Source organism: Mirounga leonina, unplaced genomic scaffold (assembly GCF_011800145.1).
Source record: "Mirounga leonina isolate KUSES-001 unplaced genomic scaffold, KU_Mleo_1.0 Mir_200, whole genome shotgun sequence".
In the NCBI taxonomy this organism is placed as follows: domain Eukaryota; kingdom Metazoa; phylum Chordata; class Mammalia; order Carnivora; family Phocidae; genus Mirounga; species Mirounga leonina.
The window spans coordinates 23,127,635-23,181,703 of NW_023270503.1; the positions used below are offsets into that span (position 1 = coordinate 23,127,635).

Genomic DNA, 54,069 nt, shown 5'->3' on the forward strand with positions numbered 1-54,069 from the left:
AAACGAATTTTCCATATAAATTAACGGTAACTGCTTCTTCACTTGGTGCCGTTTTGGCTTACAAAAGGTTTCACGGGATCGCTCCACTTTGGGATACTGGGGAGAAATCTGTAGGTAGATAGATGGGTGGGTGAGTGGGTGGGTGGAAAGACAGGTAGGGTGCGTATGGTCCAGATGGGCTCTGGGGTTGACAAGCTCTGGGACCCAGGATCTAAGCAAGCCGGTTTAGGCGCTGGAGGCGCTGCGGCCCATCCCTTAGACACACGGGCTTAGGCCTGGGGACTATGGTTGAAATATGGAAAAATGTTACTGGTTTCAAAATAAAAAAAGATTGCAAAATGGAAAGTCATAAATATTTAAGTAAATGGCTACAAAACAAAACATCAGCCAATCAAGTGCAACTCCATTTGTGCATAGTTTGTCTATAAATCACATTGCATGGGGGAGGGGAGTGCATCCTAATATATGTAACATGATCTGGGCACAAGTATCAAGGGCCCTGGATGCCCTTGACAAGGCCCTGGGAGGGAGTGAACCCAACGGAGTGATCTGCGGAAGCCGCAGTCCCGGCCAGAGGGCTCTGGGTGCTGCTTCGGAGCTCAGCCGCCCCGTGGCTGGGTCAGAGGCTGCAGGTCCAGGGCCCCCTCTTCCTGCTGAGGGCTCTGGAGCCAAGCCCAGCAAGAGAAGGCTCAGTAACAAAGGCTGCCCTCAACCACCCTTTCCTGATCTTGAGATGAGATGAAGGAGGGGTGGTGTTTCATTTACTTAAGTTCCCACACTGGGGAGATGCCGGATAGGAAAAGATGTCCCCTGGGACTTCCTGGGGGGTTGGGGGGGTGGCGGGCATGAACAGGAGGCAAGAATGGAACTGAGTGACTCTGAATTTAAGTCTGAACCAGTCGGCATCAGGTGGGGACCCAGGCAGGCTTCTGGGAAGAGGAAGCATTTTTTTTAAAAAAGATTTTATAGGGCGCCTGGGTGGCTCAGTTGGTTAAGCGACTGCCTTCGGCTCAGGTCATGATCCTGGAGTCCCGGGATCGAGTCCCGCATCGGGCTCCCTGCTTGGTGGGGAGCCTGCTTCTCCCTCCGACCCTCCCCCCTTTCATGCTCTCTCTCTCTCAGTCTCTCTCTGTGAAATAAATAAATAAAATCTTTAAAAAAAAAGATTTTATATATTTATTTGACAGAGAGAGACAGTGAGAGAGGGAATACAAGCGGGGGGGGGTGAGGGGGGAGAGGGAGAAGCAGGCTTCCCGCTGAGCAGGGAGCCCCACGTGGGACTCAATCTCAGGACCCTGGGATCATGAGCCGAAGTCAGACCCTGAACGACTGAGCCACCCAGGCACCCGAAGAGGCAGCATTTTGAGTGGGCCTTGACCGGTGAGTCAGCATCCCTCGGGCAGTAGGTGGAGTGTCCTAAAAGAGCAGGAGAGAGGGAAAGGGAGATTCCAGGGCCTGTCCTCCAGGCCTCCCTGAATGCCTGTGGTATTATTGTTTCCAATTGACAATGAAGGGACTGAAGATTGGGGAGTTAATTATAGTCACAAAGGCCACTTGCTGAGTGCTCCCTTCCAACCAGACCCTGTGCTAAGCCCCTGACATATATTGGCTCATTTAATCCTCTCAATAACACTAATGTGAGGTAGATGTTATTAGGTTCATTTGACAGACCGGGAAACTGAAGTTTACGGAACTTAAGGAAAGTCAGGATTCAAGGACAAGGCTGTCTGACTTCAAACCCAGTGTTCCTTTTTTTATTTTTAAGTTTTTTTTTCTTTTTTTTAATTCATTTGAGAGAGAGAGAGAGAGAGAAACAGAGAGAGCACAAGCAGGGGGAGAGGGAGAGGGAGAAGCAGACTCCCCGCTGAGCAGGGAGCCCGATGTGAGGCTCAATTCCCAGGACCTGGAGACCACAACCTGAGCTGAAGGCAGACACTCAACCATCTGAGCCACCCAGGTGCCCCGAAACCAGTGTTCTTGATCCTGACCTTGCACCCTCTTTCAAGGAGGCCTGCCCAGTTTCACGGGGCTATTAATTAAGTGGCGGAGTGGAACATTTATCGAGGGCTTGTAATCAATGTGGCAGATGCTGTTCTAAATGCTTTCTGCATTTTAACTCATCGAACTGAAGTAGAGACTATAATTGTCATTGCCAAATGGGGAAACTGAGGCCAAGAGACGCTAAGTAATTTGCCTGAAGTTGTTGCCAGGTGGTCTGGTTCCAGGGTCTGGGCTCTTGACCGTGATGCTCTCTCTCTACTAGCCTGCCTCCTCGATGGCGACAGGAGGTGTGGGGTGGTCAAAACTTGGAGCCAATGGCAGACCCAGGGGGCTAGAGATGTGCTGGTTTGTGAAGTGTGAGGGAGCTGGGATAAGGAAGGACACCCCAACCAAAGGAGATACGGGCTGTTTTCCTCTGCTGTTTCCTCAGAAGGAATTCAATGCTGACTTCCCAACAAGACTACTGAGGGCATACCGCCTCCCCAAATATCTTCCTTACAAGGTGTTTTATTGAAGTGTTGGTTTTTTTTAAAGATTTTATTTATTTATTTGAGAGAGAGAATGAGATAGAGAGAGCATGAGAGTGGGGAGGGTCAGAGGGAGAAGCAGACTCCCTGCTGAGCAGGGAGCCCGATGTGGGACTTGATCCCAGGACTCCAGGATCATGACCTGAACCAAAGGCAGTCGCTTAACCAACTGAGCCACCCAGGCGCCCTGAAGTGGTTTTTAATTAGCAAATACAGCCGTTTTGAAATAGGGGCTCCTTTGTCTCCTATGGCCATACCACCCTGAACGCAAGACCTCATCTGAAATAGGGGTTCCTTTTTCCCTTGTGACCAGGGCTGCCTGTCTGCTGGAGCTTTCCTGAATGGCTAGCACAGTCCCCCAGTTAGGGTTAGGAAACCTCTTTGTCAAGAGGGATGGGAGCAAGACAGGGCTGTACAGGGAACGGCTGGTGTGGACGTGGTCAGAGATGGACTTAAGTGATGGGAAGGAAACCAGCCTTGGCTCTGGCCCCTAATAAATCTATTCAGCTTCTTTGGAACCAGTTGTAGGTCTCCCGGCTCAAAGGAGAATAATGGCAGGTTGATGGGGGTGAAAACTGTAGGGAGAGACAGAGCATATTAATAATGAAGCACATGGGCTCTGAAGTTGGACTGTCTGAACTCAAATCCCAACTCTGTTACTGTATGACCTGGGGCAGTTTATGCAACGTCTGTCTTGATGTCCCATCTGTAAAATAGGTATATTAATGATATCTTTAATCACGAATTCTTCATTCATTAAGATTAGATCAATGGCTTGTTGTGGGGATTAAAATCACCAAATACAAAGTGCTTCACACCGCGCACGCTTACGTGGAAGCATTCAATGCCAACTAGTTTACTCAAGTCAAAAGGAGATACTGCGGTAGTTGATGAGGAACAACAACAGAAACAATCCTATTGTTCGGGCTATATGCACAGAGACTGAAGTTGGCTACAGGAAGAATTTCCCCACAACAAAGGGTGTGGAGCCCTGAGCAGATTGGAAAAGCTCCTCGGTTTCTTCCTGAGGGCCATGTTCGGCGGGGGGGTGGCATGGGGGGGGTCATTTCTGGGGGCTGGGAGCTGGAGGACTTGCCCTGGTGATGGGCGCGGCTGTTTGGCTTCCTGAACCCACGGCAGTGGATAAACAGATGTTCTGTTTGGCTCTGCCCCGGGTTTACAGGCAGGAGACAGAGAGCCTGCATTGTCAAGATGCCCATTTATAGCAGTTTCCTGGACCCGGGTACATTCCTGTTTTACAAGTACTCCTGCCATCCTGCCTAAATCTCCCTCCTGCTGAACCGTGACAGTGACTTCTCCTGGGCTGAGTGGGGGCTGAGCTGCGGGAGAGGTGGGGTTGTGGGGAGGGGGTTGGTGGGGATGGGTCCCCGTGATGGGGATGATGGGGATGGACCTGGATCTGGGCGGCTTTAGAAGGATTTGTCCGGACTTGAAGGTAGGCTGGAAAGCCTGGCAAGGAAAGGGTTACCGAAGGGGTGGCAAATGGTGAGGGCGGCTCTGGCCAAGCAGTTCTTATCTTGGGGGGGAAAAGTTTCAGGGTCATTGTCACTTGCTGGGACTTTCCTGGACTATGAACTTAATTGAGGAGGATAGAATGGCTGGATGAGAGGAAGTCAGGCTCCAAGCCACACCCACCCCTCCCATCCCCCGCAGTGGGGTTTGCTCTTTCCCCAAACGGGGGTGTTACACACCTAAACCCCTGTTCCAGCCCCGCCTGCCCGGCTCTGCCACCTTCCTCATCCTCGATAAGCCTTGGCTCCCTCCTCTATAAAAAGGGATAATGGGGCGCCTGGGTGGCTCAGTCGTTGAGCGTCTGCCTTCGGCTCAGGTCATGATCTCAGGGTCCTGGGATCGAGTTCCGCGTCGGGCTCCCTGCTCCTCTCTCCCTCTGCCCCTCCCCTTGCTTATGCTCTCTCTGTTGCCCTAATAAATAAATAAAATCTTAAAAAAAAAAAAGGGATAACAACAGCACTGACTTACAGTAAACACTCAATATGTATTGGATTTAAATAATATGATAATGAAGAGTCCTGGGGTCAGCGGGGGGTGGGCTTAAAGAGAACCTCTTTTGGGGGCACAGACCAGGAGGCAGTCAGAAGTGGTAGGGCAGAGAACGACCTCTCAGGGAGCAGATGCTGAAGATGAACGACAACGGATGTGAAATATTGACCTAGGGAAAAGCGCCTGGTGTTTGTCCAGACCAAACCAGTGCGGCAGCTTCCGTGGGAGGCGGTGCAGGAAAGGGCCCCAGGTCGGGAGGGCCACGCTCCCACAGGCTTGCCCAGGGGAGCCTCTCTGAGGTCCCAAGGAGCTCAGTTACCCCTGCTGGGCACAGAACCTCAGGGAGGATTTAGGGAGGGATGCTTAGGTTGGGAATCTAGGCAGGGACCTTACCTGTGCACACGCATCTAAAAAATTGGTCTTTTTCGGGGCGCCTGGGTGGCTCAGTCGTTGGGCGTCTGCCTTCGGCTCGGGTCATGGTCCCGGGATCCTGGGATCGAGCCCCGCATCGGGCTCTCTGCTCAGCGGGGGGCCTGCTTCTCCCTCTCCCACTCCCCCTGCTTGTGTTCCTTCTCTCGCTGTGTCTCTCTCTGTCAAATAAATAAAATCTTAAAAAAAAAAAAAATTGGTCTTTTTTTTTTTTTTAAGCTCATAGAAAAAACCAGATGGGGGCGCCTGGGTGGCTCAGTCATTAGGCATCTGCCTTCGGCTCAGGTCATAGTCCCAAGGTCCTCGGATCGAGCCCCGCATCGGGCTCCCTGCTCAGCGGGAAGCCTGCTTCTCCCTCTCCCACTCCCCCTGCTTGTGTTCCCTCTCTCGCTGTGTCTCTCTCTGTCAAATAAATAAATAAAATCTTTGGAAAAAAAAAAAAAAAGAAACGATTCGAATGTTAGTAGTGATTGTGTTTGCTTGCTAGAACTATACTTGACTTTTTCTTTCCACTTCATGCATTTCAAATGTTCTTTAAAAAAAATTTTTTTTGTTGAGGCGCCTGGGTGGCTCGGTTGGTTAAGCGACTGCCTTCGGCTCAGGTCGTGATCCTGGAGTCCCGGGATCGAGTCCCGCATCGGGATCCCTGCTCGGCGGGGAGTCTGCTTCTCCCTCTGACCCTCCTCCCTCTCATGCTGTCTCTCATTCTCTCTCACACAAATAAATAAAATCTTTAAAAAAAATTTTTTTGTTGTTGTTATTTATTTGGGAAAGAGAGCATGAGTTGGGGGGTGGCAGAGGGAGAAGCAGACTCCCCGCTGAGCAGGGAGCCTGATGCGGGGCTGATCCCAGGACCCTGAGATCATGAACTGAGCCTAAGGCAGACGCTTAACGACTGAGCCACCCAGGCGCCCTTTTTTTTTTTTTAAAGATTTTATTTATTTGAGAGAGAGAGAATGAGGGAGAGAGAGAGCACATGAGAGGGGGGAGGGTCAGAGGGAGAAGCAGACTCCCCGCTGAGCAGGGAGCCGGATGTGGGACTCGATCCCGGGACTCCAGGATCATGACCTGAGCCGAAGGCAGTCGCTCAACCGACCGAGCCACCCAGGCGCCCCTGTTTTATTTTATTTTTTTTTAAATAACATCTTTTATTTTGAGGTAATTGTAGATTCGCAGGCCAGTTGCCGAAAAGAGTACAGAGAGACCCTATGTACCCTTTATGCAGTTTCCCCCAACATTTTGCAAAACTTTGGTCTAATCTCACAACCGGGATATTGACACTGACCCATCCGATGGTTGTACTGAGATGTCCCAGTTTACTGGCTCTCATTCACGTGTAGTTTCATGCAGTTGTATTGTGTGAACGTTTCTTGTCCACCAGCAGAGTCAGGGTGCAGCTCTGTCACCACATGGACCCTGGCATAGGCCTTCAGACCACACCCCCCTTCCCTTTCCTTCCGAGCCTAGCTGCAACCTAAGCTCTGGCAATCACAGGTTTAGTCTCCATTTCTGTAATGTTGAAGTTTCAAGAGTGTTTTTTTTTTTAAAGTTTTTTTTTTTTTTTTTTAATTTGAGACAGAGAGAACGAAAGAGAGAGAGCACATGAGAGGGGGAGGGTCAGAGGGAGAAGCAGGTTCCTTGCTGAGCAGGGAGCCCGATGTGGGACTTGATCCAGGGACTCCAGGATCATGACCTGAGCCGAAGGCAGTCGCCCAACCAACTGAGCCACCCAGGCGCCCCGTAGTTTCAAGAGTGTTAAGTAAATGGAATATATAGTATGTAACTTAAAACACTTTGCAAATTTAGCATAATTCCCTGGAGACTTCAGTCAAGTTCTTGCATGGATCAGGTTTGTTCCTTTTTATTGTTGAGTAATATTCCATCCTGTGTCTTTTTCTTTTTAGAAGATTTTACTTAGGGCGCCTGGGTGGCTCAGTCGGTTAAGCATCTGCTCTCGGCTCAGGTCATGATCCCAGGGTCCTGGGATTGAGCCCCGCTTCGGGCTCCCTGCTCAGTGGGGAGCCTGCTTCTCCCTCTCCCTCGGCCTGCCGCTCCCCCTGCTTGTGCTCTCTCTCTGTCAAATAAATAAATAAAACCTTTTTTTTTTATTTGCCAGAGAGAGAGAGCCAGAGTGAGAACGAGAGAGAGAGAGAGCTCAAGGAAGAGGTTTCTTTGTCACCTAGAGCTCCAGCCCGGAATGCTGAGAATCCTGAAGCCTGGGATTCTGAGACACTCCTATATCCTGACAACCACCATGCTTCCCCACCCTCAATCCTGTCCCTTGAGCTCAAATGAGCTTGTTAGATGTGATTGACCTAGATTATAGTCTTTTGGGACAGAAACTGGTTTCTTTCCTTTTCTTTTTGATTTTTAAAAACTTTTTATTTTGAAATAATGATAGATTCACAGAAAGTTGCAAAGATAGTACAAAGATGTTTCTTGTCTGCTTCACTCAGTTTCCCCCAATGGTTATGTTTTTTTATGTCACTGTAGTACAATACAGAAACCAAGCAAATTACCTTGGTACAATGTGTGTGTCGTTCTTCTTCTGAACTGTGACTTTGTTTTCACCAAGAAAGCAGGGGGGGAAGCTTCAGTGGACACAGCCTAAAGGCCCCTGAGTAGGCACTGGCCTAAGAGCCCCCAGAGTGGGGGTGTCTCGGCCCTCTCTTTTTATATTCTAGTACTTCTGCTTAAAAGTCCTTTGCATTCTGGGCCCCTTCTCTGACTTCACTGCTCCCTTCCCCTTTGTAGAGACCCTCAGAATACAATCCCATTTTTGCCTGCCATTTCTGTTCCTCAACCGCTTCAAAAGCACTTTTTAAAAAAAAGATTTTATTTATTTATTTGAGAGAGAGAGAGATCACAGAGGGAGAGGGAGAAGCAGACTCCCCACTGAGCAGGGAGCCCGAAGTAGGGCTCGATCCTAGGACCCTGAGATCACGACCTGAGCTGAAGGCAGACGCTTCACCGACTGAGCCACCCAGGTGCCCCCAAAAGCACTCTTATAAGACATCATTGACTTGGTCACACCTTTGTTGTTTTTTTTTTAAAGATTTTATTTATTTATTTGAGAGAGAGAGAGAGAGAGCACATGAGACGGGGGGAGGGTCAGAGGGAGAAGCAGACTCCCTGCTGAGCAGGGAGCCCGATGCGGGACTCGATCCCGGGACTCCAGGATCATGACCTGAGCTGAAGGCAGTCGCTTAACCAACTGAGCCACCCAGGCGCCCGAACTTTTCTATTTTTTAAAATCCTGGCCCTGGGCACCTGAGTGGCTCAGTTGGTTGAGCGACTGCCTTCGGCTCAGGTCATGATCCTGGAGTCCCGGGATCAGGTCCCACATTGGGCTCCTTGCTCGGCAGGGAGTCTGCTTCTCCCTCTGCCCTTCCCCCCTCTCATGCTCTCTCTCTCTAATAAATAAATAAATAAATCTTTAAAATAAAATAAAATAAAATAAAATAAAATCCTGGCCCTGTGCTAGTTCTGCACACTGTGGGTGCTCAGTAAATGTTGATTGACTGAGTAAACAATAGACTTAGTCACCGGAGTGTCATACTCCTTCTTTCCACAGGGAGAAAGGAACAACATTAGGCAGAGCAGGCTGGATCCCTTAACATGATTATCTGAAATTTGTGGCTGGTGACTCTCTCCCCCAACTTTATTGGGTACATTCATCTCCACAGAATAGATATTCCCAGAGACCACTAATGCCGCCAGCCCAAATGGTGGACTACTAATGATTGCCCTGACCCTGTTCATCTTGAGTCCCTCACAACTGAAGCTGCTGCCTGCTTCCAGCCCAAGACAGGAGGAGGACCCCACGCTGTTTTGGCACGAGCTCTACTGAAATAAGTACGCTCTAACCAAGTTCAATACTGTGGGCCCAGCTCCGCGTCTGTATGAAGGACATTCTACCGTGAGTCAATGGATGACCTTAGCAAGTAATTTTTTTAACCTTTTAAAAAATACAACTTGAGATAGAATTCACACAGCGTACAGTTCACCCATTTAAAGTGTATAATTCAGGGCCCCTGGGTGGCTCAGTTGGTTGAGCGACTGACTGCCTTTGGCTCAGGTCATGATCCTGGAGTTCCGGGATCGAGTCCCACATCAAGTCCTGCATCAGGCTCCCTGCTCAGCTGGGAGTCTGCTTCTCCCTCTGACCCTCGGCCCTCCCCCCTCTTGTGTTCTCTCTCTCAAATAAAATATTAAAAAAATAAAGTGTAGCCCCGAAGCCTGCTTCTCCCTCTCCCACTCCCCCAGCTTGTGTTCCCTCTCTTGCTGTGTCTCTCTCTGTCAAATAAATATAATCTTTAAAAAAAATAAAGTGTATAATTCGAGTTTGTAGCATATTGAGTTGTGCAACCATCTCCACAATAAACTGTAGAACATTTTCTTTACCCCCCCCGAAAGAAACTCTTTACCCATGAGCAGTGACTCTCCAATTTCCCCCCAACCCTCAGCCCTAGGAAAACATGTATTTTGTTTCTACGGATTTGCCTATATTGGGTGTTTCATATAAATGGAATCATATACTACATGGTCTTTTGTGATGGGCTTCTTCCACTTAGCATGTTAGCATGTTTTCAGGGTCCTTCCATGTTGTGACATAGCAGTACTCAGTTCCCTTTTTTTTTTTTTTTTTTTTTTTTTAGTGGGCTCCACGTCGGAGCACAATACGGGGCTTGAACTCACAACACTGAGATCAGAGTTGAATGCTTAACCAATTGAGCCACCCAAGGGCCTCTCCTTTTTTTTTTTTTTTTTTAATTTTATTTTTAAGTAATCTCTACATTCAATGTGGGGCTCAAAGTCACAACCCCCCAGATCACGAATCACATGCTCCATCAACTGAGTCAGCCAGGTACCCCTCAATCCCTTTTTTTGGCCAAATAATACCTCATCCTCTAGATATACTGTATTTTATTTACCCATTCATCAGCTGATGGGCATTGGGGTTGTTTCCACTTTAAGCAAGTTATTTCTCCAGGTTTCAACTTATTCATCTATAAAAATGGGAGTTGATAGCTGTCTGCTTCAGAGATTACTGAAAGTAGACATGGAATATATGAATATATGCTTCCTAGTCTGAACTAGGAAGCACACATGCAGAGACATTATATTAATATTTACATGAGAGCAACGGAGAGTGCCGGGGCTAGTGGCCCAAAGTCTGGCCCATTGTTGGTTCCCTCAGGGCAGTTAGGTGTCTCTGGGTCCCCATGTCGAGGCCTGTTTGCTTTTTTTCTAGGTGGCAGTCTGCATCTCTCAGCCCGGGCCTGTCATCTCATTACCATTTGTTGCTAGGAGACCAGGTTAGAGCTGAGCTCGCCACTGCCACCGAATCACAGGGGAAAGATACTGAAACATCAAGGCCGTTTCATGTCATCCCGATTTTTAGCAAGACCAAGAAAAAGGGCTGAAGCCACAGGTGTTCTGGGGGGCCCAGGTTTATGGAATATCTTGCCAACTCTCACTTTCCTGATTTTAATTCGCTTCCTCTCGCCTCTCTCTCTCTCTCTCTCTCTCACACACACACACACACACACACACACAGAGTGCCCGAGTGACTTCCCCTCCCCCCGCCCATCATTAAGTGTGTTAAGTAATGCAAAAACATTTTAATATTAGACCAAGAAGAAGTGAATTAGGAAGGAAAGCTTGTTGCATAAGCACAAAGATAATAAAATCCAATTTAGGCATACGTACTGTTTGCTCCCAGAACTTCCTGCTCCTTCCTGCAGGTATTTTATAGCCGTAACATGTGTGGGTGCAAGGAGGTTAGAGGGGAAAGGCTGGGGTGAGGAGTGGATTATAGAAGAATGATTGTTTCCTTTCGCTAGGAGCTGCCTGGAGCAGAATTTCCCCTTCAAAGCCTTGGTAAGAGCAGCTGGGGATAATGAACAGTGGTTAAAGATGCTTTGTTTTACATCCAGCAAAAAGGATCATTAACACTTGGGTTTTTTAACCAAGCCTGTGGAAGGGCCCCTGCTGCTGTTGATAATCACGGTAACCCTCAGGGTAGTGGGGGCAAAGGGGTGGGTAATTCACCAGAAAATGGTATTCACTGATTTGGATTATGTGCACCACTGTGCCTCTCCATTCACGTGCTTAATTAAGGGCTGACGAGTACAAAATAAATGAAACTGCACTTCTTCACTGGAACAATCTGGGGAGCCGCAGAAATTCTGCAGAGAGGGAGGGGATCTGCCAGGAAAACAGTGGTACCATCTCCTCGTTACATTTCTGTACTGGAGTTAGTCTTAATGTCACATGATTCTTAAGGGGCAAAAGGCTTGAGTCCAAGGGACCTCTCCTTAAAATCGTGGTATGGGAGGAGGAGGAGTATAGTTTCTTTCTTTTTTTTTTTTTTTAAAGATTTTATTTCTTTGAGAGACAAAGAGCACAGGGGAAGGGGCAGAGGGAGAAAATCTCCAAGCAGACGGCCCACTGAGTGCGGAGCCCAATGTGGGGCTTGATCTCAGGACCCTGAGATCATGACCTGAACTGAAATCAGGAGTCAAACATTTAACCGACTGAGCCACCCAGGCACCCCAGGAGGAGTGTAGTTTCATCTTCATTTTATCAAAGGAGAAATAAAGACAAGGGGCCATGACAAGGACAATACTAGATAGCTAGTCTAGGGCGTTAACTCACATCAGGGAAAACCCCAGAAGGAAGTTGACTCCACCTTATTTGTGACATCATGTTTTACATCATTCAGAAGTTTTCGTAGAAGTCTCTATAGTGACTCTCAGGTTGACTGCCTGAGAGTCATTTCCATTTGTTCAGTCCCGAGGCGGGGGCGGTGGGGTGGGGAAGAGTAGGGGGTGGTGGTGAGAAAATGGAATTGCTTTCTTATCGTTCAGTTAGGCAGATCTGGATGGAGGGAATTGAACCTAGTTCACAAAGGGTTCCCAAATGCACACTGGCCACTTTGACAAAGTGCATGGAAAGAGCAAGAAGCCAGGGCTCCAGATTACTTAAACTAATGCTCCACCCCCTTCCTCTCCATCTCCAGATCACTGCCAGGACACTCTTGTTGACTAGTTAAGACAAGTGAAATCGACTGGAGGGCTCTACAGTTCCCACAAGCCTGTTGGTTCCCCTTTTCTCAGAAGCTTAAAACAAAGGACCTGAAAGTCAAATGACCCAATTTAAATGACCAGTGTCCCCGAAATAGGACGCTTTATTTTCAGTATTAAAGAGATTAACAATAGTTCTCATTATTCTGACTTATCCATATTCAAACTCACCTGCTCAGAAAGTTGCAGGCAGTTTCTAACAAGTCCTACTATTCATTAAGAAAGGACTTCCAGTAAAGGTTATGTGCATAGGAAAGATCAAAGAGTAGAAAATGACAAATAGAGGTATCCAGAGAGAAAGAAGGCTTTCTGTGGCTGAAATATTTTGTGTCCATGGTTCAGGAATAAGATGCTTCTGCTGGGAGCTGAGAGATCAAGATGAGAAACCTTTGGCATCCCAACTGGATGTCGGCCTTCTCTGCGGTATCTGTGGCTAGTTTAATGCAAACAGTGGGAGAAAGAGACCGGAGGAGGAGGAGGGAGAAATTCTCAACCTCTACTCAATCACCAGCCGCAGCGTTAGGACTGAGAACCGACTGCGAATACACTCAAGGCCTTGAATGGCACTGAGACAACTCGGAAAGCGGATCACTTAGTACTCAAGTGAAGCCTGTTGTGAATGAAGGGCCAGCTCAGTTGCAGCCCAGGGCCCTTGGACTGGAGACCCTCAGAAGAATGGGCACCAGAGGTGAGGGTGATACAGCTAGTTATGTGATTTAAAAGGCAGTAACCCACAAGGATGGAAGTAGCAGCTCTCACCACCATTCTGCAGATAATCGACAGGACTCCATCCTTAGGGCAACAGGACTGACTAAACCCCTAGTAATTTCATGTTAGGCAGGATCGTGGGTCATAGCTCTGAGTAGAAGCTATAGGTTCTACTCTGTAAAAATCTATGTACAGTCGAGGTCCAGGAGGCTGGGACACTTAGAGAGTGTGGCAGAACACATGGTCTTCGAAGATCTGCTTCTCTTTTGCTGGGAAGCTCTTGTCACAAACTGGACAATGCAGACAAAGGGTCCGCAGGTGCTGCTGCTCCGAGGTGGGCTCGAAAGTGCCTTCAGCAAAGTCTGACTGGCAGGTGGGGCATCTCCTCATGGCGAGCTGGGAGGAAGAGCAGAGACGTCAGTACAGACGGAAGCTGTGTGTGGCAGAGGCCATGTGTCCTGTTCTCTTACACCCTCAGCACGGAGCATAATGCTTGGCACATGGGAGGTGCTCAAGAAGTAGAGGATGGGGGCGCCCGGGTGGCTCAGTCGGTTGGGCGACTGCCTTCGGCTCAGGTCATGATCCTGGAGTCCCGGGATCGAGTCCCACGTTGGGCTCCCTGCTCAGCAGGGAGTCTGCTTCTCCCTCTGACCCTCCCTGCTCTTGTGCTCTCTCTCTTTCATTCTCTCTCTCAAATAAATAAATAAAATCTTTAAAAAAAAAACCAAAAACAACAGGGGCGCCTGCGTGGCTCAGTTGGTTAAGCGACTGCCTTCGGCTCAGGTCATGATCCTGGAGTCCCTGGATCGAGTCCCGCATCGGGCTCCCTGCTCGGCGGGGAGCCTGCTTCTCCCTCTGACCCTCCCCCCTCTCATGTGCTCTCTCTCTCTCATTCTCTCTGTCTCAAATAAATAAATAAAATCTTAAAAAAAAAAAAAAAGAAAGAAAGAAAGAAGTAGAGGATGGATGAACAAAGTCACATCTGGAGACACTCACCGAGGCTCTCTCCACCCCGGGACTGAAAGGACCTACTAGTGTTCCAGTACTCAGAGAGCTTTCAGCAGAAGGGGCGCTGGACATACCTTGTGGAGCTGGCTGCCTAGTTCTGGTACCAAACTCAGCTCACAGGGGGGGAGGTCTACAGCAGAAAGCTGATGGGTGAACTGTGCTTTCTTCTCCGCACCTCAACGGGCTCCCTCGGCTTTGGGTTTGACCCCACTGATCCAGCTGACTTCTGGACTTATCAAAATGAACCAGTCTCCCTATGGTTCTCCCATAAACTGGAGCAGGAAGGGGCATTCCTCAAGGATTTTATACTTACCAGGCTCGGGGCCGAACTTTCCTGGATACCTGAGGATCATAAAAAAGATTTCATTCAATGAAAGAAATACCATCCGTGGATTCTCCAGCTGTGATCTAGCAGCTGGTTTCTGTAACTCCCTCCGTTCTTTCTCCCCACTGCCTTTGACTCTTTCGCTCTCCTGTGTACCATTAACTGCTGATAGAGGGGATCTAGGTCAATGATAAAGGGAAAAGAGGAAAAAATAATGAAGTGGCATTTTTGATAGTCATGTTTATGCTATAGAATCAGAAAAAAAACAAACCTCTTTTCAGTATGGGGAAAATGAGATTTTAATTAAAACAGTCACGATTTAATAAGAAAGCAATTTGAGAATAGATTTTAAGACTGAAGCCATGCAAACAGGTATTTTTAAATGAAATGCTTAAAAATATTTTTAAAGAGAAAATAAATGTGTACCCCTGACCGCTGTAAAGATTTGATTGTGACTCTTAAGAGAACACGACTGCTTTAAACTGTCCAAGAAAAGGAAACGAGGTCTTCTATCACTTTTGGAGACCAAAGAGGAAAAGTTCTCTGTTCCTTTGTCCCTGGCAAGAACAATCTGACCCTCTGTCTTTGAGTAACAAGACTGGTTTTCATTCCCATTTCCTGTCCTCCAAACCACCCTGGGGTCTCTGTGGGGCCCGTTCCTGCTACCCTTGGTCAGGCCATCAGGGTGGCTGCCATAACTGCCCATTCCTGGGCGGCATACCCCACCTCTTATGCTTCCATTTCCAAACCTTAATTAGCTTCCTCAGCTTTGTATGTGTATATCTTCTACATAGACACATTTCTCTGATTTATATATTTGGAATAGAGCCACGGGACTCAATTTGTGTCTGCTGCCTCTAGGCGAATGATCTGATTTGCGTCTTCTAGATTCAGATTTATTTCTCAATTAACACTTCTCGCCTGGCAATCTTTCTATTGGGTCCTCGGCTTCTGCCCAGCAAGGCTTAACAATGAGACTGGGCTTAATTAGCATCTCAGGCCAAAAAAAAAAAAAATTTAGTGGGAGAAAGGGATGCAGGCAAGGGCCTTCTAGCTCAAATGGCAGTTGTCTTACCAGAATATGGGTTTCCATAGACAAGTCCTGGGTTTTGTCCGGCACCTCCTTGATCTGAAGTAGGCACTTGATAGGGCAAAGAGTCAAAATCCAGACCCATGTAACTCAGCAATCTGCTGTTCTCCCTCTTCAAAAGCTAGGGAGAGAACGTTTAGAGAGACATGTTGGAAGACGACAACAAAGAATTGACCACAAGCAACTGGCTAGGGGATGCCCATTACAGGTAGTTCTCAACGAACAATGTGGGGGTGGAGAACCCCAGGAACCAACAAATCGTAATTCTTCTAGGGGAAGCACAGCCTCCACACTCGGAAGATCTGAGTTCTTTATGCCTGAATTTAAATGTATACTGAATTTTGTTTAGATTAATACAAAAAAGAATTTTAAGTCTCTACATACATACCAACCGAGGTGGGGTACAAACGTTGTATGCATATATGAGGGGGGCGGGAGCTATATTAAGGTTGAAGCTGTTGCAAATTATTGAGAGCAAAATGCTTCTTTTAGTCTTTCCTTTCTAGAACAATTTTCTTACACAATGTGAATATTCATCTGATACAATTTTCCCTTCTTCACGTTTTATCCTTTCAAATGGATATACCAACAGAGAGAGTGACAGGAGGAAGGAAGAGAGGGAGAGAATGAGGGACAGAATGAGAGAGAATAAGTTACAAGGAGGACAGATAGCATTTAAAAAGTCCTTAGAAAAAAAAGTTAGTAAACTGCCCCTTCACATCTTTTTTTTTTAAAAGATTTTATTTTTTTTAAATTTATTTATTTATTTATTTATTTTTTAAAGATTTATTTATTTATTTGAGAGAGCGAGAATGAGAGAGAGTACATGAGAGGGGGGAGGGTCAGAGGGAGAAGCAGGCTTCTCGCTGAGCAGGGAGCCCGATGCGGGACTTGATCCAGGGACTCCAGGATCATGACCTGAGCCGAAGGCAGTTGTTTAACCAACTGAGCCACCCAGGCGCCCCTGAAAGATTTTATTTATTTGACAGAGAGAGACGCAGCGAGAGAGGGAACACAAGCAGGGGGAGTGGGACAGGGAGTAGCAGGCTTCCCGCTGAGCAGGGAGCCCGATGCGGGGCTCGATCCCAGGACCTTGGGATCATGACCTGAGCCGAAGGCAGACGCTCAACGACTGAGCCACCCAGGCGCCCCGTGCCCCTTCACATCTTAAGAGGGCTTTACTATAGCTCTTAACAAAGCTTTCAAATATCAGATCTTTTCCTCCCTGTTGCAAATTGTGTATATCTTTCCTCCCTCCCACCGCCCCAACAGACTATACCAGAAAATAGAGATTTCAAACTCAAGCTCTGTTTATCTAAATCCAGAGGGTGAGGATGACAGGACCGGAAAGAGACTCCTAAGGCCCCTACAATACTGAAAGGCATTGGCATAAATGACAAAATCAAAGCTAGAGATGATCACTTGGAGGCACAGCGTGGAAGGGTTACAGAGAGGGGAGAGATGGAGAACCAGGGCAGGTGTAGATCTAGGAGCACAAGCCAGAGTGCATGGACACCTAACTTTGATGCAAGAGCAGGAAAGTGCCTTTAAGTACAGCTTTTTTTTTTTACGTTTTTATTTATTGTTTTTAATAATCTCTACACCCAATATGGGGCTCGAACTCACAACCCCCGAGATCGAGTCACATGCTCCTCCAACTGAGCCAACCAGGTGCCCCCAAGTGCAGCTTCTTTATTTGCTGCCATCATCCTCAATCAACCAAGAATAGCTTGTGTCTAACCCACAGCAGAAAACAAATACTGATTGGATGAATGAATGAGTGAATGAATGAATGCAGAGCATTTTATTAGGAGCCTACCGTGGGTCCAGCCCTGGCACAGACTGTCACTACTGCCCCGGTTTGGTAGCAGAAGAAAAGGAAAAAGGTGTGCTGAAGGAAATGGGTCCCTTAGCTAGCCTAAAAATGACGTAGGATATTACTCCCCAAAGACAATACAAGAGGTGTGAAGTTAAAAGCAAAATGAATTAAGTTAGATCTTCATCAAGGCTCTTCCTTTCAAGTTGACTACTGCCATGGCAAACAAGTTTCATTTATAGAAGCAAGAGCGGGTTCGTGGTAGATGAAGAAACCAGATTAAATGTACTCGTAGGGGGCGCCTGGGTGGCTCAGTTGGTTAAGCGACTGCCTTCGGCTCAGGTCATGATCCTGGAGTCCCGGGATCGAGTCCCGCATCGGGCTCCCTGCTCAGCAGGGAGTCAGCTTCTCCCTCTGACCCTCTTCCCTCTCGTGCTATCTCTCATTCTCTCTCTCTCTCAAATAAATAAATAGAATCTTAAATAAATAAATAAATAAATAAATAAAATAAAAAAAATGTACTCGTAGGAGCAATGGTCTCACCCATTGTCCCAGAAAGGGCTCTTTTATTTAACTTGTTAATCACCACATCTCTGGGTCACCCTGCTCCTTCTCCTTAAAACCTTGGGGTTTCCAGGGGTGCCTGGGTGGCTCAGTCAGTTAAGTGGCTGACTTGATTTCAGCTCAGGTCATGATCTCAGGGTAGTAGGACTGAGCCCTGCATTTGGTTCCGCGCTCAGCATGGAGTCCCCTTGAGATTCTCTCTCTCCCTCTCCCTCTGCTCCTCCCTACCACGAGCTCGCTCTCTCTCAAATAAACAAACAAATAAATAAATCTTTAAACAAAACACCTTGGAGTTTCTAGCCTGTTGTATACACTTACATCATTTTCTCTTTCCAATCTCTCTTTCTCTCTCTGCAGAACATTACATATAATCTTGTTCTCATTCAGCGTTTTTGACAGGCCAGAGTTCTCGTCCTGTCAATAACAAAAAACAATTAGGATTAGGATCACATATTGTCATCTGGATCCAAGGTGGGGTACCACAAGGGGCCTGTAGAGGATCTGGTTTCCCAAAGCGGTGGGACTGAGGTGGGGGAGAAGGCAGCTGGGGTGCGGAGGACGTATGGTGGAGGCGATGCTGACTTACAGAGAAATGATTTAATAAAATGCCTGAAGGCCTGCCCTGGCATCATGATGCCGGTTTCTTTTGGGTTAGCTGGTAGTATAAGTGACCAAAGAGAGGAAAAGTCATAAGCTTGGGAAAAGCCCCAAGACTGACTTATCAGAATTAGGGATAAATGGAGCCCTGTTTTAACTGCACCCAACCATGGAAACAAGCATCTTTGTCTTGAAAAAACATCTCACTCGATGTAGTGTGAGGCACTTAGGTCGATGTGACGCCCTCCCAGTGAGGACAGGCATCTGCACTCAAGGAACACTGAGGAAGAAGGAACCCTGGAAGGCATTTATCCAAGGCTACAAGGAACCCGGGCTGAGGTCTTGGGCGTCCCGGTGTGACAGGCTGACCTAATTTCATAAACCCCACGCTGGTAGGCATGCTTCCGTGCTTCCGTGCTTCCCATCTCCTACCTACAGACAGACATGTACACATACCTCACAGAAACACTTAAGCTAATCCTACTAGTTGTGGTTTTTGGTTTTTTTTTCCAAGATTTTTTATTTGAATGCTGGTGCCCAAACTGCTGTGCGCTTCTAGCCGACCCTGAGGTAGTAACTCAAGCGGGGCTACCCGATGACAGGGCTGACTGCAGGCTCCTGGCTCCCCATCCCCAGTGGCTCTTGCTGGCTCTTCTGGTCCTGCTTCACTTCCTCAAAAGGCAGAAATAAGAAAGGGCTATCTGAGTCTGCACAGAAACCTGCTCAATGGTTACCAAAACCTTCCCTGAGACCCGTGGCTGGACTGGGGCCACTACTTCCGGGGACCCCCAGACTGGTTTCTGGCCGCACACTCCATCCCTCCTCTTTTCAGCAGAAAGAGAAATGTTTCTCCCTAACAAGGGTGGGCAGTCCTCCAGGCTTGCTCTAGGAACCACAGACCTTCACACCCCTGGCTTCCTGGGCCCCTGAGCTCTGTCACCTACCAGTTGCGCAGTGGCCCTGAGTTGCCTGATCTGTCTGTGGAGTCGTTGACATTCTTTGTACTTCTCTAAGAAACAGGCTTTCCCGGCCTCTACCTTTGCCTTCAGGCGCTCCACCTCTTGTACTAACTGCTTCTCCACCGCTGTTTTCCTGTTCCTAGGCCCCTGAAGTATAAGACACATGGTCCTCGTAGTTAGGGGCCCTTTGCGTATGTGAGGAAGAAAGAAGCCCCTGGGTCTTGAAAAATATGCCACGAAAACCCAGGAAACCCCTACCTGCCACAAGGAGGTTCACACCTTTGAAGGGCTACAGCTTATTTAAAACAGTGATTTCTCTGCCACAGCAGAGGCCACAAGCTCCAATGTGTGCGGGCGGGGGGCCGGGCCAGCGACGTCGCTGACAAGGAGCTGAGGGCCACAGGCCAGCGGAGGCTGGAGGCGCGGGGAGAGCATGAGGCCTGTCTGGAGGGAGCAGGGACCAGCCAGCCGGGCGTCGCTGCTGGCTGGGGATGCGGGCTCCGTGCTGCCAGAGCCTCCAAGTTTTCAAGAGGCTAGAAATACACATTTTTTTTTTTTTTAATGGGAAATGTTCCCATTTTTAGTTATCGGTAGCCAGTTCAAGTTTTGAAAAACACCCTCTAGGCCAAATAAGACATTTCTCTGGGCAAACCTTAACCTGTGAGCGGCAGCTTTTCTAACTTTGTTCTCCTCTTTATCATGCTAAAGTATCTAGTAGCTTCCATATGGTCGGTACTCCACTAGTTGATTGAATAATGGTGGAGTGAATGATACTGCTTACACTGCAGATATGATATGACTTAAAATCCCAACAGCTGGACATCCTCCAGACACCAGGGTTTCTCATACCTTATAGCAATTCAGATAATGGGCTTCCTGGTAGCTGTCATCACCATAAGGCCTCTTTTCCAACAATCTATTCTAGGAATTTATCAGTTAGTTAGGCTTTAATTACTATATTACTACAGCTCAGAATAATTTAGAATGGTAATTGCTAATAGTATATTAACTATAACAAAAATTTTCACGGCTGTAATAGTTTCTAACCAAAGAGCTGGACTTTATAATCCTTCATGGGTCTGCCCCCATGATGAGAAGGGGTGACTCTGGGTGATTCTTGGCTCAAGGCTCTATTGAGGACAACCTGTCATGAAGCCATTTAAATATCCCTTTGCCATTCATCACACCGTAGAAACGGCCACCTCTCCTAAACGTTTTGTAGATGACAAATTCTCTGTCCTTCTGGGACATCTTGTTAGATGTCCAGTGGTAAACGCTATTCTCCTCTGCCTTTTTTAGCCTTTCCGTCCCCTGAAAAGAGGCCCTGTCCCTTCCTGCGTGCAGGCTCCCTCCCACAAAGCCGTCCTAAGACAGACGTGCCGTTAACTCCTGTTGCTTCTTCATGGCCGTCATTTCTTCCTCCTTCATCTGCTCTACTGTTTGCTCCAGCTTCTTCTGGTACTCCCCCTGCACAGAAACAGATGTTGGTACCACTGCTGGGCAAACAAAGGCGCGCACACACTGGGGAAGGGCCTGCTGAGCTCATGGGCAAGCAGCCGGCGGACAGAGAAGCAAGTCTTCCCTTACTATTTCTGAGAAGAGCCACGAGATCCCTCATCTCAGATGGCTTCCTCTGAGACCCTTCCCACAGCCGGCGACAGCCGTATATGACAGAGGAAACAAAGAACTGTGTATATATTTTCTCACAAAGGCCCAAAAATGTTGGGCCCATCCGTGACTCTACCTGTTGAGTTAAAGTGAGAAGGAGCTGGCTATTTTCCTTTTTCAGATGCTCCAACTGTTCTGTCTTATCTTGATCTCCCCGCACAAGCTTCTCCATTTCTTTCTCTTGAGTTGACAGCTGGGCCTAAAGCAAAAACAGTGAATATAGCCAAGACATAAAAGAAAGAAAACTGAACAGGAACAATGCTGTTTAATGTGCACTAACACACAGAAGTGTGCGCTCCCTGGCAACTCCCAACTGCCAAATATCCCTAGAACGCCCACTTTTCCGCTCTCCCGCACTCCCTGTGTCTAAGACTCAACTGAGGAAAAGTCAACAAACCACTCTTTAAGGCATAGCTTAGAAACCAAGAGTGATTCAGCTGTTATCTGCTTTACATTCTAGACTTTTTTTTTTTTTCATTCTAGGCTTTTGAGAAAGACTTTACTTGAAAAGATTTTGTAGCTAAAAGAAAAAAGTTTGAAAAGCACTGGTAGAGCTGACAGTCCTCCATCTTAAGAGTTCACAATAGGGGCGCCTGGGTGGCTCAGTCGTTAAGCATCTGCCTTCGGCTCAGGTCGTGATCCCAGGGTCCTGGGATCGAGCCCCGCATCGGGTTCCCTGCTCAGCGGGAAGCCTGCTTCTCCCTCTCCCACTCGCCCTGCTTATATTCCCTCTCTCGCTGTGTCTCTCTCTGTCAAATAAATAAAATCTTAAAAAAAGAAGAGTTCATGATAAATATAGACTGAACAAATTATTCAGTTCCTTGTGGACTGGGACTATAAAAGTAACGGTGTGTGTGGGGAGGGTCAAGAATAGAAAACGCCGTGAACATTTAGTCTGCCGCTTTGAAAGGTCTACTGAGACCCTCGCTACAGTGAAATGCATCTTTCTCTCTCTGGGCCACCACTGGGAAGAGTGATGGCCAGGGTAAGACAATACACTTTGGCAAAGATTTGGCATTACCTACCTGGAGCTGATCCACTCGGACTCCCATCGTCTCATTTTCTGAGGACATCTTTTGGTTTTGTTCCTTCAGTCTGTGGAGGTGAAGAGGACTGAGTGAAAAATACACTGATTCTGGGTCAGATGCCCCAGGCCTTCAGTGACTTAAGGCTGCCTTGGCCCTAGGCTGTGGAATTAGTTTAAAATCCATTCTTCTTCAGTCCTGTTTCGGCTTCCTGACCTCAAACTGCACGTATTCGACACTTCACGCTAATACTTGAATTCCGGTTACTTCGCCTTACCGTTTGGATAGTAATGCTCCAACCTAGAATCATACTTGTCACTGCCATAAGAGAAAGACTGTTTTCTAATGAGTTCTGGAGATCTAATCTGACCCTGCCCCGAGGTGTCTGTAACACAGCAGTTCCTCCCATCTGAGAATCACACTCACTGAAGCAGCTCTGTCTCCCAGCCGTCCTTCTGCGCCTTCACTTGCTGTTCCAATTTCTTATTGGTGCTCTTTAAAGTTTCTAGCTCCTCCTGCAGATTGAGACGTCAAAGGAACAGACCATTTCTAAGACACGTTTTAGTATCTCAGCTAGCCGACAAATATTTACTGAGCGTTTACTACCTGTCAGGCACTTATTATATGTCATGACACAACAGTGAATGAAATATCCAAGTAAAGGGGTTTCCAGATTAAAATGTTCTTAATCTGTTCTCTCCCCGAAATGCATTCACCTTAATTTCTCTTCCACCAGAGCTTGTATTTGTCCATGAACTCATTAAGCAAATATTTACTGAGTGCCTCTGAGGCACTGTTCCTTCACTGCAGACACAGCAGCGAATGAAATAAAGTGGCTTTTCTCTTTGAAAGGTGCTGTCCCATAAATTCACGAATACCGCATACGTAATTCAAGTTTAGGAGACACATAATTAAAAAAAACAGATACACTTAATTTTACTAATGGTACATTTAACTCAATATATCTAAAATATTGCTTCAATATGTAAGTAAGAAGGAAATATTTTAATTTTTTTCATATTAAGTCTTCAAAATGCGATATACCCTCTACGCTTACAGCGTATCACAAGATGCCATGTTGCCAGTGTTCCAGAGCCACGGGCTCCACATTTGGTTTTTCTTTCCCAACTTCATTCTGCACTGAAGCCAACCTTGTCCGTCAACAACAACTCCCTGCTTTTAGCTCCAAGATTGACAAATTTATCATCTTTTAAAAAAATAATTTTTAGGGGCACCTGGGTGGCTCAGTCGTTAAGCAACTGCCTTGGGCTCAGGTCATGGTCCCAGGGTCCTGGGATCGAGCCCCGCATCAGGCTCCCTGCTCCACGGGAAGCCTGTTTCTCCCTCTCCCTCTCCCCCTGCTTGTGATCCTGCTCTCACTGTGTCTCTCTCTGTCAAATAAATAAAATCTTTAAAAATAATAATAATAGGGCGCCTGGGTGACTCAGTTGGTTAAGCGACTGCCTTCGGCTCAGGTCGTGATCCTGGAGTCCCTGGATCGAGTCCCGCATCGCGCTCCCTGCTCAGCAGGGAGTCTACTTCTCCCTCTGACCCTCCTCCCTCTCATGCTCTCTGTCTCTCATTCTCTCTCTCGCAAATAAATAAAATCTTAAAAATTAAAAAAAATAATAATAATTTTTAAAAAATTGTAGGAATATGTACATAAAATTTTCCCTTAATCATTTTTAAGCCTACAGTTCAGTGGCATTAAGTACACTCACATTGTTGTACAACCAGCACCACATCCACTCACAGAACTATTTTCATTTTGCACAACCATGAAAATGTAGGTCTGTATAAGCTAATCAAAGCAAATAGACTCCCTGTTCCCCCCACCGGTGCCCCCACTCCCAGCAACCACTACTCTACTTTCTGTCTCTATGAAGTTGGCTACTCCAGGTACCTCATCAGTGGGATCACATGCTATTTGTTTCTCTGTGTCCGACCCATTTTACCCGGCTACTGTCTTCAATGTTCATCCATTCCATAGCCTGTGCCAGAATTTCTTTCCTTTTTAAAGCTGAGTAATATTCCATTGTTATCTACACGCTAAACCATGTCTATCCATCTATCTGTCACTGGACACCTGGGCTACGTCCACCCTTTGGCTGTTGCGAAAGATGCTGTTATGGACGTGGGTGTACTAGTCTCTCTTTCAGAAAACAAGTACTATCCATCTCTCTTTTATAGAGAGGGAAACTGAAGTTGAGAGATGTTAAAATTTCCCCTGCTTCATCAAATAGTAAGTGGGAGAATCAGTCTGTGTGACTCCAAAGATGGGGTTCTTAACCACTGTGTGGTCCTGGCTCTAAAACACATGGGTTTTCCTGCCCATTTTTATTGTTTTCAATTTTTAATTCCTAAAAAACATGGGTTTTAACATCAAAAAAATCTGAGCTCAAATCCAAGCTCCTTTCAAAGTCATGAACTGTTGTGACATTGAGCAAGTCACCTAACCTGTCTGAGCTGCTGGGTGGTTGTAAGGATTAAGTGAAGCAATCCGCTTAATTACAGTGCCTCACTTACAGTGCACATAGTGGGTGCTGAATAAATACTGGCTTGTGTTATCACGACAACTAGTAGCTAGTCGGTAGGAGAGCTAACCCAAGAAGCCAGACCCTCTGATTCCTTGGCTAGAACCTGGCAGGTGAGCTGTAGGGCTCCTGGCCAGGACACTGGTTCCTGACAGACAGACAGTGAATTACATCTCTGCCACCTGTTTGTTGTCTCACTGCCTGGAGTAGGCCAGATCTGTAGCCTGGACCTGTCACCCACATTTCTCTACCAGCCCAGGGCTGAGGACATCACAGGCGTTTGTGTGACAGCAATGTATAAAGAACAGTCTGTCTGGGAGTCAAGAGAGGTGGGTCCTAACCTAGTGTGGTCACTAAACGGACCTCTTCCTCTCTCCTCTGGGCCTCAGTTTGCTCACCTGTAGATCAAGGGCTCTACAGATGGTGACGGCCAAGGTTTGCATGTTCTGGAACTTCTAAGGTATGACCTCAGTGTAATTAGTTTATAGTACTTAAGAGAAGACTCTCCTCTTTAGCTCCTTGCATTATCAACTCTCATTTACCACCCACTGATTGGAAGGATGTTTCAAAAGAGAAGTAGCAAAGAGTTTGGATAACCTGAAATCTTGCTTTTATACTCTCTACTCTCTCGATGTCCACATTCTAGCTAATCAAAGCAAATAGATTACATTCTACATAGGAAGTAGGAAGAAGCAGTCAGACTGCCTGGGTTTGAATCCTGGCTCCATCATGGATTAGCTGTATGAGAGATTACGTACCTGTCTAAGCCTCAGATTACTCATCTGTAAAATCGGGGTAATAATAGTACCTATTCCAAAGTTTAAATAAAGTAATCCATATAAACTTTTAACCCTGTGCCTATTCAAAGATATTAGTATAAGGGAGTAAGATCACAAGCAAAACAGAAGGTGGTGCTGGATAAGAGACACCAACCAATTCTGACCTCTGTACTCTAGGTTCATGTTCTTCGTTTGTTTTCAGGCTCATGTTTAACTAGCAGCCATACCTCCTTCTTGTGGAGCTCAGCCTGCATGTCTGAGTTCTGCTTCTGGAGGCTGACACAGCTGTCCTTCAGCTCCTGGTTTTCTTTGCAAAGCTCCTTATTGTGCTGCTCAATTTCTTCCACCTCACCCTACGAAAGAGCATCTGTGAATTCATATTTGACCCTTTATAGCTCGATAAATATTCAAGTCCCTCTAGTGGAACATTCCCATAGGCTGGGATGCTGAGAGTCTGGTGGATTCCCACTCATACAGCGACATCTGTGCACCCTGAATGGGATCACCTCCTCAGTATGTAGGGAAGGGGGTAAGGTAGGTATGTCTGTATAACTGCAACACTGAGCCTGTCATTATGAAGAAAGAAAGACAAAATTAAGGCCATAAAGAGTTAAAAGGCAGAATGACAGAAGAATGTCTATTCTTCTTGCAAACACTTACTACTCTTTGTCTTTCCTAATGCACTTAGCTCCTAGAGGCCAAGGACAGCAAGTGATTTAATTGAGTTTTCACTGCCTACCAGAGTGCTGGATGGAAAGAGGGTGTCCTGTGAAATAAATGAGTGAATGAATCTAATACTCATGTATGACAGGCTCTGGGTCGGAACTGAGAGATAGGGGCGCCTGGGTGGCTCAGTTGGTTAAGCATCTGCCTTCGGCTCAGGTCATGGTCCCACAGTCCTGGGATCGAGCCCCACATCGGGCTCCCTGCTCCACGGGAAGCCTGCTTCTCCCTCTCCCACTCCCCCTGCTTATGTGCTCTCTTGTCAAATGAATAAATAAAATCTTAAAAAAATTAAAAGGACGGAGAGACACAAAGCATATTTGGTGTATTCCTCCTCAAAGGAGCTTATAAATTTACCGTTGCGGTAAGATGTGCAGATGTGCAGATGACCAGATGTGTAGATTATCAAAACTAAGCAACTGGAAAAGTTAAGGGAAAACTGAATGCCAACTGAGTTACAGCAGCTTTAGAGAAAGGAGAAATCACTTATTGTTGTGATTCTTTTCAATGTTCCTAAGTCATCCCTGAGCAGGTTTGAATGGGTACTATATACATTTTTCCCAATAGTATCTGTTAAGACATTCAATAAAGGCTTATTGATCCAAATTCCACCCTATCCTGAAATTACTACTCTTAATGGCAGGAAAGGATTGAGGTGAGATGTTTACAGACCTGAGTGGTAACCACCAGGATGTCCTCCTCATTTTCTGGACGGAACTGGAAAGGGATACTTGCTCCCCGGACCACACCATCCTGATCCACATAGCAGAACTGGTAATACTCATCATCCTTGGGCAGGTAATAAGCTGAAAACACAACATGATTTTTAATCCAAAATAAGGTCTATTAAGAAAACTAAAAATCTGGAAGTCTTTTATCTGCCCCAGAAATCTTAAGCTCAAGGGAATTAGTCTTAGCTGCTGTCTTCAAATACCTTTGATCTAGGATTTTTCTCACCTTTGAACTGGACTTCCTGCTGTTTGGCTGATTCGCTGTTTAGGTCAATGGGCAAAGTGACCCACATGAAGGTGTAATACTCACGGGTTGTCTTCCATCCCACCTGCAATGACAGAAGGCTTTCACTCAGCATCTGAAAGTGCTCAGGGGAAAACCCTTATTTGTGCTAGGTCTTCTTAAAATGCACTTACTATTTACTTGTTTATGTTGAAAATAGAAGGAGTCCCTTATGATATGTGGTATGAAGTCTGATACACCTAGAAACTGGCACACACACAGTCCAGAATACCTGGCTCAGAAGGAAATGAAAACTGACCCCTCAACACCCAGGGCCAGAGTTCCAAAAATTCTATCACCACATCAGACAGAGAACGGTGAGTGGCTGGGGAAAACAGTGAAGACAGTTCTGGGGTTGTGAATCTGATCCCGCTACCTTCTCCCAACAGTGTTCTTAGAACTTCTTAATCAGAAAGCCCTTCTGACCCACTGTCTCCATGGGTCAGTCCTCTCCTGTGTCCAGGCCAGTCTTGTCACCCATACTGACCTGGTTATACTTGTGCATTTAAAAATGCTGTTTTTGAATCAGTTGCACATGGAGGGGCAAAAGGGTTCTTAGATTATGAGGTAGGTCCCAGATAACAGAGTCCAGTCTATAGAATTTCGTGGTTTTCTTTTCTTTTTTTTTTAAGATTTTATTTATTTGACAGAGAGAGACACAGCGAGAGAAGGAACGCAAGCAGGGGGAGAGAGGGAGAAGCAGGCTTCCCGCGGAGCAGGGAGCCCGATGCGGGGCTCGATCCCAGGACCCTGGGATCATGACCTGAGCAGAAGGTAGACGCTTAACGACTGAGCCACCCAGGTGCCCCACGTCAGTGTTTTTCTTAATGCGTGCTTAACGAAGGCTTTTTGGTGACAGATACTGACAACAATCTGGCAGTCATAGAGGCCTCCTCCAGGTCTTGAATGCAATAAGTCATGATATAAGGATACCGTAAAATATGCCTCAGAGCAGAAAGCTGGCTAAGTGGAAAATATTCTCAGTAAATGTGAAGAGGGGTAAAAGATGGGTCAAATCGTATCTGGAGGATAAGGGCACACCAGAGAATAGAAAGGGAGCCATTGTGTCTTCGAGGGGAGAACACTCAGCAAAAGAGAAGTGAAATTACATTTATTGCCATATTTTGACCCTGCCTGAGCCCAGTGGGAAGAAAAAGAACTAAAAATAAATTCCATTTTTATATATGAAGGAATCAGTGCAGGGTTGAAAAGGCTACACTGAAAGCTCATCAGAACATAGCAGGGCATGTTTTAGTGTCTCATTAATACACACCCCATTGCTGAACGCATCTCAGAGACCGCGGCCTGTGGCGGTACAGGAAGCAAGAATTTTATGGAGTCTTCATTCACATCCTGGAGTTTCTTAATGCACTGTGACCAAAATACCATCTGGGAAGGCCTAAGAATTACAGCAGTCTTAGACCAAGGACACAACTTCTGGCCACCTGCAATTTCTGGCCTTGGCCCCTCCACCTGAGTAGTCCTAGTCCCGGTGGGCTTCTCATGGCATGACATGTCCCCTCTCGGGGCCCCTGGAAACATTTAAATGCCCACAGAAAGAAGAACATGGAGCACAGGGTTGTGCCCTGACGGCAGGAAAGCCAACTCCCACTTACTTTAGGCTCTATCATTGCTGGTAGCTTTTGCTATATTGAGAAGATGAAACATATAGCACATTCGAAAACAGTTCACAAGCGTCTGCTTGGTGCCAGGAAGGACCAGCGTCCCGACTGGTGAGGAGCTGGGGAGTATGGTTGAGACTGCACTGCAAATGGTTCAGTTAATGGAGCATGCGACTTTTTTTTTTTAAATTAGAAAAAAGGAAAAAAAAATTTTTAAGTGATCTCTACCCCCAATGTGTGGCTTGAACTCACAACCCTGAGATCAAGGGTTGCGGAGCTCCACCGACTGAGCCAGTCAGGCACTGCGAGCAGGGTTGTGAGTCTGAGCCCCATGTGAGGTGTGGAGTTTACTTAAAATAAAATTAAAAAGAGGGGTGCCTGGGTTGCTCAGTTGGTTGAGCGTCCCACTCTTGATTTTGACTCAGGTCATGATCTCTGGGTCGTGGGATTGGGCCCTGCACTGGGCTCTGCACTCAGCTTGACATTCTCTCCCTCCCTCTGCTCTCTCTCTCTAAAATACATAAAGTCTTTAAAAAGAGAGAGAGAGATTATACTACAAGAACACCAGGTGAGCTTTCCAAGGGAGATATGAAAGATAACACTTTATAGTCAACTCTCTACCATCTGTTGTTCATATGAATTCAGCAGAAGAGGAAAAAAAGCAGAGGTTTAGGAATCAAACAAACTTGTTCACCAGTTACTCACTGGGAAAGTCACCATCTTGAGTATATTCATTTTATTCATCTGTGCGTAAGAGATAAGACTCCCTATCTAAGGGTACTGCTGTGCCGTGAGGCTCAGTGAGAACACAGACACACACGCACGCACAAAACCTCAGACCCTGCACATCACGTGTTCTCAAAAAGTCTGTGTTCTCTTTATTAGTCTTAGAACTTTCTTTCAGGCTTCTAGGTAACTGTTCAAATCAATAGCTTCATGGACAATGAACATGAGAGGCCATTTTTTGTATTAATGGTTTTCTTTATGGAATCATGGCAATACCTCTGAAATACACGAAGCATTCCAAAATAGATGCAGTTTTCAAAAAAAATTTTTTAAAGACTTCATTTATTTATTTGAGAGAGAGAGAGATCACAGAGGGAGAGGGAGAGGGAGAAGCGGGCTCCCTGCTCTGCAGGGCTTGATCCCGGGACCCAGAGATCATGACCTGAGCTGAAGGCAGCCGCTTAACCAACTGAGCCACCCAGGCGCCCCTCAAAAATGTTTTTATTTATTTTTTTAAATTTAAATTTATTTTATTTATTTATTTTTTTAAAATGTTTTTAAACATTTGTTTTTAAAAGGTATAAGATTTTCATTTGGTTTACGGTCAAGTCCTCACTGGAAGTTGCTAAGTCCTTGGAAAATACAACCAGTCTAGGCAAAACAGAAATATAACCGTGTTGAAAAAAAAAAAAAGTTATAGGTTACATTTCATTTTTTTTTTAAGATTTTATTTATTTATTTGAGAGAGTGAGATATCACGAGCAGGGGGAAAAGGTAGAAGGAGAAGCAGACTCCCCATTGAGCAGGAAGCCTGACACAGGACTCGATCCCAGAACCTTGGGGTCATGACCTGAGCCAAAGGCAGACATTTAACTGACTGAGCCACCCAGATGCCCACAGATTATATTTCAAAGATGAATAAGCAGTTTTCAAATTGTCCTCTTTTTAAATTATCTGTAGCTGCACTGTCCAGAATGATAGCCACTAGCCCATTTAAATTAATTAAATTTTCATAATTCTAGCCACATTTTAAGTGCTCAATACCCACATGTGGCTAGAGGCCATCAGGACGCGTCCTGGACAGTGAAGGTACAGCTCCATTGTAGAAAATTCTACTTGACAGCTTTGCTACATATGGGGAAGAAAAAAACAACAATCATCTTCCAAAATAGGAAATACTCCGGTGTGTCAGTTTTCTGTGTCAGCACATCCTTCAGTCTAACGAGTCAATATCCTGCAGTCTCAGGAGGTGTCCTGCTATCCCAGCCTCTAAACACGAGCTTCCGTGGCTCCATCAGTTAGCCTAGAATTCCAAACAATTAAGGAAAAGTAACTCTGTGAAGGATGTGAATAAGCACCAGCTCCTCCACAGTGCAGTCAAGAATGATGTCTGACGAACCATGAGAGACTACGGACTCTGAGAAACAAACTGAGGGTTCTAGAGGTGAGGGGGGTGGGGGGGTGGGTTAGCCCAGCGATGGGTAGTAAAGAGGGCACGTATTGCATGGAGCACTGGGTGTTACATGCAAACAATGAATCATGGAACACTACATCAAAAACTAACGATGTAATGTATGGTGACTAACATAATAAAATAAAATTAAAAAAAAAAAGAATGATGTCTGATTTCAGGATGAACAACACTGGCAAACAAGCACATGATATACTGAGGTGTCAAAACAAAGGTCACTGATCTTGGAACTCAGCAGTGTAAATTACTTAAATTTGACCTTTATCTTCTGTCTCTGGATGTAATAGGAAGATCTGTCATTATGGGGTGTGTGTGTGTGTGTGTGTGTGTGTGTGTGAGATGTGAGGGACAGAGAGAGACACAGATAGGGGGAGAAAGGGAGGCAGAGAATAAGTTGACTATAATTAAAAAAAAGTACCATTTCTGTACTTGAACTAGGAGAGGTCCCTGAGGGACCTCAGAAAATTTCTATCCCTAGAAATCTTTACAAAGAAGCAAGTCACACTTATTCAGTAATAAACTTCTTGGATGCAGGACGTCAAACCAGGTAACTTCTCGACCTCCTTTTTAGATATGTAATACTCATATTAAAACAAATTAAACACTCTTCTTTAGTAAGAAAGCAATGTTTAAGGTCACAGAAATTACATAAGGGGCCACTCATCCCCGTCAACTCATAGATGAGTATTTCAAAATAGGATAATTTAAACATTTACATTTGGTCTTTAAAGCATCATAAAACTTGGGGGCTATATGATTTGCCATCTTATTTTGGCTTGCGACTGAAATTAAAACTTGAGTCCCACAGCACATGTAAGTGTGTGAAGGGGGAAGTTGGGAAGTACCAGGGAGTTTAGTTTAGTATTTTATTTTTATTTATTTATTTTTTTAAAAGATTATTTATTTATTTATTTGACAGAGAGAGCGCACAAGCAGGCAGAGCGGCAGGCAGAGGGAGAGGGAGAAACAGGCTCCCTGCTGGGCAAGGAGCCCCATGTGGCGCTTATCTCAGGACCCTAGGATCATGACCTGAGCCGAAGGCAGCTGCTTAACCAACTGAGCCACCCAGGCGCCCCTAGTTCAGGATTTTTAAAATTGGCCAGGGGTGCCTGGGTGGCTCAGTCGGTTAAGCGTCTGCTTTTAGCTCAGGTCATGATCCCGGGGTCCTGGGATCAAGGCCTGTGTTGGGCTCCCTGCTCAGCGGAGAGCCTGCTTCTCCCTCTCCCTCTGCTGCTCCCCCTGCTTGTGCTCTCTCTCTGTCAAATAAATAAAAATCTTAAAAAAGAAAAAAATTGTTTTTTAAACGGCCAGACCAAAAAAAAAAAAGAGGTGTGGGGCACCTGGGTGGTTCAGTCAGTTAAGTGTCTGACTTCGGCTCAGGTCATGATCTCAGGGTCCTGGGATCGAGCCCTGTGTCAGGCTCCTTGTTCAACAGGGAGTCTGCTTGTCCCTCTGCCCCCTGCCACTCATACTCTCTCTCTCAAATAAATAGATAAAATCTTTTTTTTTTAATTAAAAAAATTTTTTTTATTCTTATGTTAATCCCCATACATTACATCATTAGTTTTAGATGAAGTGTTCCATGATTCATTGTTTGTGCATAACACCCAGTGCTCCATGCAGAATGTGCCCTCCTCAATACCCACCACCAGGCTAACCCATCCTCCCACCCCCCTCCCCTCCAGAACCCTGTTTGTTTTTCAGAGTCCATCGTCTCTCATGGTTCGTCTACCCCTCCGATTTCCCCCGCTTCATTCTTCCTCTCCCGCTACCTTCTTCTTCTTTTTTTTTTTCTTAACATATATTGCATTATTTGTTTCAGAGGTACAGATCTGAGATTCAACAGTCTTGCACAATTCACAGCGCTTACCACAGCACATACCCTCCCCAGTGTCTATCACCCAGTCACCCCATCCCTCCCACCCCACCCCCCACTCCAGCAACCCTCAGTTTGTTTCCTGCAATTAAGAATTCCTCATATCAGTGAGATCATATGATACATGTCTTTCTCTGTTTGACTTTAAATAGATAAAATCTTAAAAAAAAAAAGGCCAGACATAAGATGCAAAATGCTTATAATACACAGACGGTCACACACGCAGTTAATGAAGAATAACCTCTAGTTCCCAGTCACTTGGTACTAAATTAACCACTTACTCTAAAGATGCCAATCCAATCCTTTCGGCGGGGAATGAAATGCTGGGTGAGTGTATAATAGCATGTGACATCCCCTCCAGGGACATAGAACTTCTCCACGCTGTTAAAGATGACCTGAGAGAAATGACAATGATCCAGCAAGACAGCTGATGTGGGGGGATCTTCTAGAGTCTCTTCCATGGTGGGTGTCCTGTTACGAGATATGGGATAGAATAAGGCTCAGAAAGGGCTGTTTGAAATGTTGGGAGATTTCTGGGCTCTCACCCAGGGAACATTCCATTCGAGGCAAGTCAGGAAAACCAAAAGCCTGACAGGGATTGAGATCATACAACTTGCTTTCTGTTTCACTTTGAGCCATTCTGCATTCATAGCTTCCTGTGCTATAAGATCTTTCTAAGAATGTCTTTGATCTCTGCCACGGCACCACCACCCTCACATACCTTTATTCTCTGCTCATAGCTTGTTTGTTCCACTTCTTCTCAGTGCCTTAAATAAGTAAGGCAGCCTCGAGGAAAATAACCTGAGCTGGGAATGGTAAGACCTGGAGTCTAGATTTTTCATCCCAACAAGTCCCGTGACTTCCTGAATATCAATTTCTCTAGATTTCACCTTCTCCACTTATTCCATTTATCCTATAATTATCGAGTCTTTGCACTCTGCTGGGAGCTGGGCATGGGTGCAGGAAGAAAGGTAGGGTTGTGAGAGCAGATTATCTGACATGCACCGGTGACAAGCATGGGTTCTGAATCCAGAATGGCGAAGTTCAAATTCCAGCCTCACTACCTATTAGATGCATGAGCTTGGGCAACTCAATCAGCCGGGCTCTATGCCTGTTCCCTCACCTGTAAAATGGGGCTACTGAAACACCTACGTCATTTGGTTTTCCATGAACATTAACTGAAATAATGTAAAGTCTGCAGGCCTTAAATCACTACCTGCCATAGCATCACACAAAGTAGAAATATGTAGAATGACAGAATAAAGTATTAGCAGAGTCTGCAAGAAGAAAGTACTTGCCAGATGTTAGTGATTTTCTTAATATTGTGGGTGTTTTGTTTTGTTTTCTGCCATAGGCTTTGCCCTCGAAAGGGTCCCAATGCAATTAGATGAGAAAACAAGTGACTGACAAAAGGATGGAATCAGTGCAAAATGCTCTTGGGTTCAAAAGAGGGAGAGATGCAACTGGCTAGGAAAATGAAGAAGAGCTTTGAGGGGTAAGTAGAGGCCTGGATAAGCCCTCAAGGAAGATGAGCCTTTGGGCTTGGGGGTGAGGAAATTCCAGGTGAATGAAATGGCATGCATAAAAGCAACGAAAGAGAGAAATGCTGCCCATGTTTGGAGGACAGCAAGCAAGTTGGATCCCTATTTATAACACTGGGGATATAACCTGTATTTCATCTTTGCAGGTCACAGTACAGATAAAATGTGATCAAGCATGGCAAACTATTTGGGAGGTAAAAACAATATAGAAAAGAATCAGAGTCTTTTGAATTGCTGAGATCTGACACTTCCTGCCTCTCAAAAGTCACCTGCTCCATCTTCTAAATGCTCCCCGGGTCTAACATTTAGTGAGTCCATGCTCCTCAACCCAGGGTTTCATTTGGAAATGGAAACAATATGGTGGCTGCATACAGCAGCTGACGGAGAGCTGTATACAGGGGACTACTATGTGATACCTTACAAATTTGGCTGCTGGAACATGTTGGAAGATTGTATACAACTCAATTTTTAAAAATAAGAACAATAGGGGCGCCTGGGTGGCTCAGTTGGTTAAGCGACTGCCTTCGGCTCGGGTCGTGATCCTGGAGTCCCTGGATCGAGTCCCGCATCGGGCTCCCTGCTCGGCAGGGAGTCTGCTTCTCCCTCTGACCCTCCTCCCTCTCATGCTCTCTGTCTCTCATTCTCTCTGTCTCAAAAAAAAAAAAAAAAAAAAAAAAGAACAATAACCAAAAAACACAGCCCTTCTAGTTCTGCCTGACCCTACTTATTTCCTGGTTTTATTTTGAATGCTAAACCACCAGGCCTCTTCTTCCAACTCCCCCAGTGGTCAATTTTCTCACAGAGAAGGCAGGGGTACTTTGGTGGCACTGAACTGTCTATTCCTGGGATTAAGCTAAGGAACTAGGAAGTGTATTAGCTTTCTGGTTTGTGGCACAGTTTTGCCACATCCTTAACCTCAAACCTCAGATCAGTTTTTCTGAGGAAGGAGGACGTCTCGTTCCAGTCTAGGTCAGAACTAGTTCCACATATACGCTGTTGCCTGTGTGATCCCTTGGATGCTATGGGAGGGTGGGCAGGGAGATTTCTCAGCTTGCAGACCCCTTTCTTTTCCAGGGGTCTCAAGTCTTACTGAGGCCAGCATATCCCCTCTGTCCTCAGCCTGGAACAGCATTTATCTGAGCTTGTAAAATGACTTAATCTGTAGTCTGTGCATCATAAAGAACACTCAGGTTAAGAGTGGCTTCAGGGCCTGTGTCTCAATTAGCCTAAGTACCCAACTCCCTCTTCTTTTACTTCATAACACTATCACCCCTGTACACATGACTTAATGCCTAGCCCGTAGTAAGTGCTGATTAACTATTCACTGAATAAGTGAAATGCATGTGATTCATCAAAAAGTGAAAGGAAGGGGCTCTGTAGGTAAACAATGGTGTGAATGACCGCGGGGCTAATGCTTTTTTGATGCCCTGCTCTTAATTTGTTGGGTACCCTTAGAGAAGCTGCCGTTTCTCAGCTTTCTCTTCTCTAAAATAGGGTGAAGAGATGATAATCTCCAAGTGCTATGTCAATTCCTGGTATGGCTGGTTCAACTGGCATAGCTGGTTCAAGTGGTATGGTGCCAAAAAAACAAAAGGCACAGATTTGATTTCCTTAAGGGCCCATAAAATGCACACTCCATTACCCACCTTCTACACACTCAAACTCTGGCAAGCTGTTTTGCAAATGGATGTTACTCTGAAAGGCAAGCCCATCCAAGGGTAGGAGGGCTTCGTACATCCTCTTTCCTACTAGAAAAACAATCAATCTATAAGCTCATGAACAGAACACTAAAGAAAGGACATGCACGCGCGTGCACACACACACAAAGACACAAAAGAGCTCACGTTGAGGCTTGAGAGTAGGGAGAGCCAGTGGAAACTAGCTCTTTTCATTCATCTGAACACCTAATCATCTATCTGGAAGTCAACAGTCTTGGTTCCTTGCTTATCAAAAATGTAAGCCTCCATGAAGTTTCCCATTTCAGAGATCTCATCACCTTCCCGGGATGACTCAGGAGGGCACCTAGTGGATCTCTAGGTATTTGGAATTCAATTGTTCTTGAAATAGGAAACTCTCCTCTGTGGGAGACTGGGGAAGGGGTTGAGGAGGCAGGCAGAATGGAGAACAGCCATGGTTTGCTTCTCTGTTCTTTACCAAAGCTGAGGACAGAAAAGGCCATGGGTGAAAGGCCATGAGTATAACCACGCTAATCTGAACTGGGTCAGCAAGGAGTTACCTCATTTCACTTTTCCTGGAAGGAAGGTATCTATCTACTACTATACCAATTTTTAAGGTCAGTGATCCTTAAAACCCTTTCCTCCCTCCCAGTGATTAGGCTCCTTGGGAGAAATGGGTTCTGACAATGGCTGGGGAAATCACCTTGCTGTCAAAGTGGCCCAGAAAGGACTGTTTGTGGAGGGGCCAGAGAGGATATAGAAGAAAAAGTACAATGATTTAAGCATCAACTTCCCCTTAACAGCTCCTCCCACTATAGAATCTGTTCACCATCCACTTCTAATTCTGACAATATCCATGGAGGGAAGTGAGACGAGCTAGAAAAAGAGCAAAAGTTAGGGGCACCAGGGTGGCTCAGTCGTTGAGCGTCTGCCTTCGGCTCAGGTCATGATCTCAGGGTCCTGGGATTGAGCCCCGCATCGGGCTCCCTGCTCCTTGGGAAGCCTGCTTCTCCCTCTCCCACTCCCCATGCTTGTGTTCCCTCTCTCGCTGTGTGTCTGTCAAATAAATAAATAAAATCTTAAAAAAAAAAAAAAAGAGCAAAAGTTAAATTTAGAAGCCTGAGAGCTACGGAGTCATGGAAAAGCAGTGGGATGAAGTAGGCCCCCTAGAAATCATGGGATAGTATTCCACCTAATTCCCTCCTCCTACCCTCATGCCCAGGACTAGCCACACGAGCAGTGAGCAGGAAAAACAAATAGGGATGTCTAAAAGCTAACCACTGAGTAGGGGAAAATAATGCAGAGATTCTACAAACTGTCAGAAGCACTTTACTTGGGCTCTGATTTTTTTCAGCTCAGTTTCCAAAAGGATTAGGGTCCTCAGAGGATGCATGCAATAACAGGCAATGTGTTTTAAAATGAGTCCCCTGAACTGGCTTCTGGCTTCTAAGAAAACCTGACACATTTTCATCTAATGAGCTTTTCAAGCCTAATATACTACTCCCAGGACTGTTCCATGAGGGCAGAGATTCTTTTACGTTCTCCTGAAGAAAAGGAACAGCTAATTCTACTTCTGCCCTGAGTGAATCTGTAAAGTACACAGATACGCTTTTTAGCAGAAAAATTTAAAAATGTTATAAATCTTCCTGGTTCAGATTCTAACAATTGCAAATACTCAACCAAATCAATTCACCAATTTTCCTAAAGATTTTCCCCATGTGTGCTGAACCATGAAGAAGAAATAATCCTATTAAAAAATAACTGAAGTTCTACCGTAGAGCATGCCCAACGTTTTTACATTAGCCTTTCATACCTGTGGGCACATGTTTAGAGAAATGAAAGACTATCAGTAGTTTATCTGGATTAGTTCACAGAAGGAAATCAAATGTTCCCACAGCCAAGAAAGAAATGCAAATCAATTCATTTGGGAACAGTAAAAACAAAAGATAAGCAAAAAAAACCCAAACTGCATTTCATCTAATTCCTTCATCCTGCTTATGTAACTTTCTAAACTAGTAGCCATTAGCAAAATGTATGAACTGATTTGAATCCCACTCCTCCAGGCCCTCGAAGAGATGCTTGCTCGAAACTACCCTTAGAGAACCTGGACAGTGGCCACTCTGGCCCTGACCAAAAGCAAAGACACACCGTCACCGGCCTTCAAATTCTTGAGCTACTTGTTCCAATCCAAAATTTCCAAGTTCATTCTAGTTTTTACCTAAAATCTTTCAGAGTGCCTTAGAGAACTTGTATACCTCCAAGAGGTTTGTAATACTCCTCATTAACAACTGCTGGGATTGGCTGCCCCCGTTTGTTCGAAGCAGGCCCTCAGCCATATCCCACACCAGCAGCGCCAGCAGTACGGGGCGAGGAAAGAAAAACAGTTGTGGGACATGAGATGCAGGCAACCAGAAGAAACGGTGTGAAAGCCTCAACGCTGTGTCCTAATCCTCTATTTAATTTAACTGAGATGGTACACTTTTTCCTTGTAAGGGGTGACTGTGCTAACCCTTGAAGTGACATGGGTGGTGACAGGGTTTGAAGTGCCCTGGAAAGGGAACTAGGCTAGGAGCCAAGGGACCTGGGATCCTGTCTTAGTTCTGCCACTAACTAGCTGTGGCATCTTGGCTAAGTCTCACTGCCTCCGTTTAGGCCTCAGTATCCTCATCAGTATGGATCAGGCTAGAAAATCTCCAAGAAACTTTTCAGCTACAGTGATGATCCTAAGTGAAAGAAAAAGAAAGTGAAAGAGGTCATATTAACGGTCTCTCTTTTCATCTAAGGAAATAAAGAACCACGGTATTGTATCAACAAGCACAAAGTGTTTAAAGAGCCCTAGCTGTACTATCTGACTTGAAAGATAATACTTGTTAGTGCTATGTAACTCTCACCTTTCTTGGGGTCCTTTCCGCTCCACAGCTGTCATATCTGCTAAAAGGTAGAGTTTCAGGTAGAGGCCCTTTGAAAATATCTGTGAAAGTGAGTTACCTGGATATTCCCTAATTATGTACTCTACATAATCTACAAAGACCTTAAAAATCCTCTGTTTTGTACTCTACATAATCTACAAAGACCTTAAAAGTCCTCTGTTTTAGATGGTTTTTGCAACCGGGTAGGTTATAATAGATAGCATCTGTATTATTCTACTCAGCTCCAGCAATGGCCACTTGTTGGCTTGCATCGGGAGCAAAGAATCCAAGTGCTAGAAAAAGGTTAACATGCCCGGGAGGGGTTGAAATCATAATGGGGGAACATTAGCCCCTAAGTTAAATTGGGTTGATGGTAGCCGTAGGGAGGGGCTCCGGGAGATCAACGGTAAAGAAGCAGGTCATTACACTCCAGTTGCTTTTTTCTGCCTAGAGTATGTCCAATTACAGAAGGCTTCATCTGAAGGAAAGAGACTTTAGGGATCAGGCCTACTCATAAGATAGGGAAACTGAGGCCCAAAGAGAAAGTAACTTGCCTTGGGTGACGGGGCACAGCCCCACCTCGGCCTCGTAGCAAACAGCGATGCTGATGCGGTCAAGGACAGGGATTAAGGAACTACCAAAGATCTCGGCCCGCGCGGGAGGCGGGGGGAGGGGGGGGGATGAGGAAAAGGGGGGGCGGGGGTGGTTGACGTCGTGACGTCAAGACCCCGATTCCCGTCAGAGGGGTTCCTTCTGCTCAAGAAGCCTGCCACCCGGCCACAAGCACTGAAGCTCTGCCCTCCTGGGGAGAAAACTGCCCCTCAACCCTCCAAGGCCGCAGACGGGGCTCCAGGGGCTCCATGGCGCCACTCACACTTACTGTCACCCTAGAAAGATGGAAGGAAGTGAAAACCGAAACCAGCCGCACCTCTGCCTGCCCAAGGTCCTTTCTGAAGAGTGGAAGCCTGAATTTGGGGAATCCGAAGGCCCAACTGCCCCTAATTGCCCTCCTTCACTCCAGGGACTCACCAGCGGTAGAAGCCGGCGTCGGCGGCAACAGCAACAGGGCAGGGCAAGGGACAGGGGCGGGGCTAAACACTCAGGGCAAAGCTGATCCCATCTGGTCCCGCCCATACGTCACAACGGCTACCAAGCCCCGCCCCCGCCGTGGTGCTTGCTGGGACTTGTAGTCTCAGGTGAACGGGCACCCGAGTGCTTAGCAGCCCTATGGGGTTTTCGCCCATCCCGAACAGCTCCCCAAGGAGCCTATTTCTTCCCCTAGAATGAGACGTTTACTTACCTTGAAAAAAACCCCCAGAACTTTATTTCTTTCAGTCCTGAACAAGAAAGGGCCATCGAGAGGTCATCTTCATTTTTCTCCTGCCTCTACATAGCACTTCACTAAGAGCGGTACAGATGAGACCCCCTTTGGCATTCAATCATCCTTCCGCCTGCCCCTAAAGGAGACCCAGCAATCTCCCTGGATGCCCCCATTTCTGTGTTTCATCCTTTCTTTCTATAAAATTATTTTTTAGCATTAGCTCTGTCAAGGTGGTGCTCGTCCTAATTGTAGTAAGAATAAACTCAGAATCCTGCTAAGTCTGTTTAGAGGGAATTCCTTACCCTTGATAACTGATCAGTCCCTGGCCTGTCTTCAGCAAGAATCCTGTTAAATCGGTTCAGCAGTAATCTCCCCCGCCCCTACCCTTGATGTCTTGTCTTAGTAATTTTCCATCCACTTGTCCTTACTGTATTTGGAGTTGAGCGCAATCTCTCTCCTCTATTGTAATGTCCCTATGGCAATACTCCTGGATAAAGTCTCTCTTACTGGTTTAACAAGTGTCAGAATAATTATTTCTTTAACACCGCACATTCTATCTATGGATGGTTAAATTTAGAAGTGCCTCTTCTCCAAGGAGTAGCATCCTTCTAAATCTGGGAAGAAACTTTCTATGCAGTCTAACTGGGGAATTTATGCCCCTGAAGACACTTTATGTTTCAGGCAGGAGAATGAGCATTCCTTATAATGCCTTATCACAAAATTGGTGGCATTCAACTGAGAAGAATGGATGGCGGGAAATAATAAGTAAACCAGTAAACTGCTGGGCATTCTGTTGAAAGTTCAAATCACCTTCTGCGTTACCAAAATTATGCTCTTCCATTTTAAACTCTGCCTATAGGGATAAGTGTCCTCAGTATCCTGGATACATCTCCTTTAATTTTACTTAGTAGCTTTTTAAAAAGCCCTTAGAATTGACACCTCCTACACCCACACACCTTACTGTCCATATTAACACAACTATTTCATGAAACTTTTGCCTGGATGTTAAAAATGCAAATGAACCCATTGTGCATTTTAGGAGTCACCTAGAAGAACCACTGATTTTTTTTAAAGATTTTATTTATTTATTCAATAGAGAGAGCTAGCGAGAGAGGGAACACGGGAGAGCTGGAGACAGACAAGCAGGCTCTCCACAGAGCAGGGAGCCCGAAGTGGGACTCGATCCCAGCACGCTGGGATCATGACCTGAGCCGAAGGCAGACACTTAACTGAGCCACCCAGGCATCCCTGAACCACCAATTCTTCAATAGAAAGCATCACATGATGATAGTTCTATACTTTTCAAGACTCTTAGAACCCCTGGCCTCAAAATCCTTGCTTGGCTGTGTCCATCAATCCTAAGCTGTTACATCACGACTCTTACCCTATCCTAATCAACTTTTGCCTTTACCCTCACATTGAAAGATCCACCCCCTTCCCCAAACCAAACTTCAAAGTCTCAATAAATACCACTATTTTGTCCTTCTGCCTCTGAGCTGCTATTACAACTTTGCCAAGACAGTGTCCTTCCTCACTAAGGTAAGAATAATCTCAGTTTTTTTTTTTGAGGTGGGGAGGGGCAGAGGGAGAGAGAGAATCCTGAAGCGGACTCCCTGCTGAGCGCGGAGCCGAACACGGGGCTGGATCCCAAGACACTCAGATCATGACCTGAGCCGAAATCAAGAGTCAGCTGCTCAACCGAGCCACCCCTGCATCCTTCAGTTTTGTCTTATCAGCAGGTTGTTTTGTTGGTATTTTGGGAAGCTAAATTTGACAGCATAGAATAAAAAAAATTAATTAGTCTGATTTATTTCCAATAGGAGTGTCAAGGGAAGGCTGCAAGTATAACCGTTTAAAACTAGATATTGAAGGAATGGGAATTGATATTCAGACCTACAGAGAAAATCCTCCACTTTATCTTCAAGTGTTAGGAATTGAGAAAAAGACTGGGGCTGGGAGTAGTTATTCTGTGCCTGACACAGTAGGTTTTCTCATTGACTCCTTACAAGGGAAGCACTTTTATTATCCCCATTTCATAGATAAGACAATTGAGGCTTAGAGACATAAAGTTACTTGTGCAAGCTCACCTGGCTAGTGTCATCAGAAGGCTTTGTTTTTTTTTTTTGTTTGTTTGTTTGTTTGTTTTTTTAAAGATTTTATTTATTTATTTGAGAGAGAGAGAACACATGAGAGGGGATAGGGTCAGAGGATGAAGCAGACTCCCTGCCGAGCAGGGAGCCCGATGCGGGACTCGATCCAGGGACTCCAGGATCATGACCTGAGCCGAAGGCAGTCGCCTAACCAACTGAGCCACCCAGGCGCCCCGAGTCATCAGAAGGCTTTGAACCAAGCATTCTGACTCAAGCGAGTATGCTCTTAATCATGACATTCACTATACTCTTTACAAGAGTCCAGTAATCCATAAGGGAAGACCAGTGCATAAATGAATATGATACCACATGATAGTGGCTTTATAAGAGGAATTTACACAGTGATAAGGTAGCATGGAATTAATTTTAAGGTTTCAAAAAAAGGTAATAGAGAAAAAATTATTCTGAAGCCTATTAAAACTGTAAGGAAAACTTTATTTGGGCCTATTGCAATAGGAATATTACAAAAGGGGAGAGAGATTGTGCTCAGTTCCAAAAACAATGAGGAGAAGTGGGGATTTATAGCCATCAAGGAGGATGAGGGAGTCAGTGGGTGGAAAATTACTAAGAGGAGACATCAAGAATGGGGGATTCTTGCTAAGCTGATTTAATAGGATTCTTACTGACGCAGACTAGGGATTGATCAGATATCAAGAATAAGGATTCTCGGGGTGCCTGGGTGGCTCAGTCGCTAAGTGTCTGCCTTCGGCTCAGGGCATGATCCCAGGGTCCTGGGATTGAGCCCCGCATCGGGCTCCCTGCTCGGCGGGAAGCCTGCTTCTCCCTCTCCCTCTGCCCCTGCTCGTGTTCCCTCTCTAGCTATCTCTCTCTCTCTGTCAAATAAATAAAAAAACAAACAAACAAACAAACAAACAAGAATAAGGATTCTCTCTAAGCTGATTTAGGATTTTTGCTGAAATTGGACTTAAAAGAGGACTTCAACTACCTCCATTTTGACCTCAGTCTGTCCTTTCTAATTAAGTTCTTTCCCGCCTATCTCTTAACTCAGGCAAAAGACCCTGCAGGTAAAGCATCCTGTGATGGGAACTGAAACTACCCCCATCAAGCAACAAGGACTGCCCAGAGCCAGCAGGACTCTGCATGACCAACCCCAAGACAATGATCGACCTGACCTTTACTGCCCACCTGTTTGTACCCACTGACCGTCGTCTCACATTTTCCCTATATAAGCCTGCAAGTATTTTCAGGACTTTGGAGATGGTCTTTGAAACTGTCCACTGTCTTTCTCATGTTGGCCTCCCTGAAATAAATTCCTTTCTTGTTTCTCTATGACTCGTCTCTCTGCCTTTGGATTTGTCAGTGGTGAGTGGCAGAACCTGGTCTGTTTGGGGGCCCCAGAACCAGGTGCCCTTGCACCCCTGAGCCCCAGCTACAGATTTGGCAAGGACATAGGAGGCCAAGGTTGAAGCCTAGTCAAGAAAAGGGCTCAGAGGAACCTAGCTGACTAAAATTGGTCAAAGAGAGAGTCTTTGTCAAAGGAGACATTTAATTTATTTGAATACCAATACTTGGCCTGCAGAAAGGCGATGGGAGAGAAATTTGACGTGGAGGGAGGGGGTAGTCATCTACAGTTGTGCTGTCCAGTAGAATTCTCTACGGCGATGGAAAGGCTCAGTATCTGCACTATCTGATCTGGTAACCACTAGCCACGTGTGGCTATCGAGCGCTTGAGCTGTGGCTATTGCAACTGGGAACTGGGTTTTTTTATGGAGTTTAAATTTATTTTACAGGAGAAAATCAGATTTAATAGCATATGTATGTATGTATGGGGAACCCACACAGACATGGAAATTCCCGATTGAACTGAAATTTATTTATTTATTTTTATTTTATTTTATTTTTTTAAAATATTTTATTTGTCAGAGAGAGCGAGCGAGCACAAGCAGGGGGAGCAGCAGGCAGAGCAGGCAGAGGGAGAAGCAGGCTCCCTGCTGAGCAAGGAGCCCGACTGGGGACTCGATCCTAGGACCCTGGAATCATACATAACCTGAGCAGAAGGCAGTCGCTTAACCGACTGAGCCACCCAGGCGCCCCTATTTTTTTTTAAGATTTTATTTATTTATTTATTTATTTATTTTAAAGATTTTATTTATTTATTTGAGACAGAGAGAATGAGAGAGAGAGAGCACATAAGAGGGGGGAGGGTCAGAGGCAGAAGCAGGCTCCCCGCCGAGCAGGGAGCCTGATGCGGGACTCGATCCAGGGACTCCAGGATCATGACCTGAGCCGAAGGCAGTCGCTTAACCAACTGAGCCACCCAGGCGCCCGATTTTATTTATTTCTTTATTTGAGAGAGAGAGTGCACGAGCAAGGGGAGGGACAGAAGAAGAGGGAGGGAGGGAATCCCAAGCAGATTCCTCCCTGAGCATGAGCCCCACTCGGAGCTTGATCTCACGACACCGAGATCATGAACTGAGCCGAAATCAAGAGTCGGACCCTTAACCAACTGAGCCACCCAGGCGCTCTTCAGACTGCAATTTAAATAAACATATGTGATCACTGTCCTCGCTGGTGCATATCTACAGCATCTGGGTGACAGGGGTGTGGACTATGGGAAGGAGAAGAGGGAGGTAGCCTACAAGGTGTCCAAGCAGCTCTGCTGCTTAGTTTCACCTCTGCCGTCAGCTCCGGCCCTGCCCAGCTCTACCCAGTGGCAATGACTCTGGCCTTTGGACTCTCAAGTCCATGCAAAAAAGAGGGTGGGAGGAAAGTTATCCCTGAAGTTTGCTGTCTCTGTAACTGCCTAGAACTCTGCAACTGGATGCCTTACAAAGTAGAGAGAATTTCTATGCCCAGGTTTGAGAAAGAGAAGGACTGAATAATCATTGGAAAGAAGGAGACTACTAACTAGGTTGGGATGCTGTTAGGCTTTCACCATATGCAGGTCAAGTATGGCGTTTTATAAACTTGTGGAGAAATAGGAGCTAGGTATGCCTTACATTGTTTCCAGAATGTGTGGACAAACCAAGTCATCTGTTAAACACTTCAGGGAATGTTAATATTTAAAGGTGGTCCCTGTAAGAATTTGGGAGGGCTATCTTTGTTTTTAAAAACTGCATTAAGTAAAACAAAAAAAGAGAGAGACATTTCATAATCCCACCCATATTTTCAAAACTGTTGTCTGCAGAGAAAAATCTGTTGGACACCCTTCCTTGATTAGCTGATATGAATTGATTCTATGAGAATTATTTTACAACTCTGTGAATTGTAGGTAACTGATAGGCAAGGAATTCCTGTCTGGTCTGATAGAGGTTTGACTATTTTCCCTCCTTTCCTTGTGGGGAAAAAAAAAAAAAAAAAGCAGTTTTGCATCCATTTACAATTTCTTTCAGCTTTCCTTTTGTCAGACAAATTGTGCTGCTTTTTTTTGAACCAGCTGAACCATCTGACTGTCTAGTTCCTTCACTGACTGAGTTACATAAAATCTTTAACATGTGTACATTTTTTTAGTTGAAGATTTTATTTATTTGGGAAAGAGAGAGAGAAAGAGAAAGACAGAGAGACAAGATAAAGTCAGAAGCCTGGAAGCTCCATTGCTCATGGGCAAGCAGCCCATTCCCAGGGGCTCTGTTGGCCCCGACAGCTATATGTCAAAACGGGAGGGCTGGGCAGCAGTTTCTGTTTCTATTTCACCAGTAACAGTAATAAGAGTGTGTGAAGGAGGGAGTAGTGGACTCTATGAACCCGCTGCAAGGCCTTGGTCAAGCCACTACATTTTTCTGAGCCTTGATTTCCTCTTCTAAATGCAAGGGAAATACTTGGTTATAAGAGCTTTTCTGATTTAACAGGAACTCTGATTCTGTGATTGTACACACTTCCACAACATTCCTTCATACCTTGTAGACTTAAAGCAAAAAAATCAAAATCAAATAAAATCTGGGGGTATGGGAAAAAAAAAATCTTCTAAGAATCTTTGTCTCATTTCCACTCCCTATCCCGTCCTCAGTACGTATACCAAGACTTTCTCTGGCACAGACAAAAGTGGGACTCTTTTTTTCCCCCATTAACGACTTAGAGGAAGAGTCCCAAACTGAGGAAAAGAGTCTTGGGTGTCAATTGTAGAGCAAACAACATTCTGAGGATTTTGTTATTGTCTTATTATTCAGCCAGGTAAGTGCTTTAGGAACAAAAAGACAGTGAAAACAAGTTTCATACCTATGTCCTGCAGTCCCGCTTGCACTCTTGCCTCTTGAGCTCGGGAGAGGGGACACAGTCCCAATTTTCTGCCCACTGGAAGGGAGACTCCAACACACTCCTTCAAACTTTCACACCCAGGCCCAGAAAAACCCTTGGCGTTTGCCTCGGGGATTTGTCTTCTTTTTCCTTTTTAAGATTTATTTATTTATTTATGAGGGTGGGGACGGGGAGAGGCAGAGGGAGAGGGAGAGAGAATCTCAAGCAGACTCCCTGCTGAGCACTGAGCCCCACGCTGGGCTCAATCTCAGGACCCTGAGATCATGACCTGAGCAGAAATCAAGAGTCAGACGCTTAACTGACTGAGCCCCCCAGGTGCCCCTGGCCTCAGGGATTTTTTTGTTTCAGGTTTGCCTGGCACAAATCACTCATGCTTTCTGATTTCCTGGCTGTCACTCTGGCCCTGGAGGAGATGCCTGATAGGGCTGGAGCCTGCTTTGCTCTCCATTGGGGGCAGCTCTATGGTTCATCCCGTGTTTGTTCTTGTCATCACCCCTGAAAGGACAGGGGTGCCAGCCTCTGGCCTATTAACTCCTGCTGCAGCCAACCCTCTCATAAATAACCAGTTGTCAGGGATTTTAATGGAAATCCTCTGGAAGCTGTAAATCTTTGCTGCTCCCTCCCGCATCCTTTCCCTCATTTCCATCACAATATCACTCCGGAGGGACCCGAGACCAAAGCAGGAGCTTGGCAGAGCAGATTGGTAGGACACTGGGGAAAGAAAGAGGCGGGCTGGGGGGAGGGGAAGAGAGCTGGGACAGTTGGCTCTAGGGAAGCATCTGCCGTGGCCAGTTGATGATGGTCACCTGGGCCTCCTGGGCCCTGGAGAGGGGGCGAGCAAGATAGCCCAGGGCCACCTGGAGGGAAGGGGGAAGAGGGACTAGGAAGAGGATAGGATGGCAGAGAGGTTTCAGGAAGAACAGCAGACGGACAGCTGGTTCCACCTCAGGCCCTGCAGAGGGTACTTAAGCATCTTGAACTAGACTTCCATTGTCCGCTTGGGGCTAAGCCATGCCTTTGCCTCTAGGCTCCTGCCTGGGCAGATCAGCAGGTTAAAAGGGCAGTGTCCTGTGCTGGCATGAAAACTTCCTCCAACTCGGGTCCAAAAGGTAACAGTTTATTTCTATGCATATGAGAGCACTCAGTAGTAACTGTCCAAATAGCTAGGCATAAAGGTTTATTATATACCAGTTTTATAAAGGGTGGGAGTTAGGGCTTCAAAATGGGTCTCTGATGAGACTTGTTTACACAATTTTTGGAGTGTCCATGCGTCCAAGGACAGAGCCTGCCTGACTGCAGATCTCCACTTACCCCCCCCGAGTTTGGGGGGCAGGTATGAGGCAGAGGGCCAGCTAACTGTTTTAATTGTACATTCCAGTAGCATCAATTCAAGCATCTGGAAATCTCCAGAAGGAGAGGAATGGATATGGGCAACAAGAATCTTTGGCTCAATCCGTTTCCTAAAAACACCGTGGTTCAGAAATTTTAAATCGATCCTTTGTTTTTTCACCAATCCCGAACTAATCCAGGCAGAAACAGCTCCACCGGCTGCCAATCCTTTGCAGGCAGTCTGGCACGCATTAGTCTGGGCTTAGACAGGTGGAAACGGAAGGAAACCACAATTATCTGAATCCAGTCACTATTCTGATTCCCTACCTGCCAGACGACAGTCTCTCTCTCGGCCAGACCCCCCACTCTGAGATATCATGGTTTAAGAAGCCAGAGTGATTCATTGCAGGTTTTCGATTAGCTACTTTACTGTTAGAGAAGCTAAGCCCGGAGAGGTGCTATCAACTGCCCACAGACCCCAGACTGGGGTCTCAATCCGGTGCTCTCTGCAGGGCTCCCCCTGGTCCTGGTTTCGGCTATTCTCCCCTCCCAACCTCCGCCCCGGCCCTGAGTACAGGGCGGCCCCGCTCAGCGCAACCCACCCGCCTTCCCCTCCGCAGCAGCCGCAGCTTACGAGGCCGACGGTTCGAATCCGCCCGGCCCCGAGGCTCCGGCTGCGCCTGCGCACGACGCCCCGACGCCCCGACGCCCCGACGGCGCGGGCCGAGGAGGGCGGGGACCCGCGCAGGGCGAGCGGTAGTGGGGCCCCCGAGCGCCGGGAGCGCGGCCCAAGCGTCCTCCGCGTCTCCCGGGACAACCTCGGGCGCTGCCCTCTCAGAGAGCAGGGGCGGTTAATTGGATTCGGGAGGGAGGGAGGGAGGGGAGGGGGCACGACAGCCTACCGCTGGGGCCAATCGAAGACCTAGAAAGCCCTATATGCAAATATATGAGGGCTGGGCGTACCCCAAGTTAGGAGGAGCGAGGGTTGGGCTTGCGGGTTGTCGGGCAGCCAATGGGAGAGTGTCTCCTTAATCTTTTTGAGGAGGGGGCCCTCAGGTGTGGTTGCGAGCGGTACGGGCAGCAGAGCGGGGGCAAGACGGGGAAATAGGAATCGCGGGTAAGAGCCCCCCAAACCCGGTGCTGGCCCTAGATCGTGGCCACCTAGTGTCTCCCCGCTGAAAACCCGGTCCGTCATACCCCCAAAGTCCCCCTCGATGCCCAGTTCCCCAGGGCTACCCCCTCCGCGCTCGCCAATGGCGCTCTACCGCCAAAGCCACTCCCTTCCGGGTCCCTGCTCTTCCTTGGCGCAGTAGCTCATCTCTTCCCAGGCCCGTACTCGCGTTCAGCTCTCAAATACCCTCGCTCCCTTTCTCATCCTCAAAACTCCGATGCCAAGACCTTGCCCACACGCCAACTCTTCTTCTCCTAGCTCCATTTTCCCTCCTGTCCCCACTTTCCCTCACTTCCTGCCCTCCCTCGATTTCCCAAACCCGGTGAGCCCAGGGAGCTGTTCCTTAGATACCAGAGATCCCTGGGAATCGCAAAACTCTCTCTGCCTCCTTCCCCATCACTGGGTCCTTCTCCTGATCACCTTTCTTCCTTTGTCTGGAGAAATCTTCCAGAGAGACGCTTCTGTTTTGGATAACCAGCACAGTCCTCTGCAAATAGCCCTACCCCTCCTCTCCAGCCCCCCTCCCCCTTCCAGTTATTATTTCTCACCTCCTGAAGGAGAATTCTTCTAGGCTTGAGGAATGTTCTCCTTTCGGATTTGAATGCTAGGAAAAATTAACTTATATTTGGGGATGAGGTGGGAAGGGAGCTAACCTTTATTAAGCACCAGCATGTGCCAGGCACTTCAAAAAGTTATTTAATAGGTACACGAACCCTACTGCCATATTTTCATTTTACAATAGAGCTTTTATTTTGAACCAAGCACTGCTTTAAGAGCATTATAAATATGAACTCATTTAATCTTTTAAAATAACCCCACAAGGGCACCTGGGTGGCTCAGTTGGTTAAGCGACTGCCTTCGGCTCAGGTCATGATCCTGGAGTCCCTGGATGGAGTCCCTCATCGGGCTCCCTGCTCGGCAGGGAGTCTGCTTCTCCCTCTGACCCTCCCCTCTCTCATGTACTCTCTCTCATTCTCTCAAATAAATAAATAAATCTTTAAAAAATAAAAAATAAAAATAAAATAAAATAACCCCACAAGATAGATATTATTATCCTCATTTTAGTTATGAGAAGACTGAGGTACAGAGAGGCTCAGTTTCTCACCCACAGTCACCTGCTAGTAAGTAGAGCTGGGATTTGGATCCAGATCCATCTGTCTTTGCTGGCGATACACTGCGTATTGTGCGGAAAATGGCTGGACATGAGCCTGCCCCGTAAATTGCATCTTCCTCTCAGCTTTTAGCAGAATAAAAAATGTCATCAGAGTCAGCAAGATTCTTAGTGTTTCCAGGGAATGGGGCCAGTCATTCTCAGCACTTTTTACTGGCACAGCCCTTGAGCAATTGAGCGCCCACATCCCTCCCTTGTTAGTCCATGTCTTGCTAAGAACCCATTCAGTCCCTGTACTGAGATTTCAAGGGTGGCTAGAATGGAAAGCCAAAAGACCGTAAAAAGCATCTTAATTTATCCTGCCTGCATCAAAGCTCAAAGCACTTTTCTAGATGTGAAGTTTTTCTCTTCCTAGTGGTCCTGTAATCACAGAAAAGACAGGGAATGAGGGCACACCTGAAACTAATGTAACGTTGTGCATCAACTATACTAAAAAAAAGGAAATAAGGGAGGAGATATTACTTGGCTTCTTATGACATACAAAGTCAAAGAAGCAAAGCTGGAAGCAAGATCCAGAGGTCTTACCTCCACATCTTCTCCCCCCATCTACTTCGACCTTTTCCAAGAGCTGGATACTGGAAGCCTTTAGAGGGATGCTTCCGGTAGGGGAATGAGGACCAAAAGATGAAAAGGCGAGGAGGTGCAGGAAAACCTATTATTTGGTTTAGGTCTTGATTGCAGAAGAGAAGGGAGTCCACAGCAGACACAGTAGGATAGCTCTTCAGTGGTGTATATAGTACTACAGACTGAAAGAAAAGTCCAGACTCTGAAGGTCAGGATGAAAAAACTCGGTTAAAACTTTAAACATGTTCCACTTCAGTTAAAACTTTAAACATGTTCTACTCTCTATTCTTAATCAATCACCAAATGATTCTTTCCTCCAGTCTCTTGACACCTGTATTTGAATTCAGCCTTGCAAAAGAAAGCCCTAAATATTTTCCATGCTCTGTAGCACCTCCAGGGGTAAGAAGAGTAGTTTACCTGTAAAGCCCTTCAGAAGTGGAAATGAAATATGGTCCCTCCTTTGAGATTTTCCAAATGACCTGCAATGTGTTTGCACAAAGCCATCCCAGGGCTCATTCCCTCCCCCTGGTGGCCAATGAAGTGCATTTTCATGCTGTCTAACCAGGATTTGGTTGGCTTTGTCTGGCTGGGGAGATCCGAGATCAAATGCCACACTAAAATGGAAGGAAACTTCAGCTGCCTCTTAGCAAGTGATTTAAAGTCATATCTCTGGGGGTACCTGGGTGGCCCATTCGGTTAAGCATCCGATTCTTTTTTTTTTTTTTAAGTAGGCTCTACGCCCAGTGTGGGGCCCAATGCAGAGCTTGAACTCATCACCCTGAGGTCAAGACCAGAGCTGAGATCAAAGAATCAGATGCTTCACCTGGGTGGCTCAGTCGGTTGGGCATCTGACTCTTGATCTCAGCTCAGGTCTTGATTGCAGGGTCGTGAGTTCAGGCCTTACGTTGGGCTCCACACTGGGCATGGAACCTACTTTAAAATAAATAAATAAATAAATAAATAAATAAATAAATAAATAAATAAATAAAAGTCATTTCTCTGACTGCAGAGGCCCTTACACCAGGGTGTATGTATGGCTCAGGATGCTGGCAGCCCCCTTAACTCTTTTGTATTCTCCTTAGGCTTTGTCCTTAGAATTTAATGCCTCTCCTCCTTTGATTCCTCAAGGCTGCAAGATTACTTTTGACATTGAAATTGTTGGGCAGGAGAGTAGGTGGGGACCCCCAGGTTAGCAGGGAGTGGCTGCTGAGACTCGCAAAGAGAAGGCTGATGGAGTTGAATAAGACTTGAGAGGTCCTGGGAGGAAGCAGCTTTTGTTCTAACTCATTGCTGCTTGGGGGCCAGGGATGTGCTAAAGGAGGACGGCTCATCCAGATGTCCATGAGGCCGGACCTCTGGCCTGAAGGAGACAAATGACCTGGGCATACAAAAATGTTCCCTCTCAATGCTACTGTAAGGAAAATAATAGCACCAGGGCACCTGTTGCTTGGTTCTTGTATCAGGGAGACCGTAGGGACGGGACTGGGGCTGACTGAAAAATACCTAAAAAGGGAGCCACGACTTGGCTCTGTTGGATAGCTGGCATGAAGCAATGGGGCCCGACTTTCCCAAAAGAAATGGAAATTCTGGATTTTTATGAGACGTCTTCATTGTCTGGTTATTGGCAACTACTTCTAGTTAAAACTATCCCAAGGACACACAGTGGTGGGCCAGGTGAACATTTCGGTGGGCTAGGTTCGGCATGCAACTCATGCACCCCCCACCCCAGCAAACTCAGAGCAAGATATTCTCTGTCAGGAGCCTTTGAGAGAATTCAGCAGGGATTTAGCGTTGAGGATGAAACAGGAAGGAGAGGACTGGGGGAAGAGAAAGCTGGGAGGCCAAAGGCAAAGCCAAAGTAGACGCCATGTGGCATTGACTGCTCTCCACCATCTTGCCCCTGACTCGGGTACCATTCAAGTGGCTCTCATGTCATAGATAGCCTAGAATCCAGGGGAAGGCAGCTAAGTATGCTGTGGGGACCAGTTCCTTTAGAAGTACGTGGGCTCAGCTAATTGGTCTATGTGGGGGCCCTCTCGTCGTGCAAGAGTCCACAGCATTTGATCTTTTTGCCGTTGTTGTTGTTTTTCTCTTTGACGCAGACAAGTAGCAACAGCCATGACTTGTTCTTACCAATTGGGCAAAGACTCAAAAAAGAGCAAAGACAACTCGCAACTCCAGAGGCCAAATTCAGGGTCAGTTTTCTCTCCTCAAGTTAACATTAACCTCTAGGTAAACGGAGGCTACTCCTCCAGGGTCTGGTAAACAGAAGCCGGTTGTGGAGGGCTAGGCGAGTGGAAGTGGCTGTTTACCTGGAACAAGGGAGCAGCTCAAGGTCAAGATTTCATGCACCTTAGTCCTCTTGAACAAGAATGTGCCTGTTCACTGGGAAAAGGGACTCACAAGGCCCAGGTGTCATTGGTTCGTTGTGCCACGTACAACGCTTTCTCCCCCTGCTCAGGTGTCGCCATAAAGGGGCTTGGCTATGAGTGGCAGCCCTCTCGAGCAAGAGAGAAACCCGTGGTGATCCTTGGCTGACCTAATAATGCTGCCCTTCCTCTTGGCGATGGTTGTGAGCATTCAGTGCGATGGTGTATGGGATAACTCTTTGAAAAACATAAAGAAGTACATTCATATAAGGGCTTATTATTAAGTTATTCCTAGGTAGCCTCCAAGTTAGAGCCCTCCACTCCCCAATTTTGGTTTGGGAAAGGGGCAGAGAGACGTGGAAGGGTGCAGTAATGGTAAAAACATGGCCCATAGGTACAAAACGTTGTCAGAATTAGCAAGTGTGGGTACGAAGGAAATGTGATTCCCATGAGATTGTGTGAGTCTGTTGGGCCTGCTGTTATCATGTATAGCTGGTGGTAATCCAAATTGTTGGAGTCCCTCTGGGAAATAGATAGATAGATAGATAGATAGATAGATAGATAGATAGATAGATAGATAGATAAAACCAGAAGCTATATAGCTTTTATATTAACCTAGTAATCCTGGTTCTGGATATATATCTTAAGAAAAATAATCCTCAAGAAGTAAAAGGCCTTCTATACACGAAAGTGCACATTTCAGAGCTATTAATATAACAGCAAAATTGGAAGCAACTTACATAGCCAGCAATAGGGCAATGGTCAGTTAAATTCAGGCACATTCCTTCAGTGGGGTTTTATTACACAGCCATTAAACACTGGAAACAAGTAAACTTTGTCACCACCAAAAGGAAGTTTCTGATATGATATTAAGTGTGTGTGGGAGGGGGAAGCAGATAGAAAATGGTTTCTATAGTATGGTTACAATTATAGAAGAATAATTATGCTTAGAAATTAAGAATCAAAGAGAATATGCAAAGGGGGCAAAGTTGCTCTTCCAGGGTAGGAAAGCCACATGTGATTTCTCACCCTATCCTTTTCTAAACTCCCTTTAGTGTTTTATTATTTCATTATAATAAAT

The 54,069-nt window shown here is 46.1% G+C and overlaps 1 protein-coding gene across 2 annotated transcripts; it reads right to left on the reverse strand.

The window, feature by feature from the left end:
- Positions 1-12,134: 12,134 nt before the first annotated feature.
- Positions 12,135-39,814, reverse strand: CALCOCO2 (calcium binding and coiled-coil domain 2). Of its 2 annotated transcripts, none has more exons than XM_035026917.1 (13): positions 39,728-39,814; positions 32,854-33,043; positions 26,821-26,923; positions 26,536-26,669; positions 25,368-25,493; positions 22,254-22,342; positions 21,828-21,897; positions 20,879-21,001; positions 20,515-20,601; positions 17,897-17,992; positions 15,184-15,319; positions 14,097-14,125; positions 12,135-13,171 (listed from the first exon to the last, which is right to left on the reverse strand). In XM_035026917.1, exons 2-13 carry the CDS (start codon positions 33,031-33,033, stop codon positions 12,995-12,997), a joined length of 1,350 nt encoding a protein of 449 aa, XP_034882808.1. In that variant the 5' UTR covers positions 33,034-33,043; positions 39,728-39,814; the 3' UTR covers positions 12,135-12,994. The 2 variants fall into 2 exon arrangements, with proteins under 2 accessions (XP_034882808.1, XP_034882809.1); XM_035026918.1 differs by lacking the exon at positions 39,728-39,814 and adding an exon at positions 39,627-39,713.
- Positions 39,815-54,069: the final 14,255 nt, after the last annotated feature.

Excerpts from the sequence above, each read along its gene's own strand:
- CALCOCO2 (XM_035026917.1), bottom strand. The coding sequence starts at position 33,033 with ATGGAAGAGACTCTAGAAGATCCCCCCACATCAGCTGTCTTGCTGGAT. Across the intron at positions 26,924-32,853 it reads ATTGGATTGGCATCTTTAGA|GTGGGATGGAAGACAACCCG; the intron begins GTAAGTGGTTAA and ends CTGTCATTGCAG. Across the intron at positions 17,993-20,514 it reads AGAAGCAACAGGAGTTAACG|GACGAGAACTCTGGCCTGTC; the intron begins GCACGTCTGTCT and ends TGTTATTGACAG.